The sequence below is a fragment of the Cydia strobilella genome, chromosome 2, assembly GCF_947568885.1.
Source record: "Cydia strobilella chromosome 2, ilCydStro3.1, whole genome shotgun sequence".
In the NCBI taxonomy this organism is placed as follows: Eukaryota; Metazoa; Arthropoda; class Insecta; order Lepidoptera; family Tortricidae; genus Cydia; species Cydia strobilella.
In genome coordinates, this window is record NC_086042.1 from 27,589,672 (window position 1) to 27,660,321 (window position 70,650).

Below are 70,650 nucleotides of genomic sequence, written 5' to 3' on the forward strand. Positions count from 1 at the left end.
CGCTTCACTGAGTTGATGAAGTTGAGAGATGAGTTGAAAAGATTGATTCATATCTTTCGCTCCCGGTGATATACAATATATCACTCATTTCGCTCAGTGGTTCTGTAGACTATATTGTTCACGAGTGAGTAGAGAGAGATGTCAATCAGTCAGATACACACAGAGTGCGACAAAGATGGCGAATCACGCGATACGATCCCGCCATTCCCGACACCCTCCGAAGGGTTCCGAACCGCTCCGAAACCAATTCGCATCGTCTCACTCGCTCGTGACGCTCGTCACGTTCGGCCGGCTCGGCTCATTCGAATCATGGGTGGGAAAGAGCGAGCAAGGCAAGCTGAGATAGATGAGTTACTGAGCGCGTTAAATCATTAGTGAATTTTAGAGTGAGTTATAATAATAATAATAATAAAAGACGTTTATTCAAGAAGTTGTAACATAGGTACATAATAAAAGTACACGATAATGCTTACAAACTAATTGAAAGGGAAGGTGGCTCAGCTGATGTTTGTGCCAAAAAGGCTTCGGGGCACAGCAGCCCCAAAGGTTTTAAGCAACGGACGCTGTTATTCTGCCACCGCCGTAATTGTATCTAGCTAAGGACAGTATAAACATTTACACTATTACATATAGGACATGATAGCAAAACCGAGCAATGCGCAGTGGATAAAAAAGTGCTAACTAAAGTGCTAAAAAATATCTTCAATCAAAAGATATAGTTCATTTAAATCACTCACTCGAGAACGACACGTCTAAATGGTTAAAAGTAATGTGGAAAATTGGAGGTAGTTTAAAAACACCGTTTTAAATGCGAATTTATTTCAAGCATCCGGCTTAGTCCAGCCCTCTGCCAGGTGATCTCTTACTGCTCGATCCAGCACCGCCTGAAATAAAATACGATCATTTTTAATATACCCGCAAACCATTCGAAGTTAAATTTTGTACATGGCCTAGAAAATATTGAATGGGTATAAATTACTTTAAAAAAAACCGGAATACAGTGTATAAAAACCATATTGTACCTCAATATCTCTGCAGCCCTGCATAGCTCTGCTCAACACTAGGTCAAAGTAGTCCATGTGCAGCCGATGGGACATCTCCAGGAGAGCTATACTTCCTGAAATAATACAGTAATTTAGGGGAATTCTCCCAAACCGTGGGTTCCATACTTTTTAGTATTTGTTGTTATAGTGGCAACAAAAATACATCATCTGTGAAAATTTCAACCGGCTAGCTATCACGGTTCATGAGATACACCCTGGTGACAGACAGACGGACAGTGGAGTCTTAGTAATAGGGTCCCTTTTTTACCCTTTGGGTACGGAACCCTAAAAAGTGTCATGATGCACCGTGTAAGACAATGAGAATTCTGTAGGTACGATTTTGTTGAGGATGACCAGTGTTATTAGTCAGTTACCAGTGGTAGGCATGGCGGCCACGGTGAGACACACGCCGCCCGCCGCCTCCTCAACATGACCCACGTCTACAAGCGGCTGTGGCTCGGCGCCGCGCCACGCCATGGAGGCGGAGGAGGCGCACACGATGGCGCGCATTGGGATTCCCGCGTTGATTAATGCTAAGCTCGCTGCGTTCACACAGGCACAGAACGCGCTGCCGTCTGCCTGAAGATATTAAATTGATTATTAAAAATATGGGTTTCAAATTAAACATTCCTTGGTCCTAAGAAGTATAAAAAATGTCATTATCATATAATTGCTTAAAATAATAAATAAAAAGTACAAAAATTTGCCGCAACGTAGTTCACATAAGGGGCATTTCACGTCAAGCGGGCAGCAAAAAAATTGTCAGGTTCTGGATTTTGTTCATAGTTGGATTAATTGGACCTATATGTGAACTAAAAAATTTGGCATCATTACTTTTTTAATATATTGCTTCGTTAAAAATTTATACGCATTTGAAAAAACTACAAAATGTGAGGAACGGATTTTTTAAAAATTATTATTGCAATTCTTTCAATGGATTTAATTATAACTAAATAGTGATTATTTGAGAATATTAGTTGGTTTCTTTGAAAATTTATAAAAAAAGTTTTTTTTATCTTTTTTTCATATAACAAACCGGAAGTTAGTATTAAATATCTGTTTTTTTCCAACTTCGCATTTTTTTATATTTTTTATTTTTACACAATAATGTAGCTTATGGTGTACTAATGTCCTATAAAAATTTTTATAATGGCATCTCGATTGGTTTTGAAGATTCATGAAGTAATTCGAAAGTACTGCGCGACGCTCCGTACTGAGCGGTAGTTCTATGTGGCAGTCTTTAATGGCCAATTACGGGTATTTTTACTTTTGCGTAACGGATTTTTTTTCCATTTCCCCGGCAATTGCACATACAACTCTGGTACTGCTGAGATCCCCTATGAGAGCATTGATATACAAGTTGAAGAGACGCGGCGAGGTTAACCCCCCCTGCCTCACCCCGCACTCCAACCTGTACTCATCAGAAAAGGCGTTGCCCCACTTGACGACATTCGTTTGGTTATTATACCAATAATCAGAAACACCTATTACATCCTCCGGTACATCTGTCTCTGTACGAAGCTTATACCAAAGAAGGTCGTAAGACACCATATCAAAAGCTTTTGATAGGTCAAGAAAACAAGCGTAAACTGGCGTTTTCCTATCGGTGTAGTCACTATTTAGTATAAATAATCACTATTTAGTTATAATTAAATCCATTGAAAGAATTGCAATAATAATTTTCAAAAAATCCGTTCCTCAAATTTTGTAGTTTTTTCAAATGCGTATAAATTTTTAACGAAGCAATATATTAAAAAAGTAATGATGCCAAATTTTTTAGTTCACATATAGGTCTAATTAATCCAACAATGAACAAAATCCAGAACCTGACAATTTTTTTGCTGCCCGCTTGACGTGAAATGCCCCATAAGTGACAGTGAGCAACGTCAGTTAGACAGGTCAGTTGGAGTCCAACGTGTGACATCATCAACCGCTCAAAAATTTTCAACATTTTAAATATTTTTATTACACACTTTTATTTAGCTTCACTGCGTATATACTTTTGTATGTATATATACAGTACCGGCCAATAATATATCACCTTTGAGTGTTTTTGTATGAGCTTGTATAGAGTAAACAATATAGGTTAGTTTGTAGATTGCATATTTTACCAGTCATTTTATACAAATAAATGATGAATATTGCAATTAAATACTGTGAATTACAATAGGATACTCAAAATATAACTAAAAAGCCTCTAGTAAAAAAATGAAGTTAACAATACATTTAAAAAAAAAACCCCTGAAAAAACCATTACATGAGACCAATTTTTCTCATCGCCCATACAAAGGAATACTACTAGACTACCTAAGGCAGTGAGGTGGAAGTCACTCACAAATAAATAAAAAAAGTTATACCGTAAAAACATGCAGGTGATATATTATTGGCCGGTACTGTATATATATATATATATATATATAGTGCTTCAATTCTTGAACCTAAAGTTTGAACCACTCTGGTATCTGATTCAGTTGAAATTTGAAGTACTATCGTAATTCCGGTGACAATGCTAACATGGAGGTGTTCTGATGATGCAGCCGGTAGATAGCCAAAGGAACTCCTCAATGGAAAAACACATCAAGTTTAGGCTCATTATAAAGGTCTTAAGAAGTACTCGATTGACATGCTAATGAGAAAAAGTACAGTCACCAATAAAAATGTGTCACAAAAAAAAATTTTTTAAAGATACTTGTTTAATAAAATAATTTAAAGGTTTACAAAAGTATTTTTAATATTTCTGGTGTTCAAACGATATAAATATGCAATAAAACAATTCTAATTCTAAATTTTATACCAAAAAAAAACAAAACATGCATGAAGCTAATAGAGGGTATATCAATGCAATCTGGTGGCAATGTTCTGCCACCAGAGTGCAGCGCTAGCTTTTTTAGTAAACCATAGAGTAACTTATACATACCTATGGTTGGTGTACCTCTAACAGATTTTTGACAAGTTTTCAGAGATAATAAAATATGACATTGATGCATCAAGGCGGTTTGCTTACAGAGGACCTAACGGGAAACGCGAATTCGAAAATTCGCTATCAGCCTCTTTATCGCTCTTTATCTTTATTGCTTGAATAGGCAAATGACAGAGATGATAGATAAAGTAATTTTCTTGTTTCATGATAGACCCTCAGATTGTGGTAGTGGCGCCCTGGCGCCCCCTACGCAGAGTTTCGCGTAATATTCCCTATTGTAAGACTCACCTGTAACACTTCCACATAAATGTCAATCTGTGAGCGAGGGTACAACTCGGTCTTGATAGCAGCTATCAGAACCTGTCTCAGGTGCATTGACATCTCCTGCGACTTCCGGTCACCACGAGGCCTGTTCTTCCTTTCTCCTACAATTAGCAGGTGAAATAATTGTTATGTAAAGAATAAAATGGTTGATAAATAAAATCTCAAGTGATTATTACCTGTAGAGAATGTGGCCATACTGTATTGGCAATTAACAACAACTCCTTCTGTGTTCATTTTTGACTTAGCTGCCTGAAATGAAAGAAATGTTTATAGACATGAAAATACTGGTAAGTGTTATGTTTACGTAATACATTCTTTAAATTAGAGTTACCTGATGAGGACCGTATACAGCGGCTAAAACCTTAGTGTTTCCTTGTTCTAAATAAGCGCTGCCATCAGGCTGTGTGAAGACTCCAAGTTTACAACGAATTCGTCTTAGCTCGTTTGGTCTTCTGCCGTCTAAACGAAGACCCTGGCTTGATAACAAGTCAGGCCCGGGCATGATTACTTAGAAATAAAGTTATCTATTAACTAAGACTTGATTACTTTAACTAATTGTATAAAATACTAATTAAAAACAAGTAAAATACTAAATAAACAGCAACAAATTCAACATCCAAGGGAAACGTGCAGCTGACATTTCACATTCTTTGAATGACAGTGACATTTGATTAGCAATATTGCCATAATACGAAATTCAGAATCCACGTGAAATACCCTTCATTTTACGTCCTGAGTAAATAAAAAAATATAAATTTTATCCATAACGAGCGTTTTTTTTTAAAATTAACGCGTTCCTATACTTGCTTATTATAAGGATTGTCATACGTTTATACGTACATGTTTATACGTTTTACTACAATGGCAATGAATTAGACAAATTATAAAGTTCATAAGGTAAATATCGCTAAATCTGAGGATATTACACTCTACTGGCAACTCTAAATATAATTTTCTGTTTGAGTCATTTATAAAACCGCTTGATTGTTGTTCATTCAACTGATGACACTGACAATGTTGCATTATCCTGAACGCGTCACAAGCTTCCCCAAAAATGTACTTGTTTTAGTTTACCGCAATGCTTAATTGTTATTGGCTACTTTTCGGCTTTCTTGTTTATGTAACCAATTACACGCATTTATTAACGTGCACGAGTTTGTGAGATATGGCATAGTGCAATGGAAACTCATTAATTAATTGTAGTCGTACGCATTGAAAATGGCTGAATTGTTTTTTCGAGAATTACAATAAATTAATTTCAATGCTAATTGCCACTGTAAAATTGACTAAAATCGTAAGTTACTCTTAATATTTATGCAAACATCCATTTTATATTGAAAGTGATAATGTAAACAAAGTTAGTAGATGTTCCGGTGTGTACTTGCTCATCCTAAATTTCTTCCGATAAAAGTAAATATTTGGTCTCATTATCTAAAATTTTGTAACGAGCACACACATTACAAGGATTTCTAGGTTGACAATACGATTAGTTAACATACTGCAACCGTATAGATTGATAATAAGTATCGATTATTATTGATTAGGTATTGGGTAAATTTAATGGCTTGGTTATTGTTTCAGCAAAGTGCGTAGTCGCGAGTATGGATGTGGACGATTCTGCTGTTGACCTGAGCGTCAGGTAATATTTATAACCTAATTGGACAAAGATCAATCATAACCATAATTTGATATGTATAGACAAATAAGTTAAAATTACATAATTTGTGTTGTAGGTCTTTGCCTCCTGAGTTGAGCGAGCTTCGTGCTCTGACGGCCAGCGGGCTGACCATAACGCCAGCACAGCCTCCCCCACATGTGAGTTTATAAGTAATATTCAATTTCTCCTTAGACAAAAATTATTATTTATTTTTTTGAGAAAATCTTAAAAAAAATATATATTTAGTTACATGTAAAAAATCCGCAACGCAGGCTTCGTGAGGTGGCTACAAATTTCTCCTTATGTTCAATGCTCTGTGGTGGTCTTTCTATTATTAATCATTTTTTTTTCTTTTGCATTCCGAGAAGATTATTGATAGAGTAAGTATACTTTTTCTTACATATTCATTGTTGAGATGTTATTGTGTTTGTTTGTTTACAGCTGTGCATTGTTGTGGTATTCGGAATTCACGGTTTTGCATATTTGTTTTGTTTTATTTATCGAATACTCTCTCTCTGTTAAGAGGCCGGTGTCGATTTTAGTCGCAAAAATGTAAAATTGATAAATTTAGTCGATGAAATTGTATACCTTTTGTTACCAAATTGAAATAACAAGTACTGGTTTCTATTAGCACGTCTTCTTATCTTGCCTTTTATCAGATCAATTTTTTGAAAACAGACTCACTAAATTAGTAATGATTTTTTTTCTGAAGGACGCTTAGATAAACGCGCGTAAAGCACTGATTTTGTCGCTCTTATTTGTAAATTTCGTACAGTTTGGACTGCTGAAAATGATAAATTTGTATTACACATATTCTGTACTTGACTTTTATCAGATTACTTTTTTGTTATATGACTTAGAGTTCGAGGAAATGAAAGTTAAACGAATTCAATTTTCTCCAGAAATTACTTCAAAACAAGTGACAATTTCTCCGAAAATCTACTTAATTTCAATGTAATTTTAATACCTAAACAATCTACAACATTTGCTAAAAATATTCTTATACATCAATTTGTATAATTTACCACCATAATTTTTTGATGAATTTTTAAAAACCTCTTCATATATTACCGGTGACGCACGCTCGCGACCTCATTATTAAAAGGCATGATGAGAAAACGTGCTAATAGAAACCAATACTTGTTATTTAGATATTACGTAACAAAACGTGTATAATTTCAACGACTAAATCTATCAATTTTAAATTTTTGCTCCAAAATCGACTACGGCCTCTTAACTTGTAAGAAAGTTGTTGTCAATAGAACTTGCAAATGTAAACAAACCATTTCACCTTCATTACTTCATAATCTCGCTCTTTAATACGACCTTATCAACAGTTTATACGTAAATATTTTATTTATATTAATTTTTAATTTAATTCAGGGGTCGGCAACCTTCTAGCAGCCAAGGGCCACATAGCAGTTAACGAAATTGACGCGGGCCGCACTTTGCTAATTTCTATGACTTTGTCAGGAATTGTCGTTTGTCAAAATTACATACAAAATAGCCAGGGAGGCTCGCGGGCCGCAAGTGAGAGGTTCGCGGGCCACATGCGGCCCGCGGGCCGCCTGTTGCCGACCCCTAATTTAATTAAATGTTAATTATTAATAAGGCCGTTAAAATGCCATGGGTCTTTAAAAATGTACAGTTTTCACAAATTCCTAAATTTTCAAAACCTAATTAGTATTATTAAGTGAGCAGGCAAGCATCCGCATACTGACAATACCTGTGTCCAGTAGTTTTTGAACATGTCATACTTCCACGATTTTTACTCATTATTATTTATAACGACGGGACTTAATCGCGTAAAATATAAATTTAAAACTTATTTTACGCGATTAAGTCCCGTCGTTGTAAATAATAATGTCATACTTAACAATAAAATTTAAAGTGCTTGTTTTTTATGGGAACCATTCCATATTCTCTGGTAGTTTGTTCCCGCTTTTACATTCAGCCCCTCCCGCTGTCGGCAATAATTCCCTAAATACTGCTGCGGCAGGATTGAGCTCGATGTGTGTTTACATACTGCCCTACCACTCACTTCTCTGTTGGGTTTCGGAAATGGCAGAAGTCTTTCTCCTCCAGGCGCTCGGCGAGTACTGAGCTGAATGTGAACACGCACTGCCGCTCGCCCTGCCGGTCCGTTGATTTCCGCATAAAAAAGCGCCATTTTGGGGAGCGCCGGGCAGTGCGAGTGGCTATGGCAATGGCATGAGAAGTATCGTGTTTACGCACTCGTCCTGCCCACTTCCCTGCTCACTTCGACTGAATGTAAATGCGGTATAACAAATAAAATGTGTAAATATTGTCAGGGAGCAAGTGGCAAGCGCGTACTGCGGCCGCGCTCGGAGCAGCGCAGCTACGCCGAGAGCCCGGACATCGTGTTGCTGCCCGCCGCGCCGCCGCACCGCAAGCCCAGCGTCGCTCCCTTCACTGGTAAGTCCTTTTTAGGGTTCCGTACCCAAAGGGTAAAAACCCTACCCTATTACTAAGACTCCGCTGTCCGTCTGTCTGTCACCAGGCTGTATCTCATCAACCGTGATTGCTAGACAGTTGAAATTTTCACAGATGATGTATTTCTGTTGCCGCTTTAACAACAAATACTAAAAAGTACGGAACCCTCGATGGGGCGAGTCCAAATCACACTTGTCCAGATTTTTTTCGATACAGCAGGCAAAGAAGCAGACGAGTAACCTGATGGTAAGCGATTACATTCGCCCGCGGATACTCGCAACACCCGAGGGGTTGTAAGGCGTTGCCGGCCTTTAAGATGGGAGTACACTCTTTGCTTGAAGGTTTGAGTCTAGAACATTATAGGCAATATATATGAAACGAGAGAGACGCGTGGAAACTGGGGGGCATTTTTCCGCCCCTACTTAAAATGATTTTCTGTTTAAATGGAGTAGCTGGTACCTGCCAAAACCCAACCAAAAGAAACTTGAAGGAACTGTCATAGGGCCTGTCGTTCGACGAGAGAGGTATAATTTGTAATCTTGTATCTGATCCCTGAATAGGGATGATGACACATGTTGAATTTTATAACAAAATCTAATAACATGGATAGCAAATGAGTAATTTATCACAATAATGTAGATGTTAAAATAATATATGGTTATCATACAAAAATACAGGACTTGAAAGTTTCAAAATTTAAGTAATTTTTCAACTTCCAAAAAGGAAAAAAGTAAGGGTACCACTCGATTTCTTACATTTTATCCAAAAAAAAAGATTGTACGGCGACTATATACATAAACGCAATATTTCACCGACAAAAACGCAATTTTCTTATTTTGTCCATAAGTACATAAATCATAAAAATCATAAATCATTTATTTGCATTAAATGTGGTTTAACAATAGGTCTTATTATAATTATAAGTATCACACATTTAGCCGTATTTATAGCATGCAATATATGTACATGTTAATCTTACATTTACAAAAAATCTATTTACATTTCATGCAATTTCGTTATTCAGTCAACAACAGTGATAACAATTAAAATGATAAAAATAACAATAATAATAAAGGAAATGTCATTAGCTAGTGCGGAAGTCAAAAAAATCTTTAATATTGTAAAAATTATTGTCTAGTAGCCAGTTATACAATGTCCGTTTAAATCTATCAGAAATTTCCTTAATATCTAATGGTAAATGATTAAATACTTTAATTGACATTACGTGACAGTTATTTTTAAATAATGCACTTTTACACATTGGTCCTATTAATTTTGTAGGATCTCTGGAGCGTAACCTTGGATTTGCAATGAATTTTGGGAATAAGTTAGAGTTAGACTTAACAAATATACCGATTTCCAAAACATACATACTAGTTAAGGTCAGCAATTTAAGTTTTTTAAATAGAGGTCTACAAGATTGTAAAGGTCCTTTCCCGCATATAGCTCTGATACATTTTTTCTGGCTAATAAACACCTTTTTTATATCAGTTGAGTTTCCCCAAATAATTAGTCCGAATCTAAGCAATGAAGCAACATAGCCGTGATAGGCAATAATAGCAGTTTTTTCGCCCGATAAGCGTTGTAATCGCTTCAGAGCATATGAAAATTTTTCTAATCTGATACACAAGTTGTCTATATGTGATTTCCAGCTACAATTTCGATCTAAAAGTAATCCAAGAAACCGTGTTTCAGTATCTTCTTCTAACGTATGTCCTCTACATATAAATTAATCTTTAGATTTAAGATAATTGCCTTGCCCTACCAGGGCCCATGTGAAACTATTATATATGTAACACCTGTGTAAGTGTGTACCATGGATGCAATAAATAAATATGAATACATTCAAAATGGGCTCTCTGTGAACTTGACGTCACGTTCACTTATCGTTTTGTTTGGAGCGTTTCGCGAGTGAAGTACGACTGTCGGACTTTGACTATCATTTCTGACTTTTGTATTGCTTTTATGCAATGGGTCCCATATAGACATATGATCCTAAAAATAAACCTGATCGATTGATACCATTAATGACAATTTTTCTTTTTTTATATACCACGTCGGTGGCAATCAAGCATACGGCCCGCCTGATGGTAAGCAGTTACCGTAGCCTATGGACGCCTGCAACACCGGAGATATTACACGCGCGTTGCCGACCCTAACACTCCTCTCCCTCGTTGAGCTCTGGCAACCATACTTACCGGCAGGAACACAACACTATGACTAGGGTCTAGTGTTATTTGGCTGCGGTTTTCTGTAAGGTGGAGGTACTTCCCCAGTTGGGCTCTGCTCTAGATCTGGAATGACATCCGCTGTCCTGTGCCTTACCACACAAAGCGAGATGTCATTCACAGTGCCCATACCTCTCTTTTGGACGTAGTTTAAGGACATATCCGGGTCCGGACGCAGTTTAAGGACATATCCGGGTCCGGACGCAGTTTAAGGACATACCCGGGTCCAAAAGTTTATCATCTAGCCTATTCCACTGTTATTGTTTCAGACATGAGCAGCAAGATGAATTCTTCATCAGCAGTGAACGTTTCGATTACTGCCACCGCAGCGCCCGAGTCGCCGCGGGACCCGCGCGATGACGACTCGTCCGATGATGAAAACGACCCTCCCATCACTCCTGTAGACAGGGTCGGTATTTGAATCATGAATTATTTTTTTATGAATATGAAATAGGATTGTCTAACCAAGGAAATCTGTCATTGTCCATAGACAATATAATAACATTCAGTGTTTTTTTGGAATCATAGAGATTCAGGAGAATAGACGCCCAAAATTAAACGCTGATGACAATGCAATAGTCGAGGTTCCAGTTCTAGTTAGTAAATTATATGTACGTCACACTTAAAGGAATGTCTCATATCAGTCATATCACGAAGGCGAGGTACATGCGGAATCTAGACTCTTAAGAGGCCGTAGTCAATTTTGGAGCAAAAATGTAAAATTGATAGATTTAGTCGTTGAAACTATACACGTTTTGTTACGTAATATCTAAATAACAAGTATTGGTTTCTATTAGCACGTCTTCTCATCTTGCCTTTTAATAATGAGGTCGCGAGCGTGCGTCACCGGTAATATATGAAGAGAAGGGACGGTTTTTAAAAATTCATCAAAAAATTATGGTGGTAAATTATACAAATTGATGTATAAGAATAGTTTCAGCAAATGTTGTAGATTAATTAAGTATCAAAATTACGTTGAAGTTAAGTCGATTTTCAGAGAAATTGTCACTTGTTTTGAAGTAATTTCTGGAGAAAATTGAATTCGTTTAACTTTCATTTCCTCGAACTCTAAGTCATATAACAAAAATGTAATCTGATAAAGGTCAAGAACAGAATATGTGTAATACAAATTTATCATTTTTAGCAGTCCAAACTTTACGAAATTTACAAATAAGAGCGACAAAATCAGTGCTTTACGCGCGTTTACCTAAACGTCCATCAGAAAAAAAATCATTACTAATTTAGTGAGTCTGTTTTTAAAAAATTGATCTGATAAAAGGCAAGATAAGAAGACGTGCTAATAGAAACCAGTACTTGTTATTTATTATTATTAGTTAGGTAATTATTTAACAAGGTTAGATATCAAAAGGTATACAATTTCACCGACTAAATCTATCAATTTTACATTTTTGCGACTAAAATCGACACCGGCCTCTTAACACCCTATAATAACAAACATGGTTGCCGACTTCGGGAAATGAAATACATACTGCATAGTGTAAACAAATTATATGTAAGATAATATATGCCATTCTCAATCAAAAGGGTACTACTTATTGTCGGTTGTCAATAAGGCGCTATTTCCATATAGCATTATTTGAAATCAATCTTATCGACGAGCGACAATGTGGTACCTTTTGGTTGAAAACGTCACATATTAAGATGAAATAAGAGCGATTACAGCGGCAGTTAAGCCTTAGGGGGCTTTGTTCGCTGTTATAATTTTTATGCTGTATGTGTTTTGTGTTTGTTTTTTGTGTTTAGGTACTTTGTGTTAATGAATAAATAATAATAATATTAATCCGTTTATTAAAAGAAAACATATTACAATATAAATAAAAACTAAATATTAAATAAATTCAATTCAATTAAATTAAAACAGAACAACAATTTATAAAGAATATTTGGACGTTACTGACATTTATAAAATCATTAAAATATAAACTATAAAAAAAATGTATAAAATAATGTTGTTAAAAAATAAAATTCATTGTAAAATCATTGACTTATAAAAATTAAAATATAAATAAGTTAAAAATAATAATTAAAAATGTCAGCAATTTCAAAACATATAATCAAATCAAAAATAAATCAGTAATAAAAATATACATTTTCTTTAAGCCTAATAATTAGTCCTTATTGTGTATTGTGTAAATGAAAAAAAAAAAAAAAAATAGTTCTGCCCTGGAATCTGTCCTTTTCGATTGCAATGCGATCTACATTGACTCGCTTCTTTATTAAATGTGGTATTCGCAGGAGCTGTCAAGCGCGGAGATATGGGAGCGCGAGCGCTTAGTACGTGCATTACGAGAAAAACTTCGCGCCGAGGAAACTCGCTTGGTGCTCTTGAGGAAGATACGTCAGTCGCAGTGTGCGCCGCCCAAGGTAAGTTGGGTAATTAGCCTCATGCATGAAGTTTATATTTGAACGAAATATGTTTTATTCGGATGTTTGTTACCGTTATATCATGTTACAAATGCATTTCCGTTTTTAAATTACCATTTAATTACTTAAAATTATAAATAAAAAGTACAAAAATTTGCCCGCGATAAGCTAGTGAGCGAAACGCTCGAAACGCCACGTGACGTCACGCGTTCGACAGATTAGTGTCATTAGTAGCAAACGTCAGTTGGGCCGCCCAACGTGTGACGTCATCACGCTCTGTAGAATTCGCGCCAAAAATTATGAGCGTTTTAACCGCTCAAAAATTTTCAACATTTTAAATATTTTTTAATAAAATATTTTTATCATTTCCGGTGTTCCAACGATATAAATTATGAATCCAAAAATAAAAATAAATTCATGCATGGAGCTAATTGTATGTTGACTATAGTTTTGTGTGGTGTCGGTCCACAGTTTTTTATGAAGTAAGTATTATATCGGGCATACTGTATAAAGTTGAAGTTGTAGATTTCTACAGAGCGCTTTAAACGTTTTATATTAAGTTGACATCACATTTCATTTATTTCAATGTAAAATCGAATGTTACCAAATCAATTAGGTACATTTCGAAAATCATATTTTTTTTCTTAAAATTGTGCGTTTTTAGGGTTCCGTACCCAAAGGGTAAAAACGGGACCCTATTACTAAGACTCCACTGTCCGTCTTGTCCGTTTGTCCGTCTGTCTGTCTGTCACCAGGCTGTATCTCATGAACCGTGACCGTGTCTGTTGCCGCTATAACAACAAATACTAAGAAGTACGGAACTCTCGGTGGGCGAGTACGACTCGCACTTGTCCGGTTTTTTTTAAATAACGGTGATATGATAGATTGTTAATTGTATGTGTATTTACAAATAGTGTTGTTGGTGTTTAGCAGGCGGAGCCGGCGGGCACGGCGCTAGCAGGGTCGGGCTGCGTGGTGCCGCCCGGCGTCACCGTCACGCCCGCGCCGCCGCCCGCGCACCAGGGGAACAAGGTATACAATACATACAACAACAACACTGGACTATATCATATACGAAATAAATAATAATAATAAAAAAACAATAATCCAACAACATACAAACTAGTTTAATGTATTCAAAAGGTACTTAAATATAAAATACAGGACGTAGCGGCCCTGTTTTTTAAATATCTATCGTTAATTTAGTTAATCACATTTAGCCAGTGAGCACGTTGAGAGGCTCTTAAATTTATCCATTTGATTTTAAACCTTATCATTGCAGTAACAAAGTCTTTATTACTAAACTTCACGAGACACATCTACACGGTAACCAAAGATAGATATAACTCCGTAATAGATGGATACAGTCTAAGGAAAAAACGTGCCTCGAAAATCAAGAAAATTTGATTCTCGTTCAGAGGGCGCTACTAGCTTTGGCTTACTGTCGTATAGATGGCGTTGACGGTTTCGTTTGTTATTTAACAATTTAAACGCATAGCAGTGAAAGAACATGGGTCAAAATCATAAAAATAATTAATGAAAATAAAAATAAAACATTTATCCATATTTAAATACATTTTATCGTATTTTGATAAATCTTCATTTTTAGTTTTAAGGTGTGTCGACAGATGGCAGTGAATTTACTGGGGTTACAAAATTTACTATGACAGTACCGCTCTAGTATCAGTTACTCTATGACGGTAACTAAAAAAGGTTTTGGGATTATATTGAGCAACTTTTACTATTTCATACATTTTGGCTGGTCCATTTTCTATGGGATGGTGATTTTTTTTCGCGATTTCGTGCTTGGTCCTATAGTTGCTCAGTATAATCGCAAAACCTATCTGGCAACGGGAATGCACTTATTTTTTGGCCACCGTATATGTATGGAACGTCTTTAACCTTTTCGACGCCGTGTCAAACACAAAAGCTGTCACTCGGACGCCACGTCACTGAAATTGAACTTTATGCGAATGCACGTAGGTCTATGTTGCTCTGTGGTCTGTGACGGATTAATCGGTCTTTGGCGTTGGAGCTGCGGTGCCGATATATCCTGTATTGGCGTCCACAAGGTTAACCCCCCTGGTTGTATGTCCCCCCGCAGCGGTCGACCAGCACGGCGAGCTCGAGCTCGACGGCGGCCAACTCCAGCCGGCGCACCTCCAGCCTGCCGGGCGGCGCCACGCTCACGCCGGGGCCCTACCGCACGCAGGTAATTACCAACCTTTAAGGGACCCTTAACTTGTGTAACTTTACCTTAAGGGTCCCAAATTACGATTCACGGGCCGAATTGAAGGAAAATTTGAAAAAAAAAAAAAAAAAAATTTGACTTCGTGAATCCGACAGTTCCGTAGGCGAAAATTGTAATTCAATATAATCCGGACCGCGAAAATAAAAATGCCTGGCCCTGTTTAAAAAGTTTCGAGACCTCTGGCCTAACTTATCAAACTGCATGGTCTTCATGAAAAACCTTTGCTCTTAATTATTCTTTGTATTTTCGTTAATTTGATTATATGACAGCTGTGATTCTTCAAAGTAATGTTGAAGTTTCGCTATTATAAAATAATTGTATCCACTGTATAATTAGCCTCATGCATAAAGTTTATATTTGAACGAAATATTTTTTATTTAGATGTTTGTTACCGTTATATCATGTTACGAATGCATTTCCGTTATTAAATTATCATTTAATTGCTTAAAATATCAACGAAAAGGACAAAAATTTGTCCGTGAAAAGCTAGTGAGCGAAGCGCGCGAAGCGTCACGTGACGTCACGCGTTCGACAGATGTTCACATAAGTGTCACTAGTAGCAAACGTCAGTTGGACCGTCCAACGTGTGACGTCATCACGCTCTGTCGAATTCGCGCCAAAAATTGTGAGCGTTTCAACCGCTCAAAATTTTTCAACATTTTAAAACATTTTTAATATAATAATGAAAATGTTTTCAAAAGTATTTTTATTTTTTTCCGGTGTACAAACGATATAAATTATGATTAAAAAAATTAATAAAAATTGAATTCATGGAGCTAATTGCTCACTTTTGTTTAGACCCAATATGAGATGTTTCCAATATAGTATGTTGTAATGTTTGTATTTGTACAGTCGTCCGGCAGCGGCGCGAGCATCACGCCGTCCGTCACCATCACGCCCGCGCCGCCGCCCGCCGCCGCCGCCAACGCCAAGGTGACATACACTACACTACACTACACTACACTACACCACCCACACACTCACCACACCACACCGTCCGTCACCATCACGCCCGCGCCGCCGCCCGCCGCCGCCGCCAACGCCAAGGTGACATACACTACACTACACTACACTACACCACCCACACACTCACCACACCACACCGTCCGTCACCATCACGCCCGCGCCGCCGCCCGCCGCCGCCGCCAACGCCAAGGTGACATACACTACACTACACTACACTACACTACACCACCCACACACTCACCACACCACACCGTCCGTCACCATCACGCCCGCGCCGCCGCCCGCCGCCGCCGCCAACGCCAAGGTGACATACACTACACTACACTACACTACACCACCCACACACTCACCACACCACACCGTCCGTCACCATCACGCCCGCGCCGCCGCCCGCCGCCGCCGCCAACGCCAAGGTGACATACACTACACTACACTACACTACACTACACTACACCACCCACACACTCACCACACCACACCGTCCGTCACCATCACGCCCGCGCCGCCGCCCGCCGCCGCCGCCAACGCCAAGGTGACATACACTACACTACACTACACTACACCACCCACACACTCACCACACCGTCCGTCACCATCACGCCCGCGCCGCCGCCCGCCGCCGCCGCCAACGCCAAGGTGACATACACTACACTACACTACACTACACTACACTACACTACACTACACTACACCACCCACACACTCACCACACCACACCGTCCGTCACCATCACGCCCGCGCCGCCGCCCGCCGCCGCCGCCAACTCCAAGGTGACATACACTACACTACACTACACTACACTAAACCACCCACACACTCACCACACCACACCACACGTCACACACGCAGCACTAAGGAACGGGATCATTTCGTTACATTCGGCCGAATACGAACATAAAAAAAATGAAAAATATGCCGAATACCAATTATTCGGCCCATCTCTAAATTACACAGCACAACTGAGGTTTGACCCACGATTTTTGACCAGTAGTCATGAAGGTTCGATCTAAAAGAATTTCGCGCCTTTTTCTACTCACAAATAGGGATGTTGACAATTTTTTAGAACTGTTTTCATCATTTTATAGATAGACACGTAATTATTACAAAAAAATTATTACAAATGGAACATCCAAGTAAATTCGTATTTATTATATTTAAACGTTTTCCCGTCAAGCCGGCCCAGGATAACTCGTCCGTGACGAGCAGTACGAGCGACGCAGTGAGTATGGAATGTGATGTCAATCTACAGTTGCACTTTATGAGTCTAAGGCCCACTTGCACCGTCTCACTAACCCGGGATAACCCGTTAAACCGTTAACCCAGTGTCAAATTGTACTGGTAACCGTGGAAACATCAGGTTTAACCGGGTTAGTGAAATGGAAGTGGGCCTAAGTTAATTTTGCACCATTGTACAGTGAGCTGCAAAATTGTATGGAGAAATTATGAAAGTATTCATTTTTTAAGTCGCGATGCACTTTTGCAGCTGATGGTACAGGAGTGTCGATATTAACTTCATATTTTTAAAATATTTAGATCAGTATGGTTTCACTCACTATTATTAGTCGCTTTTGGCGACACGTTTCGGATTCGTCGGGAATCCTTCCTCAGGCACGAGTTTCACGGCTGTTCTTAGTGCACTGCCCGCGCCGCCCGCCTCGTCGTTCATATTTTTGTAGAAATTTTACATTAATGATGACATTACAATACTTTGTCATTACAAATGCAACGCAGACTTTGGTTCCAGCTGTACACAAATAGTTTTAGATGTTTTGCTATTTCTCTGTAATGTAAAAATGTGGAAACCCAACCTGTGAAGTTAGAGATTACTTTAAGAGTCCCCGGCAAGCTCGGCCGAATTGCACCTCCCCATACTAACCTAGTTCCGCTCTCATTTTGAAACTACGTGTTGGATTGTAATTAAACTTTGCACATACAATGACATGAGGTATATCTAGGTCTGAAATTAGTTTATATAGCTCCAGTTTATAAAACAAACGAAATAGAGCAAGTACAAGTTTTGTATGAAAAAGTTAAATTCGGCTGTATTTTTTTAACTATGGTATCTGAAGCTACATAAACTAATTACAGACATAGATATATCTTGTCCAAAGTTTCAGAGCAATCTAGCTAGTCGGTTTAAAATGAGAGCGGAACTACGTTTGTATGGAGAGCCGATCTTGCCGGAGACCTTTAAAGGACTTTTAAGGCCTGTCTTAACTCGCGGTGCACGCGATTGATTTATTATCTTATCTTTGGAGGTTTCTGTTATACAAACAATAGTAGGTTTATTTCATTAGGTTGGTTACATTTGAATCTTCGGTTAATATAATCTACAGATATTTTCCAAATATTTTACAAATATTCTCGATTCCCGTCTTACATTTGTGCCATTTTCAACCAAAAGGGTACTTATTGTCGCTTGTCAGTAAGGCGCTATTTCCATATAGCTTTAATTAGAATCAACCTTATCCACAAGCGACAATGTGGTACCTTTTGGTTGAAAACGTCACATTTGGACGTTTAAGAAAAGGTCCATTTTCTAAAATGTGCAATTTAAATGAATGACTTTTTGGACAGAAACTACAAAATCTTTTGATATAAGTACTTTTATGGATTGGATCCTTTTCCCTAAATAGAGATCATGCGTTGCGTTGGAGAATCGAAAGCGAAAACAATTCACACTTCTAAGCAGGTGCTGCCCCCTACACTCCACGCTGGCTCTATTTCGCATAGTAGGGTCTGCCATCTAGTGGTTCAAATCTAGAAACGGAAACTTGTCATAAAGCTTCGCGCCAATGATTAGGGGGTTCTGTGCTACCATCTACAGTTCATGCAGGCCGTAAAGCTGAGAACGCACTGCGATTATTTTTTTGTGGTTTAAGAACTGCAAAAGGTATAACCAAAGATAGATATAACTCTGTAATAGATGTATAAAGTCTAAGGAAAAAACATGCCTCGAAAATCAAGAAAATTTGATTCTCGTTCAGAGGGTGCAACTAGCTTTGGCTTACTGTCGTATAGATGGCGTTGACGGTTTCGTTTGTTATTTAACAATTTTAACGCATATCAGTGAAAGAACATGGGTCAAAATCATAAAAATAATTAATGCAAATAAAAAAAATCATTTATCCATATTTAAATACATTTTATCGTATTTTTATAAATATTTATTTTTAGTTTTAAAGTGTGTCGACAGATGGCAGTGAATTTACTGGGGTTACAAAATTTACTATGACAGTACCGCTCTAGTAATAAGTTACTCTATGGTTATAACGTACGGCATGCTTCATAAGCGCACGCACTTAAAAGACTGAAACCGCAAGAAATTAGACTGAAACAGCAAGAAATGAATCGCAGTGCGTTCTAAGCTTAAAGGCCAACGATATTGACAATCGTCCTAATGTTATGTCGTTCCTTAGACAAGTTCGCGCAGCGGCGAGGAGTCCCAGACGCCGGCTCAACGGCAAGCGGCCGCCAAGCTCGCACTGCGCAAGCAACTCGAGAAAACACTACTGCAGGTACGTTATATTAAGGCCGTTCCATTGGTTTGCCGCTATCACTGTCACATTTCGCAAGAAAGAACGGGAAAGACCATGCCCGCCAAGTGTCAATTTTGATCGAATTTTGTCGATTTTTATTTATTTTAAAAACGCTGCCTTACAATATCGAAATTCGAAAGCTGTCAAATTACTATTTAAGTTAAGATTGTTTTTCACTTATATTTTTTTTGTTTATAGTGTCACATAATAAATACCCGAGTAAATTTAAATTTGGATTAAAAGTCCTAGTTAGAGATTACTTTGGGAATTAATTGTATCGAGCGTAGTGTCATAATTTGTGTATCGGAAGCTTATAAATTAAAGATAATATAATCAAGAACTACATATATTTTTTCCACGTCTACGAATATCAACGTCTCTTAGAAAAATATGATCATATAAGGAGATTTTTCGCCTTCTGGCTCATGCTAGCATCTCACGAGCGTCGTTTAGTCAACTCCATGGCTGCTGATCAGCGCAACGTTGGTGCAACTGCGCAGCAACGCCATTTTCTATAGCGCCGACCCGACTCTCGGAAGACGCTAAAGTCATCGTCAATAGAACTTGCAAATGATGTAAACAAATATAATAGATTTTGTTAGCATTTGACACATAACCTAACTTTTTTACGAAGGTTGTTTTCCGTGAAAATTAATAATTAACATTTAATTTAACTAAAAATGTATATAAATAAAATATTTAAGCATATAGACTGTTGATAAGGTCATGTTTGTCCTCTTAAAGGGCGAGATTACGAAGTGATAAAGGTCAAATAGTTTGTTTACATTTTTTTGCAAGTTCTATTGACGACAACTTTAGTGTGGGGTGGCCTTAATAACTTTTTAAAGCAACATGAAGTCCACGTACAAACTGTAACTTGTTTGTAATGTCTCAGATCCCGCCGCCCAAGCCACCGCCGCCGGAGATGAACTTCATCCCCTCCCCCTCTAACACCGACTTCGTATACTTAGTTGGTTTAGAGCACGTGGTCGACTATCTCACCAACGAGGACCGGTATGTAGTATTCCTTTCGCGTACAAAACGGCCAGTGTAGACGTGCCTCGGCCGAGGCGGTGCGTGCGAGGCACGTCTACACTGGCCGTTTTGTGCTCGAGGATATTGTCTCGCGCGTATGCTCGCTCTGTGGACCCGGCTTTTGGAGACATTGGAGTCGTACCCTTAATAGTTAATTACGGCTCGAGTGATAAGATCGGCTCATGATCGGAGTCGGACTCGCCCACCGGCACAGGGTTCCATACTTTTTAGTATTTGTTGTTATAGCGGCAATAGAAACACATCATCTGTGAAAATTTCAACTATCTATATAGCTATCACGGTTCATGAGATACAGCCGGGTGACAGACAGACTGCGAAGTCTTAGTAATAGGGTCCCGTTTTTACCCTTTGGGGACGGAACCCTAACAAACATTGTTACGGACCGCCTCGTTCCATTCCCCCGTTCCGCCCCTATAACGCATCGTATCGTTTTATAAGACTACCCTTCCCCCCAAATTGCGTTACGTAATATTTTTTTTAATACAGTTGCTCAAAAAGTGGTACTTTTTGTGGCTGCGTAGCGTGTGAGAAGCTCAATTTCTCGAACTAGTGCTTTTTACTTTTTAGTTCCAAACTATACTTTCGAAACGCAGTTAAAATTGAATTTAGCGCGGAGCAGGTACCAGGGCCTCATGAGTTATGAGGAGGTGTCGTTGACCAACCCGCGCCGGGCCCGCGGCGGCCGCGGCCGGGGCGCGCACGAGTATGAAGGTATCGCGGGCTGCGGCAGCTCAAGTATCGCGGGCTGTATAGGTACTTTTGGTTTTGGTTTGGTTTGGTGGTATGATTCTACTAATGATATATTAATTTATTATTTTTTCGCAATTGTATTAAAAAACGTCGTGTACAACACGTGTGAAATGTCTTTTTACCACTCGTACCGAGTCTTGCCACTCGCTTTCAGCTCGTGGCAAGATACCTCGGTACTGGTGGTAAAAAGACATTCTTTTCACACTAGTTGTAAAATGTACTAGAACGGCCCAGTAATAGGATTGTTTGCATTCCAGCATGCCCCGCTCAACAGTCCCGGCCGTGTGCGCGCAGTGCGGGTGCGACTTCACGCCGGTGTGGCGCTGGGAGCGCGCGCCGGCGCGCCGCCTCGACCCCACCTTCACCGCGCCGCCCGCGCCGCCGCAGGCGCGCCGGCTGTGCGAGCTGTGCGTCTCCGGCAACGTCAAGCGCGCGCTCAAGGTACACACACCCAAACATACTTCACACTCGGTAACCACTACCAACTTTTAGTTAGGTGATTTGTGACTTATTTTTGTATTACGAGTTTTATACAAAAACTGTTTTAAATATTTTATATATTTTTTTATATATTTTTATTAAAAATACCTATATTTATTTACATACAAGATATATACAGTGGTACTCCGTAAACGAAATTAATAACTAGCTTAAATCTAAAATAGGCCCATGAGGCATTGTACCAACGTATCGCAATGCTGATACGTTGTGCGAGAAAGCCGCCAGCTCTTCGGTCACCAGTTACGTCAACCAGACGCTTCGCGATTTCTGCAAACAACTTATGCGCGCTGGGACCCCATGGACCAAGAGTTTCAACTCCAAATGGAACGAAATGATACTCTATATATTAGTTTTAAGGTAACTGGTACTGTAAATGAAAGTGTATGTTGCGTGTGTAGGCCGAGCACACGGCGCGGCTGAAGACGGCCTTCGTGCGCGCCCTGCAGCAGGAGCAGGAGATCGAGCGGCGCCTGTCCGCCGCCTGCGCATCTCCCCCCGCGCCCGCTGCACCCGCGCCGCCTCCCGCGCACGCGCACCGTCCGCAGGTACGGTGTACACACACACACACACACACACATACACTGGAGCAGGAGATCGAGCGGCGCCTGTCCGCCGCCTGCGCATCTCTCCCCGCGCCCGCTGCACCCGCGCCGCCTCCCGCGCACGCGCACCGCCCGCAGGTACGGTGTACACACACATACACTGGAGCAGAAGATCGAGCGCCGCCTGTCCGCCGCCTGCGCATCTCCCCCGCGCCGCCTCCCGCGCACGCGCACCGCCCGCAGGTACGGTGTACACACACATACACTGGAGCAGGAGATTGAGCGCCGCCTGTCCGCCGCCTGCGCATCTCCCCCGCGCCGCCTCCCGCGCACGCGCACCGCCCGCAGGTACGGTGTACACACACATACACTGGAGCAGGAGATTGAGCGCCGCCTGTCCGCCGCCTGCGCATCTCCCCCCGCGCCCGCTGCGCCCGCGCCGCCGCCCGCGCACGCGCACCGCCCGCAGGTACGGTGTACACACACATACACTGCAGCAGGAGATTGAGCGCCGCCTGTCCGCCGCCTGCGCATTTCCCCCCGCGCCCGCTGCGCCCGCGCCGCCGCCCGCGCACGCGCACCGCCCGCAGGTACGGTGTACACACACATACACTGCAGCAGGAGATTGAGCGCCGCCTGTCCGCCGCCTGCGCATCTCCCCCCGCGCCCGCTGCGCCCGCGCCGCCGCCCGCGCACGCGCACCGCCCGCAGGTACGGTGTACACACACATACACTGCAGCAGGAGATTGAGCGCCGCCTGTCCGCCGCCTGCGCATCTCCCCCCGCGCCCGCTGCGCCCGCGCCGCCGCCCGCGCACGCGCACCGCCCGCAGGTACGGTGTACACACACATACACTGGAGCAGGAGATCGAGCGCCGCCTGCACATCTCCCCCCGCGCCGCCGCCCGCGCACGCGCACCGCCCGCAGGTACGGTGTACACACACATACACTGGAGCAGGAGATCGAGCGCCGCCTGTCCGCCGCCTGCGCATCTCCCCCCGCGCCCGCTGCGCCCGCGCCGCCGCCCGCGCACGCGCACCGCCCGCAGGTACGGTGTACACACACATACACTGGAGCAGGAGATCGAGCGCCGCCTGTCCGCCGCCTGCGCATCTCCCCCCGCGCCCGCTGCGCCCGCGCCGCCGCCCGCGCACGCGCACCGCCCGCAGGTACGGTGTACACACACATACACTGCAGCAGGAGATTGAGCGCCGCCTGTCCGCCGCCTGCGCATCTCCCCCCGCGCCCGCTGCGCCCGCGCCGCCGCCCGCGCACGCGCACCGCCCGCAGGTACGGTGTACACACACATACACTGCAGCAGGAGATTGAGCGCCGCCTGTCCGCCGCCTGCGCATCTCCCCCCGCGCCCGCTGCGCCCGCGCCGCCGCCCGCGCACGCGCACCGCCCGCAGGTACGGTGTACACACACATACACTGGAGCAGGAGATCGAGCGCCGCCTGCACATCTCCCCCCGCGCCGCCGCCCGCGCACGCGCACCGCCCGCAGGTACGGTGTACACACACATACACTGGAGCAGGAGATCGAGCGCCGCCTGCACATCTCCCCCCGCGCCGCCGCCCGCGCACGCGCTCCGCCCTTAGGTACCATATATACCTAGATAGCTAGATAGTTGATAGTCATCAGGCCCTTTAGTAATGTCTATTAAAATATATAATAAACTCCCGGACTCTATAAAAGAAGAAGAAAATGATAACATATATAAATAAAATTAAACAGTTATTATTAGATAAGTCATATTACACTAAGCGAATTTTTTAATGACATATTATAATTCAATAATATCTATAGATTATTTGTTCTTGTTAATATAATACTTAATGTTTTGAATAATAAATGACAAATGACATTGGAATTAAAACTTTCGACACGAAGAGTGTATTTTTGACATTTTAATTCCTATTTTTACATTTGCTTATAATTATTGTATGTTAAAATAATTAATCAAAAATTCTCCTCTCCTTGGAATTGTAAATTATAATTATAGTTGTAGTTATAGTATATTGCAGTGCCCAACAGGGTTCACAAAGACCCAGCTTATAAGTTTACCACCTGTACAATTACTTTGTGAATTTGCAATAAAATATTGATTGATTGATACACGTGTACAAACAGGAAATCGAGCGGATAATTGGATGTAAGCGGATATAATAGGTTTTTCTATTATTGTATGAAGATAAATATTCTATTTGATTTAATACCTCACTTAGGTCACTCAGCAAGATAGTTTAAACACGGTACGACTGAAAAGCTAATGTATCGCATTGTCCGGCAGATGTCGGTGACGCGCACTAGCTCTAGCGCGCGCGCGGCGCCCACGCCGCCCGCCGCGCCGCCCGCCAAGCCGGCGCCCGCGCCCGCGTCCGCGCCACCCAACAGGTACTACCATCTCTTTCCAATTTACACACACTAAATTTCGAACCAATCGTACATGGGCGTTTTCTAAAATAAATATTGAAATCCTGATTCTCACAGATCCTGGTGTTTTTGGGTTATTTCAACTCGGAATCACTAGAATATTCAAATCCCGATGATAAAAAAAAATTGCATGAAAATTGTACACTTCGTCACAGCTTCACACACATACAAATGAAAAATAAAAACACAAAAACGTGACGTAATGGAATGGTCATTTTGGCAATCCTTTTTTTAATGGCACGATGGAGAATGCTGTCGATTCTGAGTAGAATGAGCCCAAGAATGTCCAGATTTGAAAGAAACACGTTTTCAATATTTATTTTAGAAAACGCCCACATATAGTTTGTCAGTCTCCGCCTACGGCTTGATTCCCATAAACATCGTTAACCCTTTCAAAAACGTCCACAGACGCGCACGGTTACGCATCGGCATCACGTATTTCAATAAGGTTCACTACAGCTATTAAATATATTTTGACAAACGAATTTGTCAGTAGAAAAGACACGAAATTCAAAATTTAACTACCCGACTATTTTAAATTTTGCCACCTTTTTCTACTGTAAACTATAACAGAGATCGGGACCGGTTTTTTGCAAAAACTTTTAAATAACCATATATTTCGAATTATTTTATACTCGAAATGTAGGACTCAGTTGTGTTTTTGGGTATATAACGACGACGTAATGTTAGATTGCCCAATTAGAAATGAAATAATTAAGGCCGTTCCATCGGTTTACCGCTATCACTGTCACATTTCGCAAGAAAGAACGGGAAAAACTATGCGCGCCAAGTGTCAATTTTGATCGAATTTTGTCGATTTTTATTTATTTTAAAAACGTTACCTTACAATATCGAAATTCTGCCAAATTACTATTTAAGTTTAGATTTTTTTTTATTTATTTTTTATTTATAGTGTCACATAATAAATAACCGAGTAAAGTTAGATTAAAAGTCCTAGTTAGAGGTTACTTTGGGAATTAATTCTATCGAGCGCAGTGTCATAATTCGTGTATCGGAAGCTTATAAATTAAAGATAATATAATCAAGAACTACATATATTTTTTCCGTCTACGAATATCAACGTCTCTTAAAAAAATATGATCAAAAAATATGATTTTTCGCCTTCTGGCTCGAGGAAGCGCCTTAACAAAGAACGAAAAAAAAAACCGTTTTCGTGCCCATACTAAAAATACCGGTATCCGATACCTGAACTATAGTATTAATCAGTTACTTATATCAGCAACCGAAGCTCGTCGCTGGGCTCTTCGTCGCTGGAGCGGCACCACGAGCGGCGCGCGGACGGCGAGGCGCCCGCGAAGAAAGGTAAAGGTACGATGTATCGCACACGCCTATTCTATTCTCTCTACTCATACACTAATTTAGAGGAACTCAAAAAAAAAAAGGTTTAATTAAAGGCTAAGTAATTTCAAAATTAGTAAAACTTTTTTTTGCGTTCCTCTCAATTTGTCCATGACTTTGTATTGCAGCTCGCAGGCACGATCACGCTTCTTTCTCGCGTTATCGCGGCATTTTTGCCACGGCTCATGAGAGCCTGGGGTCCGCTTGACAACTAATCCCCTAGTTTGTACGGAAGCGACTGCCATCTGACCTTCCAACCCAGAGGGTAAACTAGGCCTTATTAGCCTAGGTTTCCTCACGATGTTTTTATATTTTATAAAAAAATACTTACAAGTAGTCACGTAATAGTAAAAAAAAAAAATTTTTACTCTGAATTAAAAATTTCGACCATAATGCCATTTTTAAGGTAGACAAATTGCACTTTTAATAATATTGTGAGTGGAAATTAATATAATAAAAGGAATGTAAGTTAAAATATATGGTGTTTTCCGGCAGGTTCGTCTGCGAGCAGCACGAGCCAGAGTAGCAGCAGCAAGCCGCATCAGGTACGTCCATACAAGTTATAAATACTTTTTAAGAGGGCGCGTAAAGCCAGGAAATTAGAAAGGAACAAAAAAAATGGCGCCACACGCAAAATTTTCGACGGAAGTTTGACGATCGCGCGGGTTTTGACGTTTTATCTCAATAACTCTGAAAGTATACTTGTGATTAAAATTTTTCTGGTCAAATCCCTCTACTATATCACTAACTATTTTTTTTTACTAAATTTATATTGCTACGGTATGCAGGGTAATGATATACAATTGATAATAAATAAAAGTTAGACATGTTTTCGTGATTTTCTTCTATCAAGCCAACTTTAACCCTCGGAAATATAGTCTAGTTTCCGTATGTTTTTTTATTTATTTCATTTGCCCTTCATTAAAACGTGTAAAAATTAAAAATGATGATTAGAATTTTGCGGGAGCCCTCTTTTAACGAAAAATGTGCGTCTCGGCCGAGGCATTGCGGCCGTCTTCACAGACCTGTCGTTGTTGTGTCGATCCGCCCATTGATAAAATTTAAACAAGCTACATGTGTATGACATTACCTAGGCATCGCATAACAGTATTGTTCTTTAGCAGTTCGCGGCGGCGGCGGCGGCGCAGATGGCGTTCGAGCAGCACTCGGCGGCCGCCATGCAGGCCCTCCAGCACCAGCTGTTGCGAGGTCAGATAGGTGAACGATCATACTACACTCACCATCAAACAGATAGCGACGGTCAAAGTGGCCAAATATATGGAAACACATCCTTCCTATGGTAACAATGGTGTGTTACGCCACGTTGTATTTGGACACTTTTGCCGGCACTCTTTATTTGATGCTAGCTGTACTTCTCATTACTTCTAGAATTAGCCTCATGCATGAATTATATTTGAACGAAATATGTTTTATTCGGATGTTTGTTACCGTTATTTCCGTTTTTAAATTACCATTTAATCACTTAAAATTATAAATAAAAAGTACAAAAATTTGCCCGCGAAAAGCTAGTGAGCGAAACGCTCGAAACGCCACGTGACGTCACGCGTTCGACAGATTAGTGTCATTAGTAGCAAACGTCAGTTGGGCCGCCCAACGTGTGACGTCCTCACGCTCTGTCGATTTCGCGCCAAACATTATGAGCGTTTCAACCGCTCAAAAATTTTCAACATTTTAAACATTTTTTAATAAAATAATGTTAAGGTTTACAAAAGTATTTTTATCATTTCCGGTGTTAAAACGATATAAATTATGAATCCAAAAATAAAAATAATTTCATGCATGGAGCTAATTGCTTTAAGGTACCAAACAGAATTACAATTTATGAAAAAAACATAGAAATCATTATTTGAAAATAGAAAATAGTTTAGATAAGCATAACTAAATTTTATTTTGAGCCATCGTGACGTCACGATCACTTGCCGTTTTGTTAGAGTTTCGTCTTCTATCTTTTTCTAAATCTTCGAAAATTGCGTTACGTAATATTTGACCGCCCCCTCATTATTAAGTCGGTGGAATAGGCGCCAGGTATTTGGTACCGTTGTTATACATAGACATAGTATAGTAGTTATAGACATGAAGCCGAGCGACCAGGGGTAAGAAAGACATATTCATGTATTAACAGGTTAATGTATGGCAGCTTAATCCTTTTTCTCTTTCACTCTTATAGATTTCGGTATTTCGCCATCGCCTCCTACCTATGCTGCCATAACCCGACCATGAAAAAAAAACCCGGTCGGTGATAAGGACGAAGCATGGCACTATTTTCTCTTTCCTCTTATAGGAATCGCAATAAGACTATCTTTCTCTATCAAAGAGTGTCAGGCCCTTGGTTGTTACATGGTTGTCTTGTGCGCAGGTCTGAGCGGCGCGGGCGCGGGCGCGGGCGTGGGGGTGGGGGTGGGGGGCAGCATGTCGCCGGCGGCGGCCGCGGCCGCCATGATGCAGTTCAGCCCGCTGCTCTACACCTACCAGCTCGCCATGGCGCAGGCCTCCGCGCTCGGCAAGCGGTGTAAGTAGATACCAACTATTGTAGTGTTAAACATCTTAACCCTTGAATGCATAGTGATGTATGTATGTACACAACGAAAAACATATAATTTTATGCATAATTAGGTAAAATCTATTTGGTCCTGTATATTATTTTGATCGTAAATTAATACGCTTTCCGTTGTTTTATTTAAATTGGCGCAGTATTTAAGTTTAAAAAAAATACATTTCTTTTAACACGAAATGGCGGAAAATTGGAAAAATTTGATGATTTTTAGTATGTAATTTAGGCGGTTTTTTCGGGGTTTGTAATTATTTATATTTAAAATCTTTATTATAGGTATATTACAAATAGTATAAATTTCTAATGGTAGTAAGATTTTTGATATATCTTTTACCAATAATTGTATAAATTTACATAAATTATTATTTACCCTATGTAACTTCTAATACTGGTTAAGCAGTGAAAATCGATGTTTTAATTTAAATTTTTATTTTTCCTAGAATCAGTAAACAATTATGTAAGACATATATTAATTCCAGGCAAAAAGAAAAAATCATGCATTTAAGGGTTAAGCTTAGAATAAATTTAAAAGTGGAAAAATTACTGCCTTGGGTGAGACTTGAACTCACGGCCTCTGGTAGTCTCACCCGAGGCAGTAATTTTTCCACTTTTAAATTTATTCTAAGTTTAATAGCATCGATCGCAGACGTTTCTGCTTGTTAAGAGGCCGTTGTCGATTTTAGTCGCAAAAATGTAAAATTGATAGATTTAGTCCGTGAAATTTTACATCTTTTGTTACGTAATTGAAATAACAAGTACTGGTTTCTATTAGCACGTCTTCTTATCTTATCTTTTATCAGATCAATTTTTTGAAAACAGACACAAAATTAGTAATGTTTGCTTTTCTGATAGACGTTTAGGTAAACGCGCGTAAAGCACTGGATTTGTCGCTCTTATTTGTAAATTACGTAAAGTTTAGACTGCTAAACATGGTAATTTTGTATTACACATATCCTGTACTTGACGTTTATCAGACTACATTTTTATTATTATGACTTTGTTTATTTGTTTATTTATTTGTTTATTAGGATCACCAACAGAAGATACAATTTACATACTAGTATTAACTTACAAAAAGGGCACATTTTTTATTGATCCCCCACTTACAGGCAATCACAGCATGCATTATTATATTAATTTAAACATTAAGTCAACAGTAACACCTAGAAAAAGACTTAGTATACATTACAAAAATCTAGAATAAATATATAATACCAATTAACAAGACACCTAATACCTAATAGACACCTAACTTTGAAGTAGTGTAAATGAAAGTTAGACGAAATCAATTTTCTCCAGAAATTACTTCAAAACAAGTGACAATCTCTCTGAAAATCGACTTATTTTCAACGTAATTTTGATACTTAAACAAACTACAACATTTGCTGAACCTATTCTTATACATCAATTTGTATAATTTACCACCATGATTTTTTGATGAATTTTTAAAAACTGCCCCTTCTCTTCATGCATTACCGATGACGCACGCTCGCGACCTCATTATTAAAAGGCAAGATGAGAAGACGTGCTAATAGAAATCAATACTTGTTATTTAGATATTACGTAACATAACGTGTATAACATTTCAACGACTAAATCTATCAATTTTACATTTTTGCTCCAAAATCGACTACGGCCTCTTAAAAATTAATTTAAACATCTTAGCCCGAAGTCTCGCATAGTAACGAAAACAACAAGGATAATAGTACATTATTGTCGTGGTTCGGAAGTAGCTACTTGCTGGCTGAGGATTCGTTTTAAACGGACGACCTTGGGAGTCCGTTTAATTGAATCCGAAGCCAGCAAGTAGCCTTCCAGCCGAGTCATATATAGTACTTTTCTCAAAAATGGCGCAATAAATGCAAATATAATAAAAATATTTTACAGAAGCAACATTCTTATGTATATATTTTCACAGAAAAAAGTAAAAAGATTTGCTTTGCCGCCGTTTTATTTTTTTATAATACGCCAACCTATTTGAGACACCTAAATAGTCGCGGTACCAAGATTATAATAATAAGAGCTGATCATCTGTTTGGCTGTTTAATGGACCTATGCCTTCATTTGATATGGCCACTTCGACTTTTAAAAAGTTTGGAACTCGACAAATAATGAAATTTGTATGCACCATTGCAGTCCCGAAATCGAGACTGCAACGTTTTTAACTTTTTAATTTTTTGACTGACCATAAACTACGGCACTTCGCGACCTACTTTTTAACCGGCAACGTCGACTTTGCCGTCCATTTTTGAGAAAAATGTGTTAAATGTGTGAAAGGGTGCAATTTCATACTCATTTCTCAAATAGTCTCCCAGTCGCATGGAAATGAAACTATTCACATCTGTCCCAGACCCACGTGACTAAAGAGAGGGTAAATTAATAGAGATACGCATTTAACTGATTTGCAAGACTGAATGATCCCATAGGTGTTCCGTTTGTCAAAACAAAGTTTTGCACGGAACACTAAAAATAGGGTGAGATAAAAATTATATTTCTATAGTTAGACCGAGATATGTCCGCAACGATTTTGATAGCACACGCCACGCAGTGCAAGTGTTATTTTAAACGTCAAACTTCTATGAAATTATGACGTATAAATAACACATGCACTGCGTGTGCTATCAAAATGATCTAAAACTAGAAATTGTTAACCGGAAAATCGACAGTTACAACAAGATGATGCGCAGGTGTCAATCCCTAGCGGTGACAGCGTGGGAAAATCAGACATCGCTTGCGCATGTAATGGCGTCGGTAGCTTACCTAAGCTGAATCTCGTAAAAAACACGGTTAGTGCTTTAAGAATCTTAATAAAATATAATTTTTTTCTTACCCTATTTTTAGTGTTCCGTGTGAGAGTTGAAAAAACCGGGAAAATTGTGGGAAAATTTCAAAACGGCTCGTTTTTTTCAATTTCTTTCGAAAAAAGCTTCTGTATTTTTCAATATACTTAATTAGGAATTTAAACAGGTAGGTTAAGGTTGCATGTCTAAAGTGTTTGTTTATGGCATTGACACTGTCATCACTCATCAGTGGCATTGTGTGTGACGTATTTAATTTTTCTGAATAGAACTGGAAAAAAAAACCGAAAAAAAAACGAAATTTTGTAAAATTCCCAAAAAAAAAAATTGATTTTTTCCGGAATCCCTACTCCGTGCAAAACTTTGTTTTGGCAAACGGAACACTTATGGGATCACTTTTTTTTTATGAAATAGGAGGCAAACGAGCAGACGGATCACCTGATGGTAAGCGATTACCGCCGCCCATGGACACCCGCAACACCAGAGGGGTTGTAAGTGCGTTGCCGGCCTTTAAGATGGGAGTACGCTCTTTTCTTGAAGGTTTGAAGGTCATATCGGTCCGGAAATACCGCAAGCGACAGTTCATTCGGTCTTGCAAATCAGTTAAATGCGTTTTTTAACTCGGGAAAGGGGACACTAATATTTGAATCAATAGTTTGCTATAAGTAAATCAGTCGCAGAGGTTTCAAACTGTTTTTGCATGATATCTTCTTTTTAGCGGGTAAAAATAGTAGCGGCAGCAGCAGCGCGGCCATGGCAGAAATGCAGCGCGTGGCCGAGGCTCAGCGCCAGTACCTGCTCGACATGATCCCCGGACAACACGCCCGCAACCCCTGGACCAAGAACTAGCCAGGTTACTAAACTACTCACCACTATATTAAACATATTAATAACGGGTCACTCACGTATTTTAAGTCGTAAACGCTCGACATGTTTCACTCCACTGTACCGAGGAGCGTCATCAAGAGCTTGCGTCGACGGTGACGGACCGGCGCAGACTCACCACCACTAGCAGTGTACACCGATTTATACAGTGTAATGTGTAATAAATAAATATTATAGGACATTCTTACACAGATTGACTAAGTCTCACGGTAAGCCCAAAGGAGGCTTGTGTTATGGGCACTCAGACAACGATATATATAATATATAAATACTTAAATACATAGAAAACACCCATGACTCAGGAACAAATATCTGTGCTCATCACACAAATAAATGCCCTTACCGGGATTCGAACCCAGCATCGGCTTCACAGGCACCCAACCCCAACCAACCAACTATCCCAACCCAACATTCCAACTTCGAACAAAAAAAAACGGCCAAGTGCGAGTCGGGCTCGCGCACGAGGGTTCCGTACCATTACGCGAAAAACGGCAAAAAAATCAATTTTGTTGTATGGGAGCCGTGCATGTTGTTATAGCAGCAACAGAAATACATCATCTGTGAAAATTTCAACTGTCTAGCTATCACGGTTCATGAGATACAGCCTGATGACAGACAGGCGGACAGACTGACAGACAGTGGAGTCTTAGTAATAGGGTCCCGTTTTTACTCTTTGGGTACGGAACCCTAAAAATGATTATATTGTTTGTAATAATTTAATATTTTTATTTCAGGATCGAAGGCTTCGGATAAATATTTAGATAAAAAACTAGTAAGAATTTTACATAAGTAAGCACCTAAGGCGTGGGCTTGTCAAAACATAAGTATCTTTTTAACGTTTTTAATTATAAATTAATGATACATAATAATGCACAAGATTTAAATACGTAATTGTCTAGACGACCGGTAAGTTACAGTAATTACAAGTAATTAATTTAAGACGATCGTTTTGTATGTCTGGTTTCAAATAATAAATAATTTTAAGATTACGAGTGTTTTATTTTCAAATATGTGAGATAAAAATATACAAAAACTGTGCTTATTCTTAGCCGGTGGTTTATTCCTTCAGCATAATGGACGATGAAACCAACTCCTGAAAATAAGGGGTCATCCATTAATTACATCACACGTTTAAGGGGGGGGGGGTCAAGAAAATGTGACATGTTGTGAATGGGGGAGGGGAGTCACAAACTTTGTGACGTCACATTAACTTATTTAAATTATTTTATTCGCTGTACAGTTATATAAGAAGTTTTTGGAACGATAATCGGGTAAATATTAATATATTTCCCACGTGATTTTGAACTTTGTTTCAAAGTGATAAGGTTCAATTTTTCATAATTTCTGACACCCTTATGGCTTTAAAAGTAGTACTGGTACCTGGTGACCGTCCAAATAGCTATTGTCCGTGTCAGCGGCCAGAATCTGCACGGCGTCCAGTACTACGTCGGCCGCCTTCTGCACGTTGCGGGCGAACGTGGCCAGCACCTCGCTCACCGACACCTGCAACAACACAGGTGAAAGGTAGCCAGAGGCAAGGTAGCTTAAGGCAAAACTGTGATTTTATAATATTCTGGTTTTCTCGTGTTTACGCGCGACACTCACACATTCACAACATAAGTATGTGAGAGCGAAATAGCTTATCAATTATCATGAAGCTAGTTGTCTTAAGCGACACAACCTCTGTCTTAAGATGTTATTTTTGAATAAAGTGTTAATGAATTACGTTAACGTTTTTGACGCCAAAGACATATATCCGAACCGCAGGTCCAACGTTAAAGACGGATTAATCCGTCACAGACCACAGATCATAGACCAACGTGCATATGAATAAAGTTCAAATTCAGTTTTGACACTTCGGTGACATGGCGTCTGAGTGACAGCATTTGTATTTGACACGGCGTCGAAAAGGTTAATTATAACCTAGAAGCCTACATATAGCAGTTGATTTTAAAATCAATAGCAGATAATAATGTACGATTCTTTTCTTTATAATCTAACTAATGTAACAGAATAGATGCAACTCTATTCCATTTAAAAATGGTTCAAATTTCATTGAAGTCGACCTATAGACTGGACGGTGGGCCTTAGGAGGATAAGGCATGTCTTAACGCGTTCACTGCCAGCGACCCGCTAGGCGGGTTCTCTGTTCGTAGAGTCAGATCAAGCTAAGTTGGCATCCATTTTGACAGCCCAGACTGTGCAAGTGTTACTTTAAACTACAAACTCTGAAAGCATGATGTTTAAATAACACTTGCGCAGTCTGTGCCATCAAAATCGCTGCCAACTTAGCTTGGTCTAAACTTTAGTACTTTTCGCTACATACGGTTTTTCCCATGTTATCGGCTACGCTCGCAGTGAATGTGTTAACCATTTCGACGCCGTGTCAGATCCATCACTTGGACGCCACGTCACCGAAGTGTCAAAACTGAAATAGAACTTTATGCTTATGCACGTAGGTCTATGTTGCTCTGTCGGATTAACGGATTAATCCGTCGTCGGCGTTGGACCTACGTTGCGGATATATCCGTCATTGGCGTAAAAGGTTAATGCATTTAGTTGATGCTTAGAGTAAGCTTATTTAATGTTCCTTACAGCAGTTTCATTGTCTCTCCAACAGTCATAGTCGGTGACGAGCGCCACGGCTGCGTAGCTAAGCCCAGCTTCCTTAGCCAACACCACCTGAAGTTATAAAATCGTCACTATTTTGAAAAAAATCTTGTATCTCGTACTGCTTCATTGTTAGTCATGATTTTTTTCAAGAATATGAACAAACTGTACAGAAGGCTATTACAAAACACCAAACCCATATGTTATTAATATTATTATAGAGAAGCCGCAATCGCAACCTGTACTATGCGACCAAAACGTCGTAAGAGCCGCAAAATTCATGGCGCTTACGCGTTTAGGTCGTGAGATTCCCGCTCCGCTTCCATAGTTTGATGTCGGCCGTCAACAAGTTCAACTACTCATGACGCAAAATACTAATATTAAATCATTTTACGGTTTAGACTCACTTGTTTTAGTCACTCGCGCGACATGTTTCGGAGAGCCTAGGTCTCCTTTCTCAAGCACTAATAGTGCGAGCATGTCGCGCGAGTGACTAAAACAAGTGAGTCTAAACCGTAAAATGATTTAATATTAGTATGTCTCACAACAGTTTAAATTCGATTACGCAAAATACTGTTCAATGTATGTACGATCCGAAGTTATCAGGCCAAGATTAATCCCTCGATATTTTCGTCGATAATAAACACAAAAGGTGATTGAGAACTCACCTCTGGCACCGTGGTCATGTTGACGAGATGTCCCCCCCACTGTCGGTGCATCAGGCTTTCGGCGCGGCTCGAAAACCTGCGATTAAAACACGCCGTTGTGGGAATTCTATATACATATGAAATAAAACTATGAAAACGGATTATATCGCGTATATTGAATTTATAATACATCCCGACGTTTCGAACTCTTTACAGCGTTCGTGGTCAACGGGTGACTGAGGAAAAATTACAAAATGCAAAAATACCCACATACTAAAATAATGAACAATCATAGACCACAAACTTTAAGGCTGGTTGTACATGCAAAATCGGTTCATAAGGCTAGTTATACACTATAATTATTTTTCAAGTAAAGATATATATATATACGCGATAAAAAACTATGCCGGCTCCAACCCTACACCACGGACCCGAGAAGATTTAATTCCCTCCTAAATTGTAGGAGGGTATCCCAATATGGGACCGGTAATAAACTCGGCGGGACACATCTTTTCAAAACATCAGAATGTCCAGCATCATCCAACACTACGGTCTCACAGTCTATGTCTCGCTTGCTCCTTTATCAGGTGGACTACAGGATCCCAAGCTGGTGGTAGAGAAAAGCCATCTTCCCTATTAAAGTTTGGATATTTCTTAATCTCAATGGCCTCGCGCAGCATTCTGGGTATGTAACGCTTCTCCTTGGCAAGAACCAGAGGCTTATCAAACTTGATTGAGTGATTGGCTTTATCCATGACATGCTCACAGACAGCAGACCTAGGTCGACGGTGCTTGACATCAGCTATGTGTTCCTTCACCCGAGTGGAAATGCTCCGTTTCGTCTGCCCGACACCCCATCGTCCCCTACGTCCCATAGTGAGCCAGATAGATGCTCCCACATATAAATTGGCTCAGTACCTCGCGGGAGCCCTCTCAGCATTACGTGGTAACACTAGCACGCATACAAAGGATTCTTACCATTTCATCGGTGAGATTAAAGACCTAACATTGACTGATGATGAGATCATGGTCAGTTTTGACGTCCAGTCGCTATTTACAAGCCTACCGGTACAAGACTGCATTGAAATTGTCAAGAAGAGGTTATGTGAGCAGAACATGTCAGAGGAATATGCTAAGCTGTTGGAACATTGCCTTACATCTGGCTACTTGCTATGGAATGGTGAATTCTACCTTCAAGTCGACGGCGTGGCCATGGGGTCTCCGGTGTCTCCAGTAGTCGCTGACATCTTTATGGAGGACTTCGAGGAGAGGGCACTCTCATTGGCTCCTGTGCGACCGAAGATATTTAAAAGATACGTAGATGACACTTTTACTATACTTCCAAAAAGTAGTGTTTCAACTTTCTTGGATCACCTAAATTCCATCCATAGCAAAATAAAATTTACTATGGAGTTGGAAAAAGACTGTTCTCTCCCCTTCTTAGATGTATTGGTAAAAAGAAATCCTGATAACACCCTAGGTCGCACTGTGTATAGGAAACCTACTCATACTGATAGGTACTTAAATGGCAAATCGCATCACCATCCCAGTCAACTTGTTACAGTAGGCAAATCTTTGTTTCAGAGAGACCAGAGGATATGTGATGACCAGCATCTGGCCGCGGAGCTCCAGCATGCCAGGCGCGCGCTCCAGGCAAACGAGCTCAGGATACCGCGGGTCAACCAGAGGTCCCACATTAAGATCCCCACAGTTGAGCGCAGGCCTGCCATTCTGCCTTTTGTCAGGGGGGTCACGGACAGGATCAGCCACATCTTGAAGCGTGCTTCTATAAAAACATATTTCAAGCCAATGAAGAAGATGTCACAATTCCTGAGGCCTGTAAAATGCAATACCCCTCTACAGACTGCAGGAGTGTACAGGCTGGACTGTGAGTGTGGCCTATCATATGTCGGGCAGACGAAACGGAGCATTTCCACTCGGGTGAAGGAACACATAGCTGATGTCAAGCACCGTCGACCTAGGTCTGCTGTCTGTGAGCATGTCATGGATAAAGCCAATCACTCAATCAAGTTTGATAAGCCTCTGGTTCTTGCCAAGGAGAAGCGTTACATACCCAGAATGCTGCGCGAGGCCATTGAGATTAAGAAATATCCAAACTTTAATAGGGAAGATGGCTTTTCTCTACCACCAGCTTGGGATCCTGTAGTCCACCTGATAAAGGAGCAAGCGAGACATAGACTGTGAGACCGTAGTGTTGGATGATGCTGGACATTCTGATGTTTTGAAAAGATGTGTCCCGCCGAGTTTGTTACCGGTCCCATATTGGGATACCCTCCTACAATTTAGGAGGGAATTAAATCTTCTCGGGTCCGTGGTGTAGGGTTGGAGCCGGCATAGTTTTTTATCGCGTATATATATATATCTTTACTTGAAAAATAATTATAGTGTATAACTAGCCTTATGAACCGATTTTGCATGTACAACCAGCCTTAAAGTTTGTGGTCTATGATTGTTCATTATTTTAGTATGTGGGTATTTTTGCATTTTGTAATTTTTCCTCAGTCACCCGTTGACCACGAACGCTGTAAAGAGTTCGAAACGTCGGGATGTATTATAAATTCAATATACGCGATATAATCCGTTTTCATAGTTTTATTTCATGAGTAACTATCGCGGTAACCGAAGACAATATTCTATATACATATATTAAAAAGGCTTGTTACAATGGCAATAAGACACGGTAGCGTTTTGATTTCTTGTAAGGAACTGTAACTTCCGATAACATAGCTTCCGTTCCGATACACGAATTATGACATCGATACAATTAATTCCCAAAGTAACCTCTAACTCGGACTTTTTATCAAACTTTACTCGGTTATTTATTATGTGATAATAAACAAAAAAAAAAGAAGAAAACACAATCTTAACCTAAATAGTAATTTCATAGCTTTCGAATTTCGATATTGTTGGTGTTGTTGTCGACAAAATTCGATCAAAATTGACACTTGACGCGCATGATCTTTCCCGTTCTTTCTTGCGAAATCTGCGGCGGCAAACCGATGGAACGGCCATACCTGGGCCCCTGTATGACGACGGCGGTGCCGGTCTCGTGGCAGCGGTACCCCCGCGCGCGCGCCGCCGCGCCGAGCGCCGCCCGCGCGCGCGCGCAGAACGCGGGCCGCTGCGGCAGGTGGCACACGCCGCGGGGGCCGCATTCCGTGCGATCGTAGAATGTGCATTTGCGGCCCCATGTTCTGGAACAAAGTAAAGGAATGACTTGAAAAATCTGTGTATATAGTTCCGATCAAGGGATCATTCAGAGAAAACAAACTAAGTACATCTACCTAATAGTTTTCCCGTTTGGGAGTTTACACATCGAACTTCTCACTTATGGATAAAAACCCTTAATTTCGGTTCGGTTAATATCGAAGGTGACCTTTTGATTGCCATTTGTCTACATAAATACTAGACTAGTTTATTAGGAATCTTTAAAACAACTGTATATTCTTGTAATATAAGGGTAAAATGTAAATTAGGAAACTACCTATAGGTCTAAATCAATTCGTAGCTAGCAGTTATTAGTCTAAGCTTTTAAAGGGTTAAAACAGCGTCACGCTATCCATTGCAGAAGTTATAAGAACACCGCCATCTTTCTTTTCAAATACAGACTTTGATAGAAAAAGTTTTAGTTGCGTTGGATGCTACTTAGCTGCTTACCTGTCGATGTAATCGTCAAGCACAACCAGGTCTCCCGGACGATATTCTTCCTGCAAGGAGCCCGTGGCAGTGGTAGCGAGGATGTGGGTGCAGCCGCGTTGCTTGAGCGCCCAGATGTTGGCGCGGTAGTTCACGTCACTGTCAACAGAAAATATTTCTCTTTTCATAGCTTGATAGAACATCGATAAAATAGTGTTTGAATGAATTAGCGGGAACTAGAGATCAGATCTGAGGTTTTTGCCGGTTGTCCCTACTAACGTGACCTCACTGTAAAACGACGCCATACTTGTGGATAGAAATGAGATTTTTTTGTTTTTCGACGATAACTTTTGATTGTCCTAATAAAAATCTATGAAATTTATTAAGGATCTTGGGAATCTATTCAGGACAACCTCTACCAAATTTTACGATTCTTTGTCAACGACATAAACAGTTATCATCGAAAAACAGAAGGAATTATCATGTCCAAAAGTATGGAGTCGTTACACAGTGACTTTTTAAATGTTGAATTTCGAAATTTCTTAGTGGAGTTATGCAAGATTTTAAAAATATATGTTGTCTATTGTCTGTCTATCTGTATCTACAAACCTAGGCTGAAACTGATGCTTTCTCCCATGTCGCGCCAGAAGCACGCAGGGCACGCCCTTGACTTTGCCCTCGATGAGCGCGTCTGAAGGCGCTCCGAACGGCGTGTTTTCATAATGCTCGGTCTGTTCTTCAAATAGGGTTGGGTCATCGAAGCCCGAGCCGCCGATTATGCCGATCTACGTTTGAAATTGTAATGTAGTAAAAAAAGGAGTAAACGACTACTTGAGTGGCGACCATGGGGAGAAGAGCGTCCTCAAAGTAGACCCCAGATGCGTTGGGACCATGACATCAAGAGGACTGCGGGGAAGCAGTGGCTCCAAGTCGTACAGAACCGTGACGAATGGCGCAGAATGAAGGAGGCCTACACCCGAAGGGTAGAAAAGGGCTAAAGAGAGAGAGAGAGAGAGTAAAAAAAGAAATAAATCTGGGATGTTTTATGTATAAACTTATACAAATAGCTCGCATTGCTTGCTCTTCATTTTAATTAATTTTTTTTACATGATTACACAGTTTGGCCGACAAGAGGCCATGTTTGCCACATGCTTGTGGCGTGCCTTGCTCTTTCGTGTATCTAGGTTAGGTATGTAATATTGCAGTCGATGGCTGGCACAAGCCAAGCACTGTAACAAGACTTATTTAAATTTATATCGAATAGAACTTTAAAAAATAATACTACATGTATTCATAAATATGCTTCCATAAATAATTTCAAGAAAGCTATTATTTCGTGGTAATAAATATGTAATTAACCTTTTGGACGCTGAAGTGACGGATATATCGGCAGCGTAGGTCCAACGCCAAAGACCGATTAATCCGTCACAGACCACAGCTCAACATTAGACCTACATGCATTCGCATAAAGTTCAATTTCAGTTTTGACACTTCGATGGCGTGGCGTCCGAGTGACAGCTTTTGCGTTTGACACGGCGTCGAGAAGGTTAAGCAAAGCGTAGATCACCCAAGATCACCCATGGTCTGATAAGCCAGTAGGAATGATGTTCTTCAATTTGTAATTTTATTTTATTAGCAATATGGTCCTATTTTGCTTGTACATTGGTCAATAATTAATTTAGAACACATGAGGTCAATTTTATGCCCCTCGTTAGTTCGTTTTAGGGATATTATTATTATTATTATTATTTGTAATGCAGGCAGGCAGTTTAAACAACTGATAATGCCTGTATCCAGTCATAAACCAAGTTCTCAGTGTTGAGTAGAATTTGCTTTGTGCATTATCTATTACTTTGTTTTAGATTTTTGTGTGTCAAGGTTGTCCATTTACAATGAGATTATTTTTACAATGTAATTACTCCATTTGGTAATTTTAAATTAGAAATGTATATGTAATGTATGTTAGGTGTTGAATGCAATAAATAAAATAGTTTTGTAACAATAATACTTTAATTTAATTTACATCAAACATTCAGAAACTACCATAAGCATTCACGATCTTAGGGCTAGTTGCACCAACCACAGTTAACAGACTGATCAACGTCACGCAGCAGAGATCTATGAAACTTCCCATACAATAGAATTTTGCGAACGCTTTAACGGTGACAGACAATTTGGTGCAACCGACCCTAAATCAGTTCAAAATAAAAACAATTTACACTATTTTTGTCCCAAAGTTACTCCTGCAAGCCTTGTTGGAACTTGAGTTCCTTGGTTGTCTCATGTGCTTTTTGCAATTCCTGTGCTATCTGGAAGAACCTCTTAGATTCATCTGCGTTCTTTTCAACTCCATCTCCCTTCTTGTACATCATGCTGACGTTGGCGCACCCGTACATGTTACCATTCTCACAGGATTTCTTGGCAAATTCAAACGCCTGTTTCATATCCGGTTTTATGAGGTATTCTATGTTTTTGTTCTTGGCGGGATTGTGTGGGTTGTACTCTGCCACGTTTTTGGGCACTCCGCTGATGTACATGCCGCAGAGGTAGTGGCAGGCCATGTCGTCATTTTGATCGCAGCTTTTCTTTAGATAATTGAAACCTTAAAAAAAATATAAATGTATAAAATATAAATTGAAAAGTGGTATTGACCAAAAAGTATTTCTCATATTGTGATGTTTTCTTTTCAAAAATAGAGAATAATGGAAGTTTGTATTGTATGGTTTTAAAATCATACATAGAGACAAAGATTTTGATGTTATTATTCTTTCGATTTCTTCACACTCGATTTATTCAAATATTGCATTAGGTACATTTATTTAAAAGTACATTCTTAACTAATACATATTCTTTATTTCTGAAATACAAATATAACATGTTACATTTATGCTGACTCTTACACTAGGCATAGCTGTGGGAGAAATAATACAGTTTACAATAAAAACAATGATATAATATAGTACACTATCGGTAAGTTACAAAAATGAGGTTTTTGAAAAAAGAGATAGTTATATAGTTAAACAATAAATTATAGAAAATAATGGTGGGAAATGGAATTTAACCCTTAAATGCATATTGTTGCCAAATGTATATTAAGCATTGGACAGCGCACAGATTCAACAGAAAAAAAATGGGTTCCAAAAATAAAAAATCATGCTTTTAAGGGTTAAGTAATATAAAATTCAGATCTTGATTTATAATTTTATAGGTTAGGTACAACAGAGTAATCTAATATAAATAGATATTTACCTTTGGGAACATCTCGTTTTATAGAAACATTGGGTCCAGTGGCGGTCAGCATCATCCCCGCATGTAGGCATGCTGAAGGCTCTCCGAGTTCGCAACCTTTCTCGAAATAGGTTAGAGCCTCTGCGGGGTCCCCTTTCTCCTTCCCCCGCCCCACTAGACAGTAATTCCCGTATTTCAAACACGATTTCCCGAACTTATAGTCAACGCAATTGCTTTTATACACTTTAGCCGCTTTTTCAAAATCTTTTTTGATCGCCTCCAAGTAATCTCCCAACAAATGGCATACTTCTGCCTTTTTCTCTTTGTAGCAACCGAAACGATATTCGATCCCAAGGTTCTCAATGTATTCCTTCACTTCATCTTCTTGTTTTAAGTCATAAGCCATTGTAATTTATTTCGTAATTTAGTTTCTATGGCCACAGATAGGTTAGGTAACTTGACTTGACAATTGTCAAACTGATAACGCTTATCATATAAATTTGTAAACAAAACGATTTACTACTTTTAATTAGAAGAAATGGAAATAAACACAATGTCACAAGAATAAAAGAACAAATTAATATCTGAAATGATTAAATAAGAATATTTAAGAACTAATATCGATTGTAGATTCTAATTCGATAGGATGTTGTACTTAAACCGTAGATTTATTAAACTGACCTTGATTTTCTTTGAATTACCCATTGCTCCTTGTTTTGCTATTCCTATATATGAGATAGTATTTTCAATGTGTTTTATCAACTAAGATAACGACTGTAAACTTCTATCGATCTATTTATTTATAACTAAAATAAGCTGGGAGCTTGCAATCAACCCAGTGAACCCAGTCGGCGCCTGCCGGACCGGAAATAATTTTAATAATCAAATCAGCATGCAAAATCATCAATGTTGCCGCAACCGCAACTTGTTGTATAGAATTACGTTTTGTTGATAGCCAAAAGCCCAAAGGTCCTCCACACTCATGCGCGAATCACGGCGCGAAGCCGTGAACTTGCCGTGAACGCGAATGTGGAGTCGATTTTGCTGAACAGCGAACTAGACTCCACACTCGCGTTCGCGGCTTCGCGCCGTGATTCGCGCATGAGTGTGGAGGGCCCTCAAAAATATAGTTTGTCAAAGGACTCTCTCATTTCAAGAGATCCCTTATAGGGATAAGCTCGCCTTTGTACCTAAATTTATATGAATTTCATGTTAATATTTTTTTTTGTACAATAAAGTGATTTACTACTACTACTGTCTCATTTCAAACATAGACAGAGAGAATCATACTATCTTTGTCTTACACTAGAACTAGCGCCAAAAAGAAAAGGATGAGTATAGTTTTTTTATTCTTATTTACTGACAATTCAGTTTGACCAACTATAATTAGCCATCCATTTTACGGCTTTAAGGTCTTATTACACTGCTAAATTTAGTGACTAACAAGAGGGACGCCGCTATACGTGAGACGCGATAAGAGATACATCCTATCGTTTCTCACGTATAGCGTCGTCCCTCTTGTTAGTCACTAAATTAGGATAGTGTAATAAGCTCTTTACATTTCATTTCATCAATAGATCAAAACGTTACAAATTTTTTTTTTTTTTTTTTTTTTTTAACATTTATGGCCTGGATGCGAGTCCTTTAAGCCAAAAATTTTTCTTTTTCTTGAGTCATTTTTAATAGTAAATAGCTAAATACCATCGTGAAATACTAATACGTAACAAAACGCAATACTAACACTTGACAGGTCACTGGACTAAAGTTGGAAAACGTCAAACCCTGCCTCACCAACACCAACTCAACTCACCATCAATCACAATCACGTTCACCTGTTCATTCACAAAACTTCAGTCACAAAACAAAAGTCACAAAAATCAAATTCATTGTGCGAAGCGGGTGCGAGTATTAAGAATTATCCTGTTATATTACTGATTAATTTAAGAATGTCGGGAAACGTTGGACTTTTTACCACTCGAATGAGGAAAGCAACACGAAAAATCCACTCTGTGAGCGATGCCTTGGTCAATGCTAAGTTCGCAATTTGTGAGTACCTTCAACTTCAATATTTGAAAAACAAAGAGATTTCTAGAATATCCAAATTGGCTCTTTGAAGCTTTTAGACATCGATTTTATACTATTGCTTACTCTTTGTTGGATAACATTTTAAATACAAATTGGTCTTAGTTCTAAGAATGTATTTTTTGTTATTAGATTTTTTCTGCTTCTAGCTCTGCGGGATGAGGCAGTTTGGGGCGGAGGGCTGTTTGTGTTTTACCACATCTTTGCTTTCTTAGAAAATGCCAAGGAAAGGTTGAACATGCCCGATTATAACAAGCTCTTTGTGCACAAAACCCTTTACAGGTAAAATTTGAATATCCCATTGGTATACATTTGATCTAAAATCTTAATTTTAGACTACCTTCAAAATTTAAAAAAGTTCTGAAATTAAAACTAAATAAATTTATGCAATGATACCACATACATATTTTAGGTAATGGATTTGCCAAGATTTTGCCATATGATTCACTATAATTATTATTAGAATCATTAAATGTGGTTATTACCAGTTGTTGAGCCCAGGGACCGGACAACCCTTTCCGCGATAAAACCCTTTCAATGGGCAACACTTAAACACGGCTAACACATTGAAAGACTTTCCCTTTTGAACTGCAAGCCCATTCATACCCCTACCTTTGACTAACCCTTACCGAAAAGCTAACCAAAAATAAGGCTAGCCCTTAATAAGGGTTACCCTTATCTTTAAGCGCTTTTTATAAAGGTTTCCCTTTGCGTGAAAGAGACAGGATTAGTATATATCTACGGTAGTGTATGAAAAGGAAAGAAAATACGTGCCTAGTCAAAGAACGCCGCCGTCGCCGCCGACGATCGCTCGGATTCGAAGTAATGTGTGCTTTATGAACAAGGGAGACGACTTAAATTAGCACGCTTATATGCTAAAAGTGAAGCCCTTTATAAGGCTAACCCTTATAAGCAATATGCAAGGTGTTGGTGAGCGGATGATAAGGGTTTTGTAAGGGTATTTGGGCTACCGATTACTCAAATGTGGTAGCTTTATATAAGGGTTTTTAAAAGCAAAACAAAGGGTTTCGTCTGGCAAAGGGTATGGTGAGTTAAGCCTTATGCAATACCCTTATAAAACCCCGATAAGGGATAGCGGGCCGGTCCCTGGTTGAGCCAATGTAGACATTTCTAGTTAGTAGAATATCCAAGTATAATGAGACCTGGTTTGCCTCTCACTTAACAAAATCTCAAAAACCAGCTTAGTGCGAGTCAAACTTGCGCACGAAGGGTTCCGTACTATTACGCAAAAAACGACATAAAAAATCACGTATCTTGTATGTGACTGTGGATGTCACTTAAATATTTATATTGTTCTGTTTTTGTATTTGTTGTTAAAGCGGCAACAGAAATACATCATCTGTGAAAATTTCAACTGTCTAGGTATCACTGTTTATGAGATACAGCCTGGTGGTGGACAGACAGACGGACAGTGGAGTCTTAGTAATAGGGTCCCGTTTTTACCCTTTGGGTACGGAACCCTAATAATGTTTGTCATTCATCTGTTTGTTTAACTTTGTTAACTAGAAAAGCTGCATTCGAAGCAGACCTAGCGCACTACCTCGGTGAAGACTGGCAATCCGAACCTCGCTCGACAGCGCTGGAGAGCTATCTGGAGCACCTGAAAGAGCTGGAGAAGGAGAACCCGCGGCTGCTGATGGCGTACGTGTACCACCTGTATCTGGGGCTGCTGAGCGGTGGACAGATACTGGCTAAGAAGCGGAAGATGTTCGGAGACAGTATGTTTTTTTTATCTATGATGTAATGGAGGCAGTACAGTCGAGAAAGAGGCTGGCTCAACTAGACTCTACTGGAAAGATCTGGAAGTAGCCACTCAAGATCGTGATAAATGGAGGGTTCTTCTTCGAGCCCTATGTCCCTAATGAGGGATAACAGAAATACATCATCATCATCAATTGAGGCAGTATATGAATTTAGGGTGACCCGTTGTGTGTGTGTGCATAGTAAAGTGGCGCAAAATTCTTTAAAGATTTTCCAGTTGCAATTGTTTTGAAAAGGAGTATTGATTCAGGGCCGCACTGACTGACTTTCACTCTATTATCAATGAATTGGGGCATTTTCTATGAAAAGTTTCGGTTTCCGTACTATTACGCAATCACGTTTGTTGTATGGGAGCCCCACTTAAATATTTGTTTTATTCTGTTTTTAGTATTTGTTGTTATAGCGGCAACAGAAATACATCATCTGTGAAAATTTCATCTATCTATCACGGTTCATGAGATACAACCTGGTGACAGACAGACGGACAGTGGAGTCTCAGTAATAGGGTCCCGTTTATATCCTTTGGGTACGGAACCCTAAAAATCATCACAACTTAATTTTCATTTTCCAGAAACTAACTCCGAAGTCTACACTGACCAAGTGACCGACTTTAACGACATCGACATTCCCAAGCTAAAGAACGAGTTCCGCGCGGCCATGAACGAGATCGCCGCCACCATGACCCCGGAGGAACAGCAAGCTTTCCTGGACGAAAGCAGCCAAGTGTTCGTCATGAACAACTTGATCGTCAACTCCGTTGCTGGCCAGAATCAGGTTCTGCAAGTCATGCTGTTTAAGGCTTCCGCTGTGTTTTTAGTGATTTTTGGTGCTGTGTTAGCTTATAAAATGCATAAGTAAGGATTAATTAAAGTTGTAATGTAATGGATAGAATGTATGGTTATTTTTATAGATAGAATGTGATATTATTATGTAGATTTCTTATTTGAAGACTGATTGTTAATGAGTAAATAGAATTTCATTTAGGAGATATTTGATTTGTCACATTATTACTCCGTTTCTTTGGTGTAACGTTTATTCGATTTTCAAACTATAGCAATTATTAAATTATGTTTGTTAGGCCCACTTGCCCCTTCCCTTCCCACTAACCCGGGGTTAAGAGGTTAAACCGTTAACCCAGTGTCAAATTGTACTGGTAACCAAGGTAACTTCAGGTTTACCCGGGGTTAGTGGGATGGTGCAAGTGGCGCTTACAAGAATATTGCTGTTGAGCGGCGTACCTTTTATATGCGTGCGGTGGTCAAAAATCGTTGGTTAAAACCACGGTTGTGCTGTATCTTCTTCTTTTTCTTTGCTCCATCCCACTTTAGGTGGGGTCGGCTCTCCTAATTTTTCGGCGCCAAGACTGCCTGTCATGGGTTGTCGGGTCGGGTAAATTTAATTTATTAGCTAGTTTGGTCATGCTGGTCCACCATGTCAGCAAAGGGCATCCGCGGCCTCTCTTACGTTCCGGGAGGCAGAGCTTTTTTGACCACGTGTTCTTCGTCTCTACGCATTACGTGGCCATACCACCTTAAGCGACTTTCTATTAGTTTTTCGGGGATAGGGGCCACTTTTAAGCTACCACGGACATATTCATTCCGGACTTTGTCGATTTTAGTTACTCCTCCTGACCATCTTAACATTTTCATTTCTGCGGTATGTAATTTTTGCACATGCGACTCTTTTACCGTCCAGCATTCCGCCCCGTATAGCATCGCCGGCCTCACCGCCATCTTATACACCTTGCCTTTTGTGCGAACAGGCATACTAGGGTCACATAAGACCCCAGTTAGCGACCGCCATTTTTGCCAGGCAACACTTATTCTATGCCCTATGTCTGGCTCTACATTCGCGGTACTGGCAATTATGGATCCTAAGTATTTAAATTGCTTTACTTTTGGTACCGGTGTTTTATCAGGATAGCAAATCACTAAATCATTTTCTAAATTGTTGCTGAAGATGCATTCGAGGTGTTCCGTTTTTGTCCTGCTAACCCTGAGGCCCGCGTCTTCTAGGGCATTTACCCACTGACATAGAGCATTTTGGAGTTCTTGAGTAGTTTTGGCGATAAGGACGATGTCGTCTGCGTATAAGAGATTCCAAGGTAAGGGTTCTTGAATACATTGAGTGATATAGTCCATGACTAAGTTAAAGATCAGAGGGCTCAGTGCTGACCCTTGATGAACTCCCACACCCACACTGAATTCCTGGCTGAGACCTGCTGCTGATTTAACTTTGGTGCGTACATTATGATACATGTCCTGAACCAACTGCACGTAGCATTCAGGCAGGTTTTGCGCTCTTAACGCCTGCCATACTAGTTTTCGTGGCACCCGGTCAAATGCCTTCTCCAGGTCGATGAAAATGAAGTGCAAATCTTCTTTATTATGGCGATGTTTTTCTGTGAGAATTCTAACTGCTTGGATTGCATCAGTTGTCGACCTAGAAGGAGTGAATCCAAATTGGTTGGGCGTGATTGACGTAAGTTGTTGAATGCGTCGGTTGAGTATACGCTCCCAGATTTTCAGTGTGTGAGAAGTCAGCTTTATTCCCCTATAATTACCGCATTGTGTCACATCCCCTTTATTTTTGTAAAAGGGAATTATGTAACTAAGACGCCAAGACTCCGGTATTACCTTGGTTACTAGTATTATATTGAATAGCTTTGTAAGCCAGTCCAATCCGATCGGACCCAGCAACTTCCATATCTCAGCCGGTATCTCGTCAGGACCAACGGCTTTTCGGTTTTTCATCTTAGATACTGCGGTTTTTACTTCATCCAGTCCAATATCTTGTACTGGCCCTTCTGTTAGGCTTTGGGGTTGCATCTCTTTGCTTGGGAATTCTTCATTCATAAGTTCTTTATAGTACTCATACCATCTGTTATTTATATCATCATTCATAGTCAGTAGTCTATCCTCCTTACTTTTGATGTACTTATTGGTTTTAATATCTTGTGTGGCTCTGTTTCTGCTCTTTGCTATTTTAAAAATTTCGACTTCGGACTCCGCTTCTTCAATCTTGCTATAGAAATTTTTCCGTGATGCAGCCCTTGCCTGTGCTACTTTTCTTTTAGTCATGGTCTTTGCTTCTTTGTATTTGACGTTGTGCTGTATAGCGCAGACAAAATCGTTTTCGAAAAAATGCAATAAGATTATAGTCTGCATATTCTCAAATGGGGCATTTTCTATGAAAAGGGACCTTATTGTCGATGGCGCTTACGCTGCACAGCGTCGCGCGGCATTGTATTTATATCGGAGCATCGTTAATAAAAACGCCATCATGCATGGCGCGCATGGCGAAAGCGCCATCGACAATAAGGTCCCTTTTTATAGAAAATACCACATGATTTTTACGCCTAAGACGGTAATCTGTTAAACAAAAGTCATTGTTTCTTTTCTGTGAGCAGTCGGCCATTGTGTGCCATCTGACAATGGCACACAATGGCCGACCGCTCGCTCAAAAGAAACAATGGCTTTTGTTTAACAGATTCATCCTATACCTACTAAAATATCGGTCAGAATCCTTATCAATCTTATCATACACAAGAGGTTAAATATCGAGTTTATTGTTTCTATTAAGGTAGAAAATCCACGTATAAAAACCGCCTAGTCATCTGTCAATTACAAACTAGAAATAATTCACAAGTACACTGGACCTCTGTACTATACTGTATAATTGTCTGCGAGATAAATTTAGACATGACATGACATATAATACGTGTATGTGACTGTATTGCAAAAAAAACGACAGCATTGAATTAACAAAAATAATTTACTATATTGTTACAAGCTACATTACACTGAAGTACAAAATATCAAAATATGTACACAAAGTACCGTACGGTCTCATATTAACAACGATCGTCGATCTTATATACTAAAGTTGTCATCTCAGCGAGGGCAGCGATTGGTCCAAGGAAAGGTCGATCAGTTCGTCGAAGTCATCTTGGTTCCAGAACGAGAGGCCCTGAAAACAAATATATTAGTGATTTAAAGTGATTTGTGAGTACCAATTGGTGTTATAAATACAGCCAGGTTATAATATGATTAACTGGTGTTAATTATCTGTATTAACATATTTTTACTTGGCTAGTATTTTATACTATTGAAGCTGTAGGATGATTATACTGTGCTGGAAAGTTAAGTAGCCTGGGGAAAATCTAGGACCCTTACTCGATTAGATCTAATAGCAGTAACGCACTAACTATTTATATACTTTTTTCTATTGTTGACAGAGCAAAAACAACATGTGTATTGGTACAATTGGTGCCGTGACCAGGATACCTGTGAGATTTCTAAGCATTGTAGTTTATTTGGCTATGCATTTAGCAGTTTCTTACCCGAGGACATTGTAAACATAATACGTACGAGTTCGTTAGCGTGGCAGGGCCGGCAGTGCAGCGCGGAGGCGCGGCACTCGCAGCGCGGCGCGCGCGCGCACGGCGCGGCCGCCAGGGCTGCGCGCGCTCCTAGTACTGTGGCCAGCCGCCGCGCCAGCCCGCGGTCGCCCTGCAGCTTCTTACCCGAGGACATTGTAAACATAATACGTACGAGTTCGTTAGCGTGGCAGGGCCGGCAGTGCAGCGCGGAGGCGCGGCACTCGCAGCGCGGCGCGCGCGCGCACGGCGCGGCCGCCAGGGCTGCGCGCGCTCCTAGTACTGTGGCCAGCCGCCGCGCCAGCCCGCGGTCGCCCTGCAGCTTCTTACCCGAGGACATTGTAAACATAATACGTACGAGTTCGTTAGCGTGGCAGGGCCGGCAGTGCAGCGCGGAGGCGCGGCACTCGCAGCGCGGCGCGCGCGCGCACGGCGCGGCCGCCAGGGCTGCGCGCGCTCCTAGTACTGTGGCCAGCCGCCGCGCCAGCCCGCGGTCGCCCTGCAGCTTCTTACCCGAGGACATTGTAAACATAATACGTACGAGTTCGTTAGCGTGGCAGGGCCGGCAGTGCAGCGCGGAGGCGCGGCACTCGCAGCGCGGCGCGCGCGCGCACGGCGCGGCCGCCAGGGCTGCGCGCGCTCCTAGTACTGTGGCCAGCCGCCGCGCCAGCCCGCGGTCGCCCTGCAGCTTCTTACCCGAGGACATTGTAAACATAATACGTACGAGTTCGTTAGCGTGGCAGGGCCGGCAGTGCAGCGCGGAGGCGCGGCACTCGCAGCGCGGCGCGCGCGCGCACGGCGCGGCCGCCAGGGCTGCGCGCGCTCCTAGTACTGTGGCCAGCCGCCGCGCCAGCCCGCGGTCGCCCTGCAGCTTCTTACCCGAGGACATTGTAAACATAATACGTACGAGTTCGTTAGCGTGGCAGGGCCGGCAGTGCAGCGCGGAGGCGCGGCACTCGCAGCGCGGCGCGCGCGCGCACGGCGCGGCCGCCAGGGCTGCGCGCGCTCCTAGTACTGTGGCCAGCCGCCGCGCCAGCCCGCGGTCGCCCTGCAGCTTCTTACCCGAGGACATTGTAAACATAATACGTACGAGTTCGTTAGCGTGGCAGGGCCGGCAGTGCAGCGCGGAGGCGCGGCACTCGCAGCGCGGCGCGCGCGCGCACGGCGCGGCCGCCAGGGCTGCGCGCGCTCCTAGTACTGTGGCCAGCCGCCGCGCCAGCCCGCGGTCGCCCTGCAGCTTCTTACCCGAGGACATTGTAAACATAATACGTACGAGTTCGTTAGCGTGGCAGGGCCGGCAGTGCAGCGCGGAGGCGCGGCACTCGCAGCGCGGCGCGCGCGCGCACGGCGCGGCCGCCAGGGCTGCGCGCGCTCCTAGTACTGTGGCCAGCCGCCGCGCCAGCCCGCGGTCGCCCTGCAGCTTCTTACCCGAGGACATTGTAAACATAATACGTACGAGTTCGTTAGCGTGGCAGGGCCGGCAGTGCAGCGCGGAGGCGCGGCACTCGCAGCGCGGCGCGCGCGCGCACGGCGCGGCCGCCAGGGCTGCGCGCGCTCCTAGTACTGTGGCCAGCCGCCGCGCCAGCCCGCGGTCGCCCTGCAGCTTCTTACCCGAGGACATTGTAAACATAATACGTACGAGTTCGTTAGCGTGGCAGGGCCGGCAGTGCAGCGCGGAGGCGCGGCACTCGCAGCGCGGCGCGCGCGCGCACGGCGCGGCCGCCAGGGCTGCGCGCGCTCCTAGTACTGTGGCCAGCCGCCGCGCCAGCCCGCGGTCGCCCTGCAGCTTCTTACCCGAGGACATTGTAAACATAATACGTACGAGTTCGTTAGCGTGGCAGGGCCGGCAGTGCAGCGCGGAGGCGCGGCACTCGCAGCGCGGCGCGCGCGCGCACGGCGCGGCCGCCAGGGCTGCGCGCGCTCCTAGTACTGTGGCCAGCCGCCGCGCCAGCCCGCGGTCGCCCTGCAGCTTCTTACCCGAGGACATTGTAAACATAATACGTACGAGTTCGTTAGCGTGGCAGGGCCGGCAGTGCAGCGCGGAGGCGCGGCACTCGCAGCGCGGCGCGCGCGCGCACGGCGCGGCCGCCAGGGCTGCGCGCGCTCCTAGTACTGTGGCCAGCCGCCGCGCCAGCCCGCGGTCGCCCTGCAGCTTCTTACCCGAGGACATTGTAAACATAATACGTACGAGTTCGTTAGCGTGGCAGGGCCGGCAGTGCAGCGCGGAGGCGCGGCACTCGCAGCGCGGCGCGCGCGCGCACGGCGCGGCCGCCAGGGCTGCGCGCGCTCCTAGTACTGTGGCCAGCCGCCGCGCCAGCCCGCGGTCGCCCTGCAGCTTCTTACCCGAGGACATTGTAAACATAATACGTACGAGTTCGTTAGCGTGGCAGGGCCGGCAGTGCAGCGCGGAGGCGCGGCACTCGCAGCGCGGCGCGCGCGCGCACGGCGCGGCCGCCAGGGCTGCGCGCGCTCCTAGTACTGTGGCCAGCCGCCGCGCCAGCCCGCGGTCGCCCTGCAGCTTCTTACCCGAGGACATTGTAAACATAATACGTACGAGTTCGTTAGCGTGGCAGGGCCGGCAGTGCAGCGCGGAGGCGCGGCACTCGCAGCGCGGCGCGCGCGCGCACGGCGCGGCCGCCAGGGCTGCGCGCGCTCCTAGTACTGTGGCCAGCCGCCGCGCCAGCCCGCGGTCGCCCTGCAGCTTCTTACCCGAGGACATTGTAAACATAATACGTACGAGTTCGTTAGCGTGGCAGGGCCGGCAGTGCAGCGCGGAGGCGCGGCACTCGCAGCGCGGCGCGCGCGCGCACGGCGCGGCCGCCAGGGCTGCGCGCGCTCCTAGTACTGTGGCCAGCCGCCGCGCCAGCCCGCGGTCGCCCTGCAGCTTCTTACCCGAGGACATTGTAAACATAATACGTACGAGTTCGTTAGCGTGGCAGGGCCGGCAGTGCAGCGCGGAGGCGCGGCACTCGCAGCGCGGCGCGCGCGCGCACGGCGCGGCCGCCAGGGCTGCGCGCGCTCCTAGTACTGTGGCCAGCCGCCGCGCCAGCCCGCGGTCGCCCTGCAGCTTCTTACCCGAGGACATTGTAAACATAATACGTACGAGTTCGTTAGCGTGGCAGGGCCGGCAGTGCAGCGCGGAGGCGCGGCACTCGCAGCGCGGCGCGCGCGCGCACGGCGCGGCCGCCAGGGCTGCGCGCGCTCCTAGTACTGTGGCCAGCCGCCGCGCCAGCCCGCGGTCGCCCTGCAGCTTCTTACCCGAGGACATTGTAAACATAATACGTACGAGTTCGTTAGCGTGGCAGGGCCGGCAGTGCAGCGCGGAGGCGCGGCACTCGCAGCGCGGCGCGCGCGCGCACGGCGCGGCCGCCAGGGCTGCGCGCGCTCCTAGTACTGTGGCCAGCCGCCGCGCCAGCCCGCGGTCGCCCTGCAGCTTCTTACCCGAGGACATTGTAAACATAATACGTACGAGTTCGTTAGCGTGGCAGGGCCGGCAGTGCAGCGCGGAGGCGCGGCACTCGCAGCGCGGCGCGCGCGCGCACGGCGCGGCCGCCAGGGCTGCGCGCGCTCCTAGTACTGTGGCCAGCCGCCGCGCCAGCCCGCGGTCGCCCTGCAGCTTCTTACCCGAGGACATTGTAAACATAATACGTACGAGTTCGTTAGCGTGGCAGGGCCGGCAGTGCAGCGCGGAGGCGCGGCACTCGCAGCGCGGCGCGCGCGCGCACGGCGCGGCCGCCAGGGCTGCGCGCGCTCCTAGTACTGTGGCCAGCCGCCGCGCCAGCCCGCGGTCGCCCTGCAGCTTCTTACCCGAGAATATTGTGCCTGGAGTCAAACATCACTAATTAAGGCGCTAGTCGCTATTGTTGGCCGTAAATTCTTACTTTCTAGAGTATATATCTGCTTAACGGTTCAACAAAAAATTATGAAAAAAATATATATTTATCTACATTTTATGTACAACATTCCTAACGTTTGACTGTGACTTATAGTTTTTCCATAAAAGGAACATTACGACAGGCCGTTTTGCGACTAACTTTGCTTATATCTCCTAAACGGTTTATTCGATTAAAGTTATTTTTAAACTAAAATAAATGTTTTAACAGGCACTACAAATACAACGTTTCATAATGTTAAAAAATAATATTTTTTTAAAGAATTCGAATACTATTCAACATTTCGTGCGTATGTAGCTCGAAAAAAGCGTGGCCGGCAGTCGTGTGCTAGCTTTGAGACGAGGAGGCTGTGTCGCTCGTCGCTCCGTACCTTCCTTGTACTCTGTATGCTTGTGCTGAGCCCGAGTGCAATAAAATTGGAGTTATTGCGGCCAAAGACTAAATAACTGCAGAAAGTTGATTTGGTTCTAACGCGCTTTAGCGCGCTCAACACGGTGTTTCGCAGCCTATTATTACGAAAATAATGACAATATTTCCACTTATGTTTGAGAAAGCTTCATTTGAAATATAAAAATAAAAGTTTTCTAACATGCGCGGACATATTGCCATTTTTACGTTTTTAATAAAGTTCGATTACCATAACAAAACAATAATTAATTGTTTAATATAAGCTATCAATTTACGTAGTATATAGATATTTATTTAAATATTCAAGTTTTTTTTTTTAATTGTGTTGGGAGATTGGGTAATCTCCCATTGATTGGTGGTGGTTGATGATGAAAACGAACAGTGACAAGTAAGAGTCAATCGATATTCTTTTATATGCTAATCATAAATGAAAGTAGGCATAATCCAAATATAAACTATTTATAAATAATGACCCTTACAATTGATTAAGCCGTTTAGTAAAAAGGCCAAAACGGCCTGTCGTATTTTTTTGGCGAAACTATAAATTAAGGCGAAAGGATAAAATCAAACGTACTAATATAATACCACCGCAACAATATACGAGTACCTATTAGGTAGTAGGTACCTACCTATACCTAGTAGGTAGTTAGGTACTTAATTTTATAAGTTAACTATTAAATGGCATTATTTATATTTATTTATTACGGATAAAAAAATGAGTATAAAATAAACACACTGTACGCCTCAATTTAGTACATACCAAGCTCTATTTATAAATCTGTCGAATTGACTTAGGTATTTATTTGTATGAAACAGATAAAACACAAATTAACTAATTGAGGCTTGTAAAGTATAATGCATAAGGGAATATATTTTTATTATAATTTACGACCTCCACTAAACGCATGATCTACTCATACTCAAACGACCAAATATCTGCACAAAAGATACACAAATACGAGTATAGCGCCAACTGCGCGCCTCTGGGCTGTAGTTTACTCTTTGAACCTCGTTGTGGTAAATTCACGTACGATCGCAGTGAGCGGGGTGCGGGTACAGAGACGCTAATACGCTCAAGGACACATCAGCGACTATCGTCTTAAATTAGGCTAGGTTCACACGGCAACGTCCTGCACGTTTGTTCGCACGTTGTTTGCACAATCAGTCGGGTGTTCACTGTTCACACGGTAGATTTTAATTCGTTTAAAAACCGTTTTCACACCGAATAGCGACCGTTTTCAAGCAGTTGTCGCAGACGTGTGAGACGGATCCACGCTTCATCGTACTTTTATTTTGGTATCGATGGCGATAAGTCGATAACGGTTTCGCCGCCGACAAAATAAAAGGTTTTGGGTACATCCCATAAATAAACAAGACCGAAGTGATCCCATAAGTGTTCCGTTTGTCAAAACAAAGTTTTGCACGGAACACTAAAAATCAGTGCGTAGTAAAAAAATTGAAAATTTATAGGTACGCTAAACTTAGGAACGAGGAGACAGTTTTTTTTTAATTTCTTTCGGATGCCTATTGAAAGTTTTGTTCCACCAAATTATTTATAATTCGTTATCAACCATTTTGAAATAAGCACGAAATTACAAACAAAATACGAGCGATCCCTTCCGAAAAACGCTCGAGTACTATAGACGCTATAGACGTTTGTTCGATTGCTGTTCGATAAAAAACGTATAACATCGTGCCGTGTGAATGTAACAGAACTATACTACGCGCCACTGCAAACCGAATACGTTAAAGTTTGTTCGATTTGCTTGACAAGTCCGGTCCGGTGAGTATCCACGTATAAAAAATGTACGTTTTTTTGCAGTACAAACGCCGTGTGAATGGTTCTATGAACAAAGTATGCGCCACTATTTATCCGTTAAGACGTATACTGCAAAAAAACCGGCCAAGTGCGAGTCGGACTCACACATGAAGGGTTCCGTACCATTAACTATAAAAACGGTCACCCATCCAAGTACTGACCCCGCCCGACGTTGCTTAACTTCGGTCTAAAATCACGTTTGTTGTATGGGAGCCCCACTTAAATCTCTATTTTATTCTGTTTTTAGTATTTGTTGTTATAGCGGCAACCGAAATACATCATCTGTGAAAATTTCAGCTGTCTAGCTATCACAGATCACGAGATACAGCCTGGTGACAGACGGACAGCGGAGTCTTAGTAATAGGGTCCCGTTTTTACCCTTTGGGTACGGAACCCTAAAAACGTGCAGGACAATGCCGTGTGAACGAAGCCTTAGGAAGTATGAGAGGCAAACTCAAGTTTGACGTCATTTCGACATACACCGAAACTTTCAACAACACAAAACACAAGTGCAGGACATTGATATGCACGTATCAGCTATTTTAAGCTGCCTGTGCATTCGTATATAATATAATATAATATAATATAATATAATATAATATAATATAATATAATAACTGAATAATAAATACTACAAAAATACAGTCTGGCAAAAAAGGGTAGAAATTAAAAAGTGGCAACACTGTAGACGGGACGTCATAATACAGTTTTAATTTCTACTCTTTTTTGCCAGACTGTAAGGGATCGCTGACCAAGTAATTATATACGGTAGGAATACGAGGCAGGAAAAGTTGTATAAAAATCCATTACCGGCGCGTTTCATAAAAACATCTAGGAACAACATGATGTTTCTCAACCTATATCCAATAGAATACTTACTCCTAAAAGTGTCATAATCTTCTACTATGTTATAAATAAGCTGCATTTTTGATACACAAATAAATCATTTTTTTTTCATTTTTATTACAATATCACAAACATTACAATATTTCCAAGTACATTTGAGAAAATACCTAAACATAAACCCCTTTTCCGTCCCAAAAGCAGAATCAGGTTTAGGTAAATAATGCCTTCCAGACAACACAAAATCGTAGATAAACATGTTTAGTTAGTTAGTAGTATATATATTAAATCCAGGGACCGGACAACCCTTTCTGCGATAAAACCCTTTCAATGGGCGACACTTAAACACGGCTAACACATTGAAAGACTTTCCCTTTTGAACTGCAAGCCCATTCATACCCTTACCTTTGACTAACCCTTACCGAAAAGCTAACCAAAAATAAGGGTAGCTCTTAATAAGGGTTACCCTTATCTTTAAGCGCTTTTTATAAAGGTTTCCCTTTGCGTGAAAGAGACAGGATTAGTATATATCTACGGTAGTGTATGAAAAGGAAAGAAAATACGTGCCTAGTCAAAGAACGCCGCCGTCGCCGCCGACGATCGCTCGGATTCAAAGTAATGTGTGCTTTATGAACAAGGTAGACGACTTAAATTAGCACGCTTATATGCTAAAAGGGAAGCCCTTTATAAGGCTAACCCGTATAAGCAATATGCAAGGTGTTGGTGAGCGGATGATAAGGGTTTTGTAAGGGTATTTGGGCTACCGATTACTCAAATGTGGTAGCTTTATATAAGGGTTTTTAAAACCAAAACAAAGGGTTTCGCCTGGCAAAGGGTATGGTGAGTTAAGCCTTATGCAATACCCTTATAAAACCCCGATAAGGGATAGCGGGCCGGTCCCTGATTAAATCACATTTAGAAACGGGTCTATCGCGAATTTATTTTGTTACCTTTATTTATATGATTTATGTAGTAGTATATATGTCGGCGGCAGATCGTAAAATCGGGCATATCGAGATATTCCTAGGCATATCATGAAACGCCGCCCTTTCACGATCTGCTTAAGAATAACCCAGGCATATCACGATCTGCCTAATAAAAGAGGCGGCAGATCGATCATACCAATTGCATTCGTTGATATTCCTAGCTAGCCTTACCTTGCCTAGCCTTGCACGATATGGCTAGTTGTCGCTAGGCAGATCATGAAATGCCGGCGTTTCATGATCTGCCTAGGAATATCACACCCTACTTATTTGATATGCCTAAACGTCGCCGGGCAAATCGTCAAACGTTGAGGTTTAAACGATATGGCCGGTAGTCGCTAGTCAGATCGTGAAATGGCGGCGTTTCATGATATGCCTAGGAATATCTCGATATGCCCGGTTTTACGATTTGCCGCCGACATATATATTATATTATAGTTTAATATAGATGGAATCATATCAATTGAGCTAATGCACTTACCTGTTTACTCAAAGAGTCTCAAGAATACAATGCCATTGAGTGGTAAACCACAAATTAGTATAACTACCTCGTAGTAAAAGCAGATTATAACCGCCTTAAAATGTTAGTATAGATTAACGACTATTTTTTAACAATAGGCTACAAAATACACTAACTAAATAATGGCTAACATAACTTTATTTGCATTTTACAACCGTCGACACCCAAAACGAATGCACTGTAGAAAACCATTTGTTACAACATGTTTTTAGACCATTTTAACCCCATTCAACAAGGAATAAGGTTAAAAATTAAATATACATGCAATGCACTTCTAACTTATTTTGTAAGTAACTAGTTGGCGGCTACGAGAACAAATCAGATAATAGTATTGTAATAATACAATGCCATTGTTAGTACAGGTAAGTGCATTAGCTCAGTTGATATGATTCGATTTAAATATACCTAAGTAGATTCGTGAGGACCCCAGATGGATGGCATATAGTGGATGCCAGTAGGTAAATAAACGAGTAACTTACCGTTAGTCTCCATAGCGAGGGACGTGCACAGCCCCAACTTGTCTTTAGGTAACTTGACTTGCTTGCGTAGCGCGGCGTCGCCTATAAGCTCCTCATAGTCCTTGTTAGTGTACGCTACGGCGTTGTCCACGCCTGTAGAACAAGTAGATTATACATATAGAGAAATAGGCGGTTAAGTATAAATTACGGCCAATTTGCCCTTTGACGGCCAAAGACGTCAACTGACGTGCGCGGCTACAGCCCAATTTCCTTCCTGCCGAGAAGGCGTGGCGTACAAAGGGTTATTAACGCCCTATAAAGAGTAAGGTAAATTCTGACAGAAGATACATCAACGAGTTTCACGGTATGACACGCTATTCCAAGCTGATCCACATACAATAGTATTTTATATATACAATCGTGATATAATAGTTAGAGAGCTTGCCAGCTGAGTACCGTGTTTAGGCCATGAAGCTTGCTGAGTGGCCTAAGTAAGGTACGATATTGAAAAGCTTGATTATATCACTATTGTATACAACAATTGTTCTGCGAGTCAACTAAAATAATACTTTTTCTACTATTAAACCTAAATAAATAAACAAAACTAGGTAAATATCTCAGTAGATAAAAAGATAGTATTAAAAGACATCAACGCACATCTTATTTGTTAAGTAGTAGCGCGTTGATGTCTTTTGTTCTATCCTTTGGCGTCACGTGATTGGTAGAATTAATTGTGGTATTTTCTATAAAAAGGGACCTTATTGTCGATGGCGCTTACGCCATTATTAACGATGCTCCGATATAAATACAATGCCGCGTGACGCTGTGCGGCGTAAGCGCCATCGACAATATAGTTGACTAGAATGACTAGGTTTAGTTATTAAATATCAATTATTCCCAAATGGAATCAACAGTGTCGTATTTAGGTATGTAAAACGGAACTCAGTTAATTTCAGATAAATAAATTAGACGTACCATACAAATTCTTAGCCGCTCGTTTCTTGTAGAGCATGAAATCGTCGTCCATCAGGATGTGAAGGGTCACCGAGTTCTCCATTAGGTTGTGGTGAATGGTCGAATAGTCCAGCTGCAAATGAATATAAATATAGCAAACAATTAAGTCTCCGGCAAGCTCGGCCGAATTTCACCTTTCCATACAAACGGAGTTACGTTCTCATTTTAAAACTACGTTTTGGATTGTAATGAAACTGCACGTACAATGACATGAGGTATATCTAGGTATGAAATTCGTTTATATAGCTCCAGTTTATGAAACAAACGAAATAGCGCAAAAACAAGTTTTGTATGAAAAATGTAAATTCGCTGTATTTTTTTAACTATGGTATCTGAAGCTACATAAACTAATTTCAGACATAGACCTTATCCTATTGTAAGTACAAAGTTTCAGAGCAAACTAGCTACTCGTTTTAAAATGAGAGCATAACTACGTTTGTATGGAGAAACGAGCTTGCCGGAGACCCTTGAACTTCAAATAATTATATTTCATGAGATCCGTGAGTGAACCAAGACGGTCGACGTAGGTAACTCAACTTTTAGAAACGATAGTCGTTAGTTTAATTTTGTATCCAGCTTCAGAAACGTCTGCGTACGATGCTAGAATATTTAAGCGTAGAATAAATTTAAAAGTGGAAAAATCACTGCATTGGTTGAGACTTGAACTAACACTTGATTTGACTTGATAAAAACTAATTTATTATGGGTAGCACATCCAATATAGCTTTTTCAGCAGTTTTATTAAAATAGAATAGAATATAATTCATTTATTCATGGTAAACTACATTTCATACAAACATATTGCAAACAAAAAATATATTTAAGACAAGAAACATTATTAGAAGAATGGCATTTCGTAAGCGACATTATCGTAGAATGGCCCAGTAGTAGCTATAAGGGTGCAGGTGTAGCCAGGATAACCGCTAAGATGTGTGTGATAGAAAGAGATGAATGACATACCCGCATGGCAAGCAGGTCGCAGCGTGAGCAGGGCAGCATGATGATCGTGCGTTCCACTCCAACTCGGAATGGCAGCGTGGTCGCGAAGCTCAGAGCCGAGAATACGTCCGGACGTATCGTCCTGTTGCTCTTCATGAGGTCCACTTTTTCTGTTGATCAAAACAAATACTGGTGAGAATAGTAATTAAGGATTTTGAGTATAAGAATTATTACCTTAAATTTTTTAAGAAAAATATGTGATACCAAAAAGAATATATAGGATAGGGTACTGTCATAGTAAGTTTTGTAGTCACAGTAAATTTACTGCCATCTGTCGACGCACACACAATAAAAATATCAAAATATGTATATATACAGGTTGGCTAGAAAATAAGTGCATTCCCGTTGCCAGGAAGGTTTTGGGATTATACTGAGCAACTTTTACTATGGAACCAATCACGAAATCTCGAAAAAAATAACTTACCCTCCCATAGAAAATGGACCAGCCAAAATGTATGAAATAGCCAAATTTTTTTTCGCGATTTCGAGGTTGGTCCCATAGTAAAAGTTGCTCAGTAGAATCCGAAAACCTCCCTAGCAAAGGGAATGCATTTATTTTTTTGCCACCAGCTTAGCCACTTAGTGTATAATATAGGTATACATATAAGACGGCCGTCATGCAAATGCACCGCTTTTTAACGTTACGGTGTCAATCACCGCCCTCTAGGAAACCGCGCCATTTGGTTTACATAGACACCGTTATAGTGACGTCATTCACCCCTGTATTACGCCCGCTATATGCTGACGGCACCGCTTTCCTAGGAAACCAGAGCTTTATAAACGAGATAATTACCAATGTTGAAAGCGTCAAAGTGTCGCACGATGTCGTAGTTGCTGGCGAACAGCTGGTTGCCGACGTAGAGCGCGCGTGCACGCTTGTACACGCCGCGCCCGCCGTACGCCACCACCGCATATCTAGAAACACATTATTATTTGTGGTATTTTCTATAAAAAGGAACCTTATTGTCGATGGCGCTTACGCCATTATAAACGATGCTCCGATATAAATACAATGCCGTTCGAGGCTGTGCGGCGTAAGCGCCATCGACAATAAGGTCCCTTTTCATAGAAAATGTCCCATTTAAAGTATTTTGTACTCAAAAGAACCGTCTGCTGACAATTTTAGGGTCCACACGGACTTGACGAAATTGCTGCTCTAAACCGCTCAGAATGTGTAGACGTGCCTTGCCCGATGCATCGCGACTACGCATGGCACGTCTCATATGTCACGCAAATCGGTTTGCTCTGTGTGGACAAGCCTATTTGTTAGGGTTTATCCATTAATTACGTCACACGTATTTCGAGGTTTTTTGACCCCTCCCCCCCCCACTCCTTGACTTGGTCACATGTAGCAAACCCCTCCTCCCCTGGTGTGACGTCACATTTTTTCAGTAAAATAGGCAAATTGAACTAAGTATTATTACTATTTTATCAAAATATTTTAGACAAAAGAGATATTAGTAATTTTATAACCCAAAACAGATTAGGAAAGAAAATTAAACGATTAAGAACGATTATTGTTCCTAAAACTTGTTATTTAACTGTGCGAATAAAAATGATGTGACATGTTGTGACAAGGGGGATGGGGGGAGTCACAAACTTTGTGACGTCACTAACTTATTTAAATTATTTTATTCGCTGTACAGTTATATAACGTCAGTTAGTCGTGTAAACGTATTTATAAAATAAATAAAATAAAATAACAAGTTTTTGGTACGATAATCGTTTTTAATCATTTAAATTTCATTCCTAATCTGTTTTGGGTTATGAAATTACAAATATTTCTATTGTCAAAAATATTTTGATAAAATATTAATCATACTTAATTCGATTTGCCGATTTCATTGAAAAAATGCGACGTCACACCAGGGGCGAGGGGTTTGCTAAATGTGACAAGGAGGGGGCGAGGGGTCAAAAAAACCTCGAAATTTGTGTGACGTAATTAATGGATGAACCCCTAAGCTTACATGCTTAATGCACAATTCAATAAGTTTTCTCAATTTCTTATTAAGCCCCACGATGTAAAATAAATCAATTTGCGCGACACGTATTTTATTATCGATAAATTAGTCATACTGGAACGTTTTTCGTTCATATCCGAAAGTACGGTTGCAGTAAAATAAGCAAGTATATCACACATCGGCATCGGCATACAGAATGATTGTGATTTTCTTAAGTAAGTAAAATTGTGTGTTGGTAAAATAACTACCTATACGTCTATCGACACTAGAACTTTGCATAAATTTGCGTAAACTACGTCCTTAACTGAACTTAACATGATAAAATATGGTATTTTATATATAAAAAATATATACTTGAAACAAACATATGGGTTGGTATTTATCCCGGTAGTTGATATTTATTTACTATAAAAGTTTTGAGTGATATCTAATGGCTAGTACGCGGGGTACAAGAAGTCGCGAACAGAAACATACAAAAAGTGGAAAAGATCTTGGTATTTTAGTGAGTAGAAATAATAAAAGCGTATAAGTATTTCTTTAAAGCATTGCACAATACTGATCTGATCTCTAATATTTGCAGACATATTTTTTTTTAATATTTTCAGTGGCTCTATTGGCGCTCGGCCCCACCGACGCCAGACTGAAAGGCAAATGCACCTGCAACTGGTTCACGTGCAACCAGCCCGTGTGCGCCAGCAACCACGAGACCTTCGAGTGCATGTGCCAGCTGAACTGCCGGAACTATTACTCGGAACATCAAGGCGAGCTTTATAAACTGTACGACGGAGAGTGCTATGCCGACATTGCGCTGGTTTAGGTGCAATAAAATAGCCCGAAGGTCACAAAGTGTGCAAATTTCTATAAAGACCCTTGCCCTTAACTTAAGAGTCCCCGGCAAGCTCGGCCGAATTTCACCTTCCCGTACAAACGTAGTTTCGTTTTCATTTTAAAACTACGTGTTGGATTGTAATGAAACTGCACATACAAAGACATGAGGTATATCTATGCCTGTGATTAGTTTATTTCAGTTTATAAAACAAATGAAATAGGGCACAAAACAAGGTTTGTATGGAAAACTTAAATTCGCTGTATTTTTTTAGGGTTCCGTACCCAAAGGGTAAAAACGGGACCCTATTACTAAGACTCCGCTGTTCGTCTGTCTGTCACCAGGCCTCTATCTCATGAACCGTGATAGCCAGACAGTTGAAATTTTCACAGATGATGTATTTCTGTTGCCGCTACAACAACAAATACTAAAAAGTACGGAACCCCCGGTGGGCAAGTCCGACTCGCACTTGTCCGGTTTTTTTAACTATGGTATCTGAAGCTAACTACAGAACTAGATATCCTATTGTAAGTACAGTCAGAGCAATCTAGCTAGTCTTTTTAATATGATAGCATAACTACGTTTGTATGGAGAACCGAGCTTCCTGGGGACCCTTAACTACGCCGCTAATGCCATATAGAAAAATTAAACTCTTGATTTTGACTGGTCTTAAATTTTTGTGCCCTCAAATATATATTTTTTGTAATGGCAAAGTGTGGAATTGTCATCATTAATGTTAAATTTCTATGACATTAATGACACTCCGTCACTTAGTTATGTTCAATGCGGTGCAAAATTGTCATAGACGGACTCTATCCACGTGGTCTTGTCTGTCTTACCCCTAGCGTGTTTTTGCAAAGTCGGAGGCGCAAATGAGTTTACTAATCTTACTTGTTATCGAAAAATCCAGCAGACTGCATGCAGTTTCAGTTCAAAAGCCTCCACAAACAGGTCCGTGCTCTTCTTCCTGAGGTTCTTGTTTCAGCTTTAGGACTACAGCAGGAAATCCACGTGGTCTTGTCTGTCTTACCCATAGCGTGTTTTTTGCAAAGTCGGAGTACGGAGACAGTTATTAGTTTATAAATCTTACCTGTTATCGAAAAGTCCGGCAGACTGCAGTTTCAGCTCAAAAGCCTCCACGAACAGGTCCATGTTCTTCTTCTTCCTAAGGTTTTTGTTGCAGGCGTGGGACTCCAGCAGGAACACCACGTCCGTGGAGTTGGGCACGTGCTTCAGCGTGTAGAAGCTACCCTCTTCCACCACCTCGCCTTGAGGGGCTGTGCATCTGGAAATTTTATCTCGTTAATACCCCAATATAAATATTTTTAAAGATGGGTTGTTGCCTAGTACCTATAGCACAAGCTTTGCTTAGTTTGGGCCAGGTCGAATGTCTCCAGATATAAAGGGTGGCTAAAAAATAAGTGCATACCCGTTGCCAGAGAGGTTTTGGGATTATACTGAGCAACTTTTACTATGGGACTAACCCCCAAATCGCGAAAAAAAATTTCCGGACCGGTCCATTTTCTATGGGAGGGAAAAAAAAATTTTCGCGATTTTGTGGTCGGTCCTATAGTAAAGTTGCTTAGTATAATCCCAAAACCTCGATGGCAATGGGAATGCAATTATTTTTTAGCCACCCTGTTAATTTAATAGCACGATAACATTCGAAGGTCGCGACCGCTGTAGGGGACCATCGAGTGCGCCGACTTCTGGCCGAAGGGCGTCGTGTTTCGGAGGTTCCGGGGCAAACTGCCGAATCCGACACAAGACCAGTGCCATGTTTATCAAAAGCTTGTAGCTTGTAATACAAGCGGAACTCACTTTTTGACAGCTTTTGTTAGAAAGGGACTTCGACTTGTATTACAAGCTACAAGCTTTTGATAAACAGGGCACAGACGATTCAACGGAGCCACATCGTTTTGTCGCATAAATAGTGTTTAGTTATAAGTTTATATAATACATATATGTATGTTAGTCTGTAAGGTATTTGTAATATGGGTCTTTTAAATAAATATGGTTCACGATACTTACTGCACGCAATGGTCGGGGATGTGGGTAGGAATGTGCTGTTGCGTACACAGTTCCATGTAGACTGATGCAAGTGCGCATGCTTCTACGCCTGACAGGCATTCTGTTAAGAATGGCGCGGCGTCGATCTGACGACAAAATTATAGGTTACAAATTTTATAGGTATAAAGTCATCATCATCTTCCTCGCGTTATCCCGGCATTTTGCCACGGCTCTGGGAGCCTTGGGTCCGCTTGGCAACTAATCCCTGAATTGGCGTAGGCACTAGTTTTTACGAACGCGACTGCCGTCTGACCTTCCAACCCAGAGGGTGAAACTAGGCATTGTTGGGATTAGTCCAGTTTCCTCACGATGTTTTCCTTCAGCGAAAAGCGACTGGTAAATATCAAATGATATTTCGTACATAAGTTCCGAAAAACTCATTGGTAGAGCCGGGGTTTGAACCCGCGGCCTCCAGATTGCAAGTCGCACACTACTAAATAATACTTCATTGTAATTTGTATGACAAATCAGTAGTAAGAACTAGGCACCTATTCCCGGTTTTGATCATACAGAGACAGATGGAACGCAGGAAAAGTGTCGATAGAACGAGAATATAACCCACACCACAGATATTCTCTTAGTCCCACTCATGCTCTTGGACAAATTAGTAAAAGTCACTTTAACCATTAATTTCAAAGGACTTAGGATAACACCACACAAAAGTGGACTTCTACTTTGCACGATTGTGACTCGCAGCAAAGCAAGGGTGTAACAGTGACACCTTATTATTAAAGAACTTCTCGCAACCCGTATCATTCTTGGCCTCGTGGTTTCCAATAGCGCGAGGCCGGTGGTAGACTCAAGATTCCAGCTGTGACCCCAGGCATTATACATATAGAGCTGTTGAAAATGAACTGATATTTCGATAGTAACTCACCACAGCGCAGCAAGGATGCAATGGCGACACCTCGTTCTTGGCCTCGTGGTTTTCGACGGGTACTAGGCCTGTAGAATGTTCTAGACTCCAGCTGTGTCCCAAGTCTTATCTGCAGCTGTATAAGGGGGACTTAACGTGCTATAGGAACTCACCACAGCGAAGCAAGGATGTAGTGGCGACACTTTATTCTTAAAGAACTTCTCGCAAGCCGTATCGTTCTTGGCCTCGTGGTTTTCGACGGAGACGAGGCCGGTGGAAGGTTCCAGACCCCAGCTGTGTCCCAGGTCGGAGATGCAGGTGGTGAACGTGTTGTTGGAGAGCTGCAGGTCGTCGTATTGCTCGTTGTTGTAGGTGCCGAGAAGGCCGCCGAGGGTCGCGTAGTACCAGCCTGACAATTAGAATGTTATTAGGCATTTTTAGTACCAAACTGAGCTGCTTTCTAATAATAACCCATCGTACATCGTCAGCAACCGTCTGTAATGCGGCAAGGCTACGTAAAGCTCATCCCACACAGAAATTAAAAACTGGAATCTGGTTACGGAGTTATTTCAGAAGTAAGAACTTTTTGTAAATAAACGAATTCCGAGATTGTATATGGTATCCGTATGGTGTGTTATTACTTAATAAAATAAATACCTATAAAACAATACTATAGATAATTTTAGAATTTACTCCGTAACCAATAACAATGGAGTGTCGATTTCTTTTTTGTAAAAAAACATTTTTATTTTTGTCATATCCGCTCCGAGATATAGCTACCCTAGTATCGACTAAAGTAGCCATATCTCGGATCGGATGATGACAAAAAAATAGCGCATCTTCTAAAAATATTTTTTCGCCAGACCCTAATCTGTTAAACAAAAGCCTTTGTTCCTTTTGTGCGTGCGCGTGCCCATTGTTGATGAGCGCATGCCACTCGCTGATACACAATCACGAGCTCACCAACAATGGGCACGCGCACCCACAAAAGGAACAAAGGCTTGTGTTTAACAGATAAGGGTCTTTGGCGAAAAAAATCATTTGAGAAGATGCAGATTATACTAACTAAGCATTTATCCGTACAGTCGAGTTCATAAATATGTATACACATTTTCACCTTATTGCAATGGATTAAGGTGAAGAAATGTATACATATTTATGAACTCGACTGTACCTGTGACCTGTAGTTTGCAGGTATGGAACATGAAGTTGCACTGTATGTCCAGTCCGTTCTGCGACTCCACGGTGAGGGTTTCCGAATGGCGATCCACAACGTATTCGTCGACCACGGCGGGCAGGTTGAGAGGCAATGACCGACCGATTGATATTTGCTGAAACAATAGACATAGTATTGTAGTTATAGATATGAAACCGAGCGACCAGGGGTAAGAGAAAGACATATTCATGTATTGACAGGTTAATGTATGGCAGCATAATCCTTTTTCTCTTTCACTCTTATAAATTTCGGTATTTCGCCATCGCCTCCTACCTATGCTGCCATAACCCGACCATGAAAAAAAAACCCGGTTGGTGATAAGGACAAAGCGTGGCACTATTTTCTCTTTCCTCTTATAGGAATCGCAATAAGACTATCTTTCTCTATCAAAGAGTGTCAGGCCCTTGGCTGAAACAATTTGTTCAATAGGAAATATCACGCGAAACTCTGCGTAGGGGGCGCCACTACCACGATATGAGGGTACCAAGAAAATCGAAATTTCGTTAACATCGCTAGTGCGCAAAACGTTCAAGCTGATAAACAAGACCAAGTGCGGGTAGTTCGAAAAACTCGCGCGGCTAGAAGATGTTGATGTCAACTTTAGCCAGTCTTCGAGACCACGGGGACAAGGTCCTCGAAACGTCGGAGGTAAATCTTAAATCAATTTTTTAACATGCAGATACGTCTGCGAGCGATACTCCAAAAACCTCTAAAAATCTTAAAACTTAAATACGCGATTAAGTCCCGTTTTACAATTTAGTAATGTGTAGATTTTTTTTATTATTCAGAAACAAACAGTCATACATAGTTTATGAACATATTTTAAAGACAAGAAGATCAGACCTATAGTTTCATAACAAAATCCATACTAATATTATAAATGCGAAAGTCTGTCTGTCTGTCTGTGTGTTACCTCTTCACGCTTAAGCCGCTGAACCAATTTAGTTGAAATTTGACATAGAGATAGTTTGAGTCCCGGAGAAGGACATAGGATAGTTTTTATCCCGAAAATCATCCCTCAAGAAAGTGAAAAGCGGGGTGGAATTGAGATAATTAATGAATGCCTGCTAATTTGTGTGCATAATATGCTCAAATTGAATGATTGCCATGAGAAATTTTCCAGGCGCCATACTTACTTTAGCTGCTGTTACTAAGTCCGCGCAGACGCAGTCGCGGGCAAAAGCTAGTAACACACATAGAAATCGTGAAAGTTTAAATAAGTCTCACCTCCTTATACAAGTCGATGTGTATCAAGTTCCTCCTAGTGAGTACCACCAGATTGTACCGTCCCTGGTCGTTGCTCTCTATCAGGACGGTGAAGTTGCCCTGTTTATAATCCTTGGTCAGCAAGAATGTGCCTGGTTCTGATATGGTGAACACTCGCTTGTCGAACGTCACTAGCGTGCCTTGTCCGGTCATCATTGCCATGCCTGGAATCATAGACATAGTATATACAAGTAGTTATAGACGCGCCACCGAGCGACCGGGGGTAAGAGAAAGAATATTCATATAAAATTTGGGCAGCATAGGATATTTTCTCTTTCACTTTTATAAATTTCGGTATTTCGCCATCGCCTCCTACCTATGATGCCACCCGATCGGTGATAAGGACAAAGCATGGCACTATTTTCTCTTTCCTTTTACAGGAATCGCAATAAGACTATCTTTCTCTATCAAAGACTGTCAGGCCTTTGCCTGGAATGAAACCCATGACAAGAATCACTCGGAAAAAAA

At 41.5% G+C, this 70,650-nt stretch overlaps 6 protein-coding genes across 13 annotated transcripts in view; 2 read left to right on the forward strand and 4 right to left on the reverse strand.

The window, feature by feature from the left end:
* Window positions 1-802: 802 nt before the first annotated feature.
* Window positions 803-4,934, reverse strand: LOC134755072 (exosome complex component RRP41). The gene is made up of 6 exons (XM_063691554.1): window positions 4,619-4,934; window positions 4,464-4,536; window positions 4,252-4,388; window positions 1,418-1,622; window positions 1,023-1,117; window positions 803-884 (listed from the first exon to the last, which is right to left on the reverse strand). The coding sequence occupies exons 1-6, from the start codon at window positions 4,787-4,789 to the stop codon at window positions 822-824; spliced, it is 744 nt and encodes a 247-aa protein (XP_063547624.1). The 5' UTR covers window positions 4,790-4,934; the 3' UTR covers window positions 803-821.
* A 380-nt stretch (window positions 4,935-5,314) lies between these two features.
* Window positions 5,315-33,653, forward strand: LOC134754806 (transcriptional repressor p66-alpha). 8 transcript variants are annotated; one of them, XM_063691186.1, is made up of 20 exons: window positions 5,315-5,581; window positions 5,869-5,926; window positions 6,021-6,102; window positions 8,257-8,380; window positions 10,896-11,035; window positions 12,883-13,011; window positions 13,942-14,043; window positions 15,116-15,223; window positions 16,115-16,195; window positions 19,648-19,746; window positions 20,663-20,781; window positions 21,831-22,014; window positions 22,473-22,619; window positions 24,910-25,013; window positions 26,293-26,381; window positions 26,907-26,956; window positions 27,533-27,629; window positions 28,789-28,941; window positions 32,500-32,634; window positions 33,401-33,653. In XM_063691186.1, the coding sequence occupies exons 2-19, from the start codon at window positions 5,889-5,891 to the stop codon at window positions 32,628-32,630; spliced, it is 1,977 nt and encodes a 658-aa protein (XP_063547256.1). In that variant the 5' UTR covers window positions 5,315-5,581; window positions 5,869-5,888; the 3' UTR covers window positions 32,631-32,634; window positions 33,401-33,653. The 8 variants fall into 8 exon arrangements, with proteins under 8 accessions (XP_063547256.1, XP_063547294.1, XP_063547265.1 ...); XM_063691224.1 differs by having other exon boundaries at window positions 27,533-27,620; XM_063691195.1 differs by having other exon boundaries at window positions 27,536-27,629.
* On the reverse strand, window positions 33,645-43,671 carry LOC134755032 (S-methyl-5'-thioadenosine phosphorylase). The gene is made up of 8 exons (XM_063691513.1): window positions 43,490-43,671; window positions 40,190-40,365; window positions 39,602-39,739; window positions 38,959-39,138; window positions 35,945-36,020; window positions 35,262-35,348; window positions 34,047-34,169; window positions 33,645-33,759 (listed from the first exon to the last, which is right to left on the reverse strand). The coding sequence occupies exons 1-8, from the start codon at window positions 43,511-43,513 to the stop codon at window positions 33,724-33,726; spliced, it is 840 nt and encodes a 279-aa protein (XP_063547583.1). The 5' UTR covers window positions 43,514-43,671; the 3' UTR covers window positions 33,645-33,723.
* Window positions 41,652-43,269, reverse strand: LOC134755064 (cytochrome c oxidase assembly factor 7 homolog). Its single transcript, XM_063691544.1, has 2 exons — window positions 42,830-43,269; window positions 41,652-42,182 (listed from the first exon to the last, which is right to left on the reverse strand). Exons 1-2 carry the CDS (start codon window positions 43,212-43,214, stop codon window positions 41,818-41,820), a joined length of 750 nt encoding a protein of 249 aa, XP_063547614.1. The 5' UTR covers window positions 43,215-43,269; the 3' UTR covers window positions 41,652-41,817.
* A 977-nt stretch (window positions 43,672-44,648) lies between the features above and the next one.
* LOC134754643 (heme oxygenase 1) lies at window positions 44,649-47,662 on the forward strand. The gene is made up of 4 exons (XM_063690986.1): window positions 44,649-44,854; window positions 45,040-45,172; window positions 46,418-46,629; window positions 47,244-47,662. Exons 1-4 carry the CDS (start codon window positions 44,755-44,757, stop codon window positions 47,528-47,530), a joined length of 732 nt encoding a protein of 243 aa, XP_063547056.1. The 5' UTR covers window positions 44,649-44,754; the 3' UTR covers window positions 47,531-47,662.
* Window positions 47,663-50,427: 2,765 nt separating this feature from the next.
* Window positions 50,428-70,650, reverse strand: part of LOC134755147 (uncharacterized) — a 103,787-nt gene continuing 83,564 nt past the window's right edge. Inside the window, exons 60-70 of the mRNA XM_063691632.1 lie at window positions 70,144-70,346; window positions 68,875-69,031; window positions 67,874-68,109; window positions 66,806-66,930; window positions 65,865-66,059; window positions 62,781-62,902; window positions 61,949-62,097; window positions 60,950-61,061; window positions 59,996-60,127; window positions 51,043-54,872; window positions 50,428-50,641 (exon numbers count right to left, since the gene is read on the reverse strand). Coding sequence (XP_063547702.1) covers window positions 50,561-50,641; window positions 51,043-54,872; window positions 59,996-60,127; window positions 60,950-61,061; window positions 61,949-62,097; window positions 62,781-62,902; window positions 65,865-66,059; window positions 66,806-66,930; window positions 67,874-68,109; window positions 68,875-69,031; window positions 70,144-70,346 — 5,342 coding nt within the window. The 3' untranslated portion in view covers window positions 50,428-50,560. The remainder of the gene's footprint in view (window positions 50,642-51,042; window positions 54,873-59,995; window positions 60,128-60,949; window positions 61,062-61,948; window positions 62,098-62,780; window positions 62,903-65,864; window positions 66,060-66,805; window positions 66,931-67,873; window positions 68,110-68,874; window positions 69,032-70,143; window positions 70,347-70,650) is intronic.

Coding starts and splice junctions, on each gene's coding strand:
- LOC134755072 (XM_063691554.1), bottom strand. CDS start 4,789: ATGCCCGGGCCTGACTTGTTATCAAGCCAGGGTCTTCGTTTAGACGGC. Junction 1,623..4,251: donor TTTATGTGGAAGTGTTACAG/GTGAGTCTTACA, acceptor TAATATCTTCAG/GCAGACGGCAGCGCGTTCTG. Junction 1,118..1,417: donor GGCCGCCATGCCTACCACTG/GTAACTGACTAA, acceptor GTATTATTTCAG/GAAGTATAGCTCTCCTGGAG.
- LOC134754806 (XM_063691186.1), top strand. CDS start 5,889: ATGGATGTGGACGATTCTGCTGTTGACCTGAGCGTCAG. Junction 15,224..16,114: donor CGGGGCCCTACCGCACGCAG/GTAATTACCAAC, acceptor GTATTTGTACAG/TCGTCCGGCAGCGGCGCGAG. Junction 26,957..27,532: donor GCAGCAGCAAGCCGCATCAG/GTACGTCCATAC, acceptor ATTGTTCTTTAG/CAGTTCGCGGCGGCGGCGGC.
- LOC134755064 (XM_063691544.1), bottom strand. CDS start 43,214: ATGGCTTATGACTTAAAACAAGAAGATGAAGTGAAGGAATACATTGAG. Junction 42,183..42,829: donor AAAACGAGATGTTCCCAAAG/GTAAATATCTAT, acceptor ATTTTTTTTAAG/GTTTCAATTATCTAAAGAAA.
- LOC134755032 (XM_063691513.1), bottom strand. CDS start 43,513: ATGGGTAATTCAAAGAAAATCAAG. Junction 36,021..38,958: donor GTCGTCATACAGGGGCCCAG/GTATGGCCGTTC, acceptor TTTTAATCGCAG/GTTTTCGAGCCGCGCCGAAA. Junction 35,349..35,944: donor ACATGACCACGGTGCCAGAG/GTGAGTTCTCAA, acceptor TTATAACTTCAG/GTGGTGTTGGCTAAGGAAGC.
- LOC134754643 (XM_063690986.1), top strand. CDS start 44,755: ATGTCGGGAAACGTTGGACTTTTTACCACTCGAATGAGGAAAGCAACA. Junction 44,855..45,039: donor CAATGCTAAGTTCGCAATTT/GTGAGTACCTTC, acceptor TTCTGCTTCTAG/CTCTGCGGGATGAGGCAGTT. Junction 45,173..46,417: donor GTGCACAAAACCCTTTACAG/GTAAAATTTGAA, acceptor TTTGTTAACTAG/AAAAGCTGCATTCGAAGCAG.